General features: G+C 40.6%; 2 protein-coding genes and 1 non-coding gene across 10 annotated transcripts in view; all 3 read right to left on the bottom strand.

The window, feature by feature from the left end:
* LOC136825789 (A disintegrin and metalloproteinase with thrombospondin motifs 6-like) overlaps nt 1-14,579 on the bottom strand; it is a 332,879-nt gene extending 318,300 nt beyond the window's left edge. Inside the window, exons 1-2 of one of the 8 annotated variants that reach the window (XM_067082692.1) lie at nt 14,546-14,579; nt 12,940-13,055 (exon numbers count right to left, since the gene is read on the bottom strand). In XM_067082692.1, the coding sequence (XP_066938793.1) occupies nt 12,940-13,036 (97 nt within the window). In that variant the 5' untranslated portion in view covers nt 13,037-13,055; nt 14,546-14,579. Of the gene's footprint in view, nt 1-12,939; nt 13,310-14,160; nt 14,307-14,545 lie in introns of those variants that run through there. The other 7 variants (XM_067082690.1, XM_067082687.1, XM_067082689.1 and 4 more) reach the window with 7 other exon arrangements.
* Nucleotides 14,580-25,831: 11,252 nt separating this feature from the next.
* Nucleotides 25,832-67,352, bottom strand: LOC136825788 (uncharacterized). The gene is made up of 11 exons (XM_067082683.1): nt 67,140-67,352; nt 63,933-64,817; nt 63,054-63,209; nt 62,081-62,280; nt 59,647-59,794; nt 58,998-59,096; nt 57,581-57,700; nt 56,334-57,277; nt 54,240-54,482; nt 39,650-39,785; nt 25,832-30,180 (listed from the first exon to the last, which is right to left on the bottom strand). Exons 2-11 carry the CDS (start codon nt 64,737-64,739, stop codon nt 26,572-26,574), a joined length of 6,462 nt encoding a protein of 2,153 aa, XP_066938784.1. The 5' UTR covers nt 64,740-64,817; nt 67,140-67,352; the 3' UTR covers nt 25,832-26,571.
* LOC136825849 (5S ribosomal RNA) lies at nt 51,438-51,554 on the bottom strand. Its single transcript, XR_010849476.1, has one exon. It is a non-coding gene; the product is annotated as a 5S ribosomal RNA (ribosomal RNA).
* Nucleotides 67,353-72,089: the final 4,737 nt, after the last annotated feature.

Here is a 72,089-nt window from a genome sequence, read left to right as displayed (position 1 = left end):
TCTCTCTCTCTCTCTCTCTCTCTCTCTCTCTCTCTCTCATTAGTAAAGGTAACTAAGAATAGAAGATCTCTCTCTCTCTCTCTCTCTCTCTCTCTCATTAGTAAAGGTAACTAAGAATAGAAGATCTCTCTCTCTCTCTCTCTAGGTATTCAGTGATAGAACATCCCATTCTCTCTCTGGGTATTTAGATCTCTCTCTCTCTCTCTCTCTCTCTCTCTCTCTCTCTCTCTCTCTCTCTCTCTCTCTCTCAAACTAATAACGGTAACTAGAGATGGAACATCATCAAATTACTGAAAGAAAAAGCTAAACAAAAACCAAAAAGAGAGTGGAATTATAACCCAGCAACTGTAAAAGCAATTCTAAGAAGGAGACATAACCTAGAAATATATGACGTTTTGCTTGGAATGAATAAAAGCTAGAAAATAGTAAGTAAACAAATAAATAAATAAAAATAAAACGATGATGTCCTTACATATATCATCTTCGTAGCCTTGGACGAAGCGCAAGAGACTTGTATGAAAACATTCCGGGCCCAGCAAAAAAAATAAAAGACAGAATGAAATTCACAACTGGGATATACAAGACTGTCAACTTATCGCTTCGAATCAGTAGCCCAAAATGTGGTTTTTATTTTGATGGGTTGGGGAGAGGAAGGCAGTCAAATGCTCTGACATGTCTGCTAATGTAGATGGGAAAGGAAACGTGATATCTTTATATAAAAGAATAAAATACATACACACACACACACAAAATACGACGGTGCCTCGGCAAAAGAATGCAATGTAATTCAGACTTACATGAAGAAGATAAGACGAGTTAGATGTATACAGGAAGACGCAGTGAGTTGACTGAGATTGAGAAACACGACAAAACTTCCCTCCTAAAAGAGGGAGGGATTTTTATAGGTATAGTGAAAAAAAAGCAGGGAGTTAGGGATGGGAGGGGAGGGGGTGAAAGTAATGAGGTCAGATCTGACTTTGGAAATATTGGACAAAACCTGTCAGATCTGGTAAGATTTACGACTCGTTGTCTATTTCGATCACTGAAATAACCTTCAGCATCATATCTTGGTACAACACGTAGAAAGGAATAAAATTTTCAATATTTCCGCACTTACTAACATTGTTTTTTTAATAATAAATACATCAAATCACACTTTCTCTTTTCAGTGCTGAATTTGAGTTGGGCTGATCTTAACTCGTTTTGGGTCCCGCCCTTTCAGTTTTAAATGTCACGTCATGTCATTTTTTAACTTCCCGACATGTCAGTTTTAAATTTCACATCAAATCGTTTTTAAATGTTCCGTCATGTCAGTTTTAAATGTCACGTCATGTCAGTTTTAAATGCCCCGTCATATCAGTTTCATATGTCATGTCATGTCAGTTTTTAAATGTCACGTCATGTTAGTTTTAAATCTTCAGTCATGTCTGTTGTAAACGTCACGTCATGTCGTTTTAAATCTTTAGTCATGTCTGTTGTAAACGTCACGTCATGTCAGTTTTTAAATTTTTCGTCATGTTAGTTTTCATTGTCCCGTCACAATTTTTCATGTCACGTCATTTCATTTCCAAATTTTCCTTCATGTCAGTTCTAAATGTTTCGTCACGTCAGTTAGAAACGTCCAGTCATGTCAGTTTTAAGTGTCACGTCATGTCAGTTTTTTAATTTACGGTCATGTCAGTTTTAATTTTCCCGTCACGTCAGTTTGAAATGTCACGTCATATCAGTTTTATATGTCACGTCGTGTCAGTTTTAAATGTCCGGTCATGTACGCTGTAAACGTCGCATTTCAGTTTTTAAATGTCACGTCATGTCAGCTTTAAATGTCAAGTCATGTCAGTTTGAAATACCCCCATCATATCAGTTTTATATGTCACGCCATGTCAGTTTTTAAATGTTGCGTCATGTCAGTTTTAAATGTTCAGTCATGGCTGTGGTAAAAGTCACGTCATGTTAGTTTTTAAATTTCCTGTCATGTTAGTTTTGATTGTCCCGTCACGACAAATTTAAATGTCACGTCACGTAATTTCCAAATTTCTCGTCATGTCAGTTTTAAATGTCTCGCCACGTCAGTTTTAAACGTCCAGTCATGTCAGTTTTACATGCCACGTCATGTCAGTTTTTAATTTCAGGTCATGTCATTTTTCAACTTCCCGTCACGTCATCTTAAATGTCACGTCATATCAGTTTTATATGTCATGTCATGTCAGTTTTAAATGTCTAGCCATGTCCGTTGTAAACGTCGCATTTCAGTTTTTAAATGTCACGTCATGTCAGTTTTAAGTGTCAGGTCATGTCAATTTTAAACGTCCTGTCACGTCAGTTTTAAATGTCACGTCATATCAGTTCTAAATGCCACGTCATATCAGTTTTAAATGTCCAATCATGTCCGTTGTAAACGTAAATTTCAGTTTTTAAATGTCACGTCATGTCCATTCTAAACGTCCCGTCACGTCAGTTTTAATGTCACGTCACGTCCGTTGTAAATGTCGCGTCAGTTCAAATGACATTAGAGTCAGCACGGTGAGGCGAGACACTTTAAACTCGCCCGTCAGTGGAAATTTAGGCTACGCCAGTCTAAATAGCTTTCAGGCTACGCCCACTCTCCGAGACTCCTACAACTTTCGACACAAGAAACACAACAGGAAGAAGCCACAACGTTTTCCTAATGCGTTTAGCTTAAAACCCGTGATATATTTACTGTTTCGTTACCTCCTTTAATTCGCTTCTTCGGTGTTCCCGCAGAAACACTGTAGATAAGCCAGACTGACATGTAATTAATGTGCCTCTGATTCAGACAATGTCTGTTAATAACCGTTAGCACAGAACGTGGCTTAACTTACTCCTCCTCTCTCTCTCTCTCTCTCTCTCTCTCTCTCTCTCTCTCTCTCTCTCTCTCTCTCTCCCGTTAACGTATGCCATGTATTTTCATACACAAAATTTTCACCATCAAGGAAAAATATAACGTATGCTATGTATCTGTATACAGAGAGCTTTCACGCCGTCAAGGGCTCAATAATGTTGGCTATGCATGTTCACAAATATAACTACACGGCAAAACGGGAATAATGTGTCCCATGTATATTTATACCTAAAACTCTCAACGTCACGAATACAGTAATGTGTGCCAAGTTTATTTCATACCATAACACAAATAAGATCCCCAACACCTCTCCCAGAAAACTAACTGCAAAAAAGGGTAACAACATATGCAACATGTATAATCATACAAACCTTGCAATGTCAAGGCTGCAATATGTATGCCGTGAATACTTACACACAACGACTTAACCACCAAGAACGCAATTAAGTGGGCCGTGTATATTTACACCTAAAATTCGCATCGTTAAGGCTGCAATAAAGTATGCCATGTATATTTATATACATTAATCGCAACCAACGGCAAGTGAATATTCAGTGTCAAGTATACTTAGGCCTATACCTACACCTGTCAGTGTATGTCATTTTATATATGTATGGGGTATGATATATATATATATATATATATATATATATATATATATATATATATATATATATATATAAAATTCCCTAACGGTCGAAAGGTACTTAGGCTATATATATATATATATATATATATGCAGAATCTACTGGTCACTTTTACCAGACACATATGTAATTCTAATAGCCACAATGCCCTCTTAACTTCGCTAATTCTTCGCGCTTTTTTGGATATGCTTGTAACTACGAAGCCGATAGATCCAAAGGGAAGAAATTGAAGAGCCTGTGACGGCCGGCCGCGGGAAGCGAACCCGAGTTACCTTAATCACAAGGAGGTCACGTTGCCGACCTGACTACGAGAAGGATAAAAGTCTATCACCTCTCGTACATATATATACCTGTCGTTTTCAGATATATTTATTAGAGCTGGAATAGACCCATCCTCACCATCGTAGCCAAGTGGGCAATCGTTTTTATTGCTTTTTAGGCTGAAATATATATGCAGAATCTACTGGTCACTTTTACCAGACACATATGTAATTCTAATAGCCACAATGCCCTCTTAACTTCGCTAATTCTTCGCGCTTCGTAGTCAGGTCGGCAACGTGACCTCCTTGTGATTAAGGTAACTCGGGTTCGCTTCCCGCGGCCGGCCGTCTGAGCTCTTCAATTTCTTCCCTTTGGATCTATCGGCTTCGTAGTTACAAGCATATCCAAAAAGCGCGAAGAATTAGCGAAGTTAAGAGGGCATTGTGGCTATTAGAATTACATATGTGTCTGGTAAAAGTGACCTGTAGATTCTGCATATATATTCAGCCTAAAAAAGCAATAAAAACGATTGCCCACTTGGCTACGATGGTGAGGATGGGTCTATTCCAGCTCTAATAAATATATCTGAAAACGACAGGTATATATATGTACGAGAGGTGATAGACTTTTATCCTTCTCGTAGTCAGGTCGGCAACGTGACCTCCTTGTGATTAAGGTAACTCGGGTTCGCTTCCCGCGGCCGGCCGTCACAGGCTCTTCAGTTTCTTCCCTTTGGATCTATCGGCTTCGTAGTTACAAGCATATCCAAAACAGCGCGAAGAATAAGCGAAGTTAAGAGGGCATTGTGGCTATTAGAATTACATATATATATATATATATATATATATACATATATATATATATATATATATATATATATACACACATATATATATTATATAATATATATATTTGTATATATAATACATTATATATACAGATATGTTATATACATTTAAAACTCCCATTGGCAAGGCCACAATAATGGTTTTCATATTTTATACATAAAACTTTCTGTCGCCTATAGGACACAGGACATAGCCTACACTGTAAGCTACCGGAACCTATATACACTAAACATCATCACATTTCTCTCTCTCTCTCGTTCGGCAAATAAAGGACGAAACAGATCCTCTGCCTCTCTATCTTTCTTAAATCAAATTCGTGACCAGTCTAAATTCGGGACTGCTTAGGATGACGTTACGCGTGGGTGTCGGGTTGTCCTATTCTGATATTAACACTCTAAACAAATCCTTTTGGTATCCTATCAAGACAAAAGACTTTGTCATCAAGGGGTGACAAAGGCTAAGATCCTCTTCCAGTGCTTTCTCAGAATACTCTCACATATTCTCTAGAATTCTCTCTCTCTCTCTCTCTCTCTCTCTCTCTCTCTCTCTCTCTCTGTTCTATTGTTATTTCTTTGGGAAAGATAGAAATACAGATTTTTGTTGTTGTTTATTCGGTAATGATAGAAAAAGATAGCTTTCTGTGTGTGTGTGTGTGTGTGTGTTTTGGCTGTCTATATCTCGGTCATTCTTTTGACAACAATGGTATATATGAAATAAAATTCTCTCTCTCTCTCTCTCTCTCTCTCTCTCTCTCTCTCTCTCTATCAACCTCGCTTGGTTTTTATTTTGATGAAAGCAAGCATACCAAACAAATTCTCTCTCTCTCTCTCTCTCTCTCTCTCTCTCTCTCTCTCTCTCTCTCTCTCTCTCTCTCTCTCATGGTCATATCTTTAGGCTAAGAAAATACGAACTAATCTGAAGAGTAAACAACGTTTTATGTGTATTTAGGTAACAGGTCAGATGACTAATTAAATTCATGAGAGAGAGAGAGAGAGAGAGAGAGAGAGAGAGAGAGAGAGAGAGAGAGAGAGAGAGAGAGAGAGATGCACCACAAAAAACAACATTCTTTTATTTCACCCTAAAACATTTTATCAATAAATGGGAACTAATTATGTAAATTTTTAAGGGTAAAGTCCTAGATAATTATGGCGCTCCATTGAATAAAAATCTGCGGTAACTTTATATCAAACATAATTTATTCCAATCTGTAACCAGTGGCCCACTCAGCTGTGACGATAAGCATTTTTTATATTATTGATGTATGGGCGTGCGCAAACACACATAAATATATATACACATATATGTGTGTATGTATAGGCCTACATATATTTATTATATATACACACATGTATGTATATATATTATGTATATACACACACACAGCATTTTTATATTATTGGTGTATGCGCGTGCGCAAACACACACAAATAAATATACACATATAGGCTATATGTATGTATGTATAGGCCTATATATATTTATTATATATATACACACATTTTGTATGTATATATAATTATATGTATACACATACACACACACGCTATATATATATATATATATATATATATATATATATATATATATATATATATATATATATATATATATATATATATGTGCCTCCCCATCCATTCCCGGACACATCTACAGCCAACACTTGCAACGCAGCCTAGGCCTAAGGCCTAACATCACACCCCCATCCTTACTCTCGCCCAAAAGCATCATATCCCATTTCAGTCCTGATCTCAGAATAACCGCAACCATTCCCACGAAGGACATCACACGAGCAACTTGATACAAAAACTGTGAAATGACTGACGATGTCTCTTCCGTCTTCCAGCTTTTCTAACATTCCTGTGGCTGCAAAACGGCTCTTCTGCCTCTCCAGCTATTGTCATTTCATTAGAATGGAATATAGAATTTAGGCCAAAGGCCCAGCGCTGGGACCTATGAGGTCATTCAGCCTATGAAACCATTGTTAGGAGAGGCTGGAAAGTAAGATGGAAGAAAGGGAATATGAACTTCAGTACAGTAAAAGGAATGAAAGGTGTTGCAGTCAGGGGACAAAGGGACACTGCAAAGAACCTTAAGTAATGCCTACAGCGCATCGCATGAGGTGCACTGACGGCATTACCCCTCTACGGGGTACAATTCTCATTGTTATGGCATTAACAAAATGCAAACATTCGTATGGAACATTCCCAAATGGTCATAACTTAGAAAGAGCGCTACCAGGGAATACCATACAATTCTGAGTGAAACAATTCACATGCGGTGAAAAAAAATTATAAACTAATTAATAAATAACAATTATAAGGTTAACTGATTATGGTGGTCAAGTCTTTGCTTTCAACAGAGCGGCGATACTTTCAATAATTACATTCACTACTCAAACTATTCTATGATCATGAGTCTTTTCTCTCTTCTATTCAAGTTTGGATGCATTTACCCACAGTAATTGTCCCAGTTGTACGACTAGGCCTAAGCCTACTCGATTATTCTTAATTTTCCAACCATTATATATCCCACTTCTCACAATCTTGGCTCTTTCAGCTTTCATTTCATGCATTACGAAATGTGGTGAGTAAAAGTGTTTTGTTAAGTCTCAGTACGATGAAAAAATCTTAGACCTATATGCGGTTCGTGGCGAGCTTTTTCGTTCCCCCAAGTGGGTTGAGATTACGTTTATTGTTTCACTTATTTCAAATCATACATACTTTACAGCCAATTCAATGCCTCTACCAGGCTGCCTTGGTGTCAGCAACAAGTTCTAAGTCTTAACACAGACGTCAGATTTCAGTAAGCGCGTATTATGAGTTGTAAGCCTCCTTTGCTAGGATACAGTTCCACTTCCCCGTGGTAGACACTGCCGGATGTGTTGGGAAAGTCCCCAACTCTCTCCCCATCCCACCCCCACCCCGACACCCTTAAAAAGCGCGCACACACACAGACACACACATACATATATACTATATATATGGTGTTTGTGTAGGCTTGTTTCTCTTACGTACGCATTGTACAGTATGTTTAAAAGTATCTTTGTTGAAATATAAGGTTGTATGTTTGGTGAATGGGTCTACTGAGCATCACTGCTCATGGCGTGCATGCAACCACGTTGTCTCAGCTACATCGAATGGGTTCCTTGTCCCTCTTCCAAACCAACAGATATATATATATATATATATATATATATATATATATATATATATATATATATGAGAGAGAGAGAGAGAGAGAGAGAGAGAGAGAGAGAGAGAGAGAGAGAGAGAGAGAGAGAGAGAGAGACTAAATTTTACCACATCAACATTGTAAAATCCAAAGCCTTCATAAAGTAATACAACCTAGATTATTTTCTCGAGCATTACACTCAGCAATTCGTACATTCGTCTCCCAAGTCAAACACGCTCAGAAACACATGGCCTGCTGTCGAGGGCTAATCCCACGTGATTTATGAGAAACTCAATAAAGGGAGACGTGTCAAGATAATGTCCTAAGTGGAGCGAAACCCCCGACGGAGAGAGAGAGAGAGAGAGAGAGAGAGAGAGAGAGAGAGAGAGAGAGAGAGAGAGAGAGAGAGAGAGAATCCCTATCTCTGAAAAGTTCCCTGAAGCCTGACGAGTACGAACCATCCATTATGATTTCGCTTTGTTTTTCCAACTGAAAACGAAACACTACTCTTGTCGAGTACTGAGAGAGAGAGAGAGAGAGAGAGAGAGAGAGAGAGAGAGAGAGAGAGAGAGATATAACCCCTATCTCTGTTTCTCCAACGGAAAACGAACAGAGATCTCGTCGAGTCCTCAGAATTGAAGCACTCAACACATGTCACCCTCTGAGTTAGGCGCTAGGTATGTTATCTCCGAGGTGGACTAGACAGCATAATTTACCAATCAGCGGATGAAATGAGTCTTTGAATTTGGGCACCTTCCATAAAGAGGGGGAGCTTTCTGCCTGGCAGAGATTTTTTAGGCTACGTCGTGATTCTTTTAAGTTTAACCTGATGCTTTTAAATTCACGCAGCGTTCTAATGATCATCATTTCTACAAAGAGGAGTTTATTTCTAAAAAAGTGTAAATCGGAGCAAGACCGGAGCAACGCCAAGTTTAAGAAATTGAACAACTAGCACAATTTAAGAAATTGAACAACTAGCACAAAAGAGGCTAAACGTAACTGGTGACAAATAGATGGCAGATAGCAATGCATCTGGGTCCAAAGGCTGACTACAAAGAGCGTTCAGTGCCTTCTACTGTTTCTGCAGAGCACCAAGCAAAGCTTACAGCAATAGTACCCACCAACTGAGAGTAGAGTTCTTGTTAAATCGGAATTCCCTTAAGCTACATTATATTTTTAAAGGTGGCCCCCTTAAAAAATAAGAAGAAGAAGAAGAACTACAGGAATGAATTACGTTTTCGACAAATCCTGGCCTAACCTGATTTCCCTGAATTTCTGAACTTGAAACTTTTTTCGGGAGACATGTCTAGGTTTCTACGAGTCGTTTTCTGTTCTTCTCGTTAAAAATCAAACACGAAATAATGAAAACTATAATTACGCGCTTGAAAAAAAAAATAACCAACATGTTAAAAGAATACCGAGAATCCTAATTACGTTGAAAACAAACGAAAATTCCTTCCCTCCTCAACGCAAAAACCTTTATTTACAAAAACTACAGACCGGGTCACACCAGAATGGCTATGAGCTGATATAAAGGATTTTCATTATTATTATTATTATTATTATTATTATTATTATTATTATTATTATTATTATTATTATTCGTTTAAAAGTACAATGGAGAATATCGAGGTCATTTTACTGGTAGAGGAGACTAGGTATATAACATCTGGTAATCTACTCCTCACATTGCAAGTTCCTCGTTGGACGAGTCGGTATAGTTCTCGGGTAGCACTCTGCTGGGCCCGCGTCCGAGTCTCCGGCCGGCCAATGAATAATTAGAGGAATTTATTTCTGGTGATAGAAATTCATTTCTCGGTATAATGTGGTTCGGATTCCACAATAAGCTTTAGGTCCCGTTGCTAAGTAACCAATTGGTTCTTAGCCGCGTAAAATAAGTCAAATCCTTCGGGCCAGCCCTAGGAGAGCTGTTAAACAGCTCAGTGGTCTGGTTAACTTAACTTTTCCTCGCACTGCATGGTACAGAATAATAGACAATGAGGCCTACATATTGCTATTCATTCTATGGTTTACCATTGAAAGGAGGTTTTTTAAGACTAGCTCCCACCCCATGATAGGCCTAATGCTCTACAAATCAGTGCCGAAAACTTTCTTTTAAATGAGAGGTTAGAGGACCCATCTAACCCTCCCAAAATTAAATTTTAAAAAGTGCATATAAAGTTGCTTAGCCAGGAGATGACGGCAGCAACCCCAGCGACCGGAAAGCAAGAAGACAAGCAACCGAAAACAAGGGAAGACAAGTACCGGAGAAGCACGGGAAGACAAGCAACCGAAAGCAAGGGAAGACAAGCAACCGAAAGCAAGGGAAGACAAGCAACAAAAAGCAAGGGAAGACAAGCAACCGAAAACAAGAATAGACAAGCAACCGAAAGCAAGGGAAGACAAGCAACCGAAAGCAAGGGAAGACAAGCAACCGAAAACAAGAGAAGACAAGCAGCAAAAAGCAAGAGAAGACAAGCAACCGAAAACAAGGGAAGACAAGCAACCGAAAACAAGGGAAGACAAGCAACCGAAAGCAAGGGAAGACAAGCAACCGAAAACAAGAGAAGACAAGCAGCAAAAAGCAAGAGAAGACAAGCAACCGAAAGCAAGGGAAGACAAGCAACCGAAAACAAGAGAAGACAAGCAGCAAAAAGCAAGAGAAGACAAGCAACCGAAAACAAGGGAAGACAAACGACCGAAAACAAGGGAAGACAAGCAACCGAAAGCAAGGGAAGACAAGCAACCGAAAGCAAGGGAAGACAAGCAACCGGAAGCAAGGGAAGACAAGCAACCGAAAACAAGAGAAGACAAGCAGCAAAAAGCAAGAGAAGACAAGCAACCGAACACAAGGGAAGACAAGCAACCGAAAGCAAGGGAAGACAAGCAACCGAAAACAAGGGAAGACAAGCAACCGAAAGCAAGGGAAGACAAGCAACCGAAAACAAGAGAAGACAAGCAGCAAAAAGCAAGAGAAGACAAGCAACCGAAAACAAGGGAAGACAAACGACCGAAAACAAGGGAAGACATGCAACCGAAAGCAAAGGAAGACGAGCAACTGAAAGCAAGGGAAGACTAGCGACCAAAAGCAAAGGGAAGACAAGCAACTGAGAAGCAAGCAAGCAACGCGACGGTCTAACGCGGCCAGATGGATTTACCCAGATTACTGGGTTATTAAGTTCCACAGCTCATAGCTCGATTAGGGCGCGAGCATCAGTATTAAGGTCTCAGGCTACAATGAGCCGGTTAATAAAACCTTTTTGTGAGAGAGAGAGAGAGAGAGAGAGAGAGAGAGAGAGAGAGAGAGAGAGAGAGAGAGAAATGGAAAGTCACTAAACGAGGCCAACTACTTTGTATAACAATATATTTTGTGCGCATGTGTGTGTGTGTGTGTGTGTGAGAGAGAGAGAGAGAGAGAGAGAGAGAGAGAGAGAGAGAGAGAGAGAGAGAGAGAGAGAGAGAGAGAGAGAGAGCTTAGGAACGAACAGGAGCTGCTAAAATAAGAGAGTCGAATCATAATTAGAATCAACATTATCACCAGATGATCAACGACTGCACAAGTTGCGTGCACACCACGAACAACGAAGCTAGATGGAGTTAACAGCATATTCACCACATTCTAGAGGAACAAGCCAAGCTTTCGCAGACTGCAACGTCCAAATGAAAAGAAATTCAATACAAGAAAAAATTAACAATAAGTCATAATCCAGGGGAGGCGAAGAAACGATCTTTACGCACCAAGCAGTAATGCAATACCATTGGAGGGGAGACTTTAGCGAACGGATGGCAGGTCATGGATACTCTTTCGGTGATGAGGTCAACAGCAGTGATACTATATATCTCTATTCTTATGAGAGAGAGAGAGAGAGAGAGAGAGAGAGAGAGAGAGAGAGAGAGTTTATAACTATGGTTTGAACCTTTCTGTGACTGTGCAGCTATCGAATAAATCCACAATACAGCTGAGCTGAGAGAGAGAGAGAGAGAGAGAGAGAGAGAGAGAGAGAGAGGCTAAATTTAGAATTATAATTTGAGCCTCCCTGTGATTATGCAGCTATCAAATAAATGCAGATTATAGTTGAATTGAGAGAGAGAGAGAGAGAGAGAGAGAGACTCAGTTGAACCTTCCTGTGACTGCAGCTATCACGTGTAAATGCACAATACAGCTGAACTGAGAGAGAGAGAGAGAGAGAGAGAGAGAGAGAGAGAGAGAGAGAGAGAGAGAGAGAGAGAGAGAGAGATTTACGCCAGGCCTGTACAACGAGAGAACTACCATTAGAACACCCAAGCGCCCCGACAGAAATCTTTGACAACCAAAGGAGCATTCTTTGTCACCAAACACGTTCGCCTCACTGTATTATAAGCCGTTCATCCTATCAGCTCTGTTTACTCAACACAAAGTCCCATTTCAGCCATTATCTTGACAACCGCGGACCCGACGACACAGATAAACTGGTCCTTTTTGTTATCTAAACAATAAGGTTTTCGTAGGAGCCAGTAGCTAACGCCTGCATAAACAGTCGACTCGACTATTAGCGAATCTCTTCTGTAATCTTTTGGCTCATAAAAAATAGACTCATTTTGGAATGACCTTGACAGCTCGATGTCTTTTTTTCACCATGGCCGTAACACAGCAGCTGACTAACTACCAGAGAGAGAGACAGAGATTGAAAATAGTTTTTTTTGTTTTCGTCGACATCCCCTCGCCCACACGTGGCCCTGATCGAGTGTCATGCACAGTTGATAAATGGCAGCCTATCTGTGATAGGCCTACCGCTATCCCGCTAGGCCTACTCCTGATACGTAACTGGCCTGGAAGTTTCCGTTGGGTGAAGTTTCACGTCATATGAATAATAATGTAAAACAAATAAATGAACAAATTTACAATTTCAATGACTAATTAACTGAGGAAAGATAACCTGTTCAAACACGGAACATTAAAATCTCCTCGCGAGAATTAGAATTTTCTGAATAAGGTTCTAGGCCTAAGAGAATTTAAACAAATAAATGAACAAATTTACAATTTCAATGACTAATTAACTGAGGAAAGATACCCTGTTCAAACACGGAACATTAAAATCTCGCGAGAATTAGAATTTTCTGAATAAGGTTCTACAGTAGGCCTAAAAGAATTTAATTCATGTCGACTCACCTTGTCGTTTGCTGGGGAAATGATGAGCCCATGTGGCAGTGGTGGTGCAAATCGCCAACACCACGACAATGCTTATAGACACCACCAACACTCGCATGTTGGTGGTGACTGTCTGGCTGAAGAAATGGACGAAAAATTAGGATACGATGGAAAATTGTATTTCGACGTCTAGGCCTATGTCAAGCACTTTCAATCCTGTATAGGCCTGAATCAAGGTCGACTTTCCTGTTGTGATAATTTCCGTCACAATTACGATTTCTAAACCTCACCAGTTAGTTATGTTTCACAATACCACCGTTCTAGTTTTAATTTATTAGTATAAGTCTAGGCCTACAACACCACTTTCGAAATTGAGAGTCGAAAATAATACCTGCCATTTTCAGTTTAAGATTTAATGCACGGTCATCAGAGACACATTTGGTTTCCAGTTTAAATATGGGCAAAATCAACATAAATTCATTATAAAATAACGGAAAAATTATAATATAAAAATAAATTGAATACCATAATATCTCTACGTTGCAGAGACGACAACTGTTCTTAGGAGAGAGAGAGAGAGAGAGAGAGAGAGAGAGAGAGAGAGAGAGAGAGAGAGAGAGAGAGAGAGAGAGAGAGGCTACATATTGAATAAATTATAAACTATATCAGTAACGCTGCTCGCTTTTCATTGTGACACAATAAAAGACAAAAAAAAAACAATTAAAAAAGACTGATAGAGAAAAGGAAAGCAATAAATATTAACTAATAAGTACACCGCTATCACATGAGCCTAATTATCCAATTAATCACAGACCACAGGAAAAGGGTGAAAAAATATATCGATAATCAAAAACGGCTTCTCCATTCTGAGGAAGGCACGAGGATTATTAGTTAGCAATGATTCACAAAACCAACCACCGTGACTTTTGATTCTTCATTTTTCACTGTCCACTTTACACACTGCTTTTCGGAATAGGCCTTTGTCATAAGCATCGGAATGTAAAGGAATTATTCACGTGTCTACCACAAGTCACCAAAAGCCTCTAGGCCTAAGAGGAAATAAATAAAATAAATAAACTAATTAATTCGTTCATCAATCATGGCGTGGTGTAGCCTAGTTAACAATCGTCCACTATCTTTTGTCGTTTTGCATTTAGACGAACACGAAGCTGCGACATCTTTTTCTGTCGTTCTGCAGATGCCCAAAAAACATAGCTGCGACACGGTGGTCCAAAACCATACCCCCTTCAATTTTCGCAAGAAGAGAAGAAGGAAGGAAGGCCCTTGCCAGCGCGGTTCAGTCACGGGCACGGGGCAGCTTCGCCGCCGTAAACTGCCTCTCACACCGGCCCAAGAAACACTGACCAAAACACTGATTGCTATTACTCACTCTGCTATGAAGGAGAAGAAGAGGAAGAAGGAGAGGGGGGGGGGGGAGACCCGGGTACCCAACTATTCTTATCCGGCGAATATTAAACGCGCCCCGTTTACCCCAGCTCGTTCCCCGAAGTGCTACGGCTAGACGAAAGAACGATTAAGAAGAAACCATTCTTATTTCACTTAACAAATACGCGTTACTGAGCCTTTTATAGGCAAACTTTGACTCAACATCAGAATGATCAGATACCAGTCGAGACTCTTCGCTAGACAGGCGGGAACATGACCCCTCCCCCACCACCCCGGGATCAACCACCCAAGACCCCCTCCCCCATCCAGAGCAGCGACATCTATAGCTGGCGACCCGCAGCTGTGACGTCACATAACGTCACGGAAATGGGAGTAGCTCATTGGCTGTGGCGTGAGGTGTTGCTCGTGACGTTTGGCATCGGCTCTTGCTGAGATAAATCATAACTCGCTCGTGACGTTGTTCATTTCATAAAATGTAACGATTCGAGGGCGTTAGGTGACTTATAATTATCCAAACTATGCACACACATACTTGACGTTTATGAATGAAAATACACAGACGAATTTAAATCAATAGCGTCTCCGTAAAATCAGAATTTAAAAGTAGATTTGATTTATAAGGATATGGAGCTAACTACCATCTATGTGTGTGCATGTCAACGTGTTTATTCTTATGCTCGCATTTCGAACATGAATCATTATTTAGATTGCCTGTCTAAAAAATTCCTTTTCCGGGACGTTTTACATCCTGGGTCCCATAGTTAGATAACTGACCAATCGTGATGAACATTAAATATATATATATATATATATATATATATATATATATATATATATATATATATATATATATATATATATATATATATATATACATATAGTATATGTATATATATATATATATATATATATATATATATATATATATATATATATGATGTCCCCTGCATACCATCGGAGACTTAATGCCACACCTATATATGCTCTGTATATTTACCCTTGTAACATTTCATCTGTCCATATTCTACCAGTGAACAGGGGCACAGAAGCAAGTGCCCGAAATATATGGTTGCAACGTTTAAATATTGTTTTATGGGCCTTCTTATATTCATATTACACTGTGGTATTACAGGAAGAGACATTCATATATGATGTATGTATATATACCTATATAACCATACACATAAATATATATATGAGAGAGAGAGAGAGAGAAAGCTACATGAGGTGGAATGCGTATACGCATACTATCACACTACATGAATCTATGTACGCGTGCAATGAACTTCTAACTTACTACCTTTCAAAGAAACCGGAATCCTACCCACGTCTTCCAAACACGAGAAGAAACAGGGTCCCAGAACTCTACGGTTTTACCTATTTAATTTTCGTACGGCCCAAGGAAATTGAGATAAGATTATTATTATATTCATTCATCATAGGAAAATCGTACTTGAATTCGCGGTCCTTGCTAAACAGAATAGAACATAGAATTTAGGTCAAAGGCTCATCGCTGGGATCAATGAGGTCATTCAGCGCTGAAACGGAAATTGAGAGCAGAACGATTTTGAAAGGTGCAACAGGAGGAAAGCCTCGCAGTTGCACTATGAAGCGATTGTCAGTGTGGAAAGTAAGACGGAAGAAAGAGAATATGAACGAAGGTACAGTAAAAGGAATGAAAGGGGTTGCAGCTAGGGGGCCGAAAGGACGCTGCAAATAACCTTAAGTAATGTAATGCCTACAGTGCACCGCGCGTGAGGTTGACAACAAAATCTGGTTAAAAATTTCCGGGACCGAATAAACAAAAGCAAAAATTCAAAAAGTAACTAACCACTTCATAAGATGATGTGATACTGAGCTGTCCTTGTGCCAGCCAATATGGGCTCTTGACCATTCAGACAAGGCAAGCACGTAAAACTTCACCAAGACGTGAAGCTAGAATCACTCTGCTTGCAAGCAGCGTAATAAAATTTGCGCCAAGGGCCTTTGTCGGTTCTATCCTGTGGTGTCTGTGTAATTGCTGTGTGCTTGCGTTCGTCTCCTTGGCTCGTAACAGAGTTTCTTTATCGCTCTATGAAAATATATTGCTCATACCCCAGTCGTCTGCGGGATCTTATCTATAACAGCGAATTGGTCATTTGCATATTATTATTATTTTATTATTATTATTATTATTATTATTATTTTATTATTATTATTATTATTATTATTATTATTATTATTATTATTATTATTATTATTATTATTCAGATGATGGACCTTTTTAGTGTGGAAGGAGCCCACCAAAGGGTGCCACTGACTTGAAATTCACGCTTCCAAAGAATATTATTATTATTATATTATTATTATTATTATTATTATTATTATTATTATTATTATTATTATTATTCAGAAGATGAACCCTATTCATATGGAACAAGCCCACCAAAGGGGCCATTGACATGAAATTCGAGCTTCCAAAGAACATGGTGTTCATTAGGAAGATGTACATAAAAGAAAAAAAATTAATGAATTAATAAATAGATAAAAACGTACTAAAATACAAGAATAGAATTGGGGTAGAAATGTATTGCATCTTCGCTTGAACTTTTGAAGTTCCAATTGCTGGACATCCTCCGGGAGACTAGAAAATAATTAACCAGAAAAGAATTTCGCCGTTTGTGTATGGTATTCTTTGATGTTGGCTCCCAAAAACAAATAGTGCAATAAGGTGAGCGTTCTGACACTGCAAACCTCACTTAAGGCTGAGAATTTTTCATAAAAGTTACATTGATATCTCTCCCAAAACGTAATAATTTTTTTACAATCATAAGGCCAGTGGCGTCCGTGAGGGGGGAGGGCTGTTTGAAATCGCCCCTCGGGCCCAAAAGTGAGGGGGGGGGCCCAAATTGCGAAATTTAGGAAATAAAATTTCTGAAATTTGCATTTACAAGTGCCTTTAAAATGATCCTACAATTGCTCATATTCTAAAAATTTCCCCCTGGGGTTGCTTACAGCGCCCCCTCCCCAGCCCCCCAGCTGCTTTGGCTCGCTTCGCTCGCCTCCCACCCCATAAGAGGGGCCCCAAATGGGACTGTGGCCCCCAGGCCACAAAATGTCTAGGAACGCCCCTGCATGTGGCCCACCTCTGGTGAAATTTTCGCATAGAATAGAATAGAATATAGATTTTAGGCAAAAGGCCAAGTGCTGGGACCTATGAAGTCATTCAGCGCCGAAACGGTAACTGGCAGCAAAAAGATCTGGAAGGTGTAACGGGAGGAAAACCTCGCAATTGCACTATGAATCAATTAAGAGAGGCTGGAAAGTAAGATGGAAGAAAGAGGATGTGAACGGAGGTACAGTAAAAGGAATGAAAGGGTTGGCAGCCAGGGGTGTAAGGAAGGGACGCTGCAAAGAACCTCAAGTAATGCCTACAGTGCACCGCATGAAAAATTTTCGTATAGAAGATGCGGACCAGAATCTCGTAAGAACAAATCCAATTTGCTCATTCCCCTAAACAACTTTAACCGATTCGGCAAGACTGATTGGTTGATTGGCGCGTGGAATTGATAGATTACCGAAAACTATCGTCGCTACGCGTCAGTTCTCTTGTCCGAAGTCCCCCCCAACTCTGAATACTGCTCTGGCAAAGGTTCAGTACAGAACAGCGTAGTGCTTCATGCGAAGTATTGCTGTGAACACCAGTTTATGCTGTTAAAGTAACGTTGAGGAATTTAACAGTATGTGGAAAAACGAACACACACACACACACACACACACACACACACACACACACACATATATATATATATATATATATATATATATATATATATATATATATATATATATATATATATATATATATGACTATGAAATATTTTCTGTTAAAACAGAATTCCATCAACTATAAGGAACCCATAAAAACGCCAAAATAAGGAAAATAAAGGATATATATAATATATACACACATATATATTGTGTGTGCGTGTATGTTACACATCACACGTCAGATCATAGATACGCATATTCAAGGAACGTAAAAACAAGTGCATGAATCCGCTCACAATCTCTCATTTGCATAGCTGCTTCTAATTTACAGATTCGTCTGTAAGCTCATTCATTTTTATTTACTTGGTAATGACTTCTCTCATATTCTCCATCTTTTTTTTTCTCCCATTTTGCGGAGTCTTGCTTAGATACAAGTGAACGTTTGCACAGATAATAATAATAATAATAATAATAATAATAATAATAATAATAATAATAATAATAATAATAATAATAATAATAATAATAATAATATCAGCCCTCATGAGAAGAATATATAATAAGAACTGAAAAGACTATACATAAAATCAATTCCAATAATGCTGCCATTCTCTTTAACAAGACTTAATAATAATAATAATAATAATAATAATAATAGTAAAGAATAATAATAATAATAATAATAATAATAATAATAATAATAATAATAATAATAATAATAATAATAATAATAATAATAATAATAATACTAACGCCACTGAAAATAGGTACGTTTCAATCATGGCATCTAAAATAAGACAGTCGAAAAATAAAATTTCAAACCAAAGCAAAGCAAAACCAAAGAAATGAGAAGCACAAACGAAAAAAAGGAATGCAGAGCAAGAAAGGCATTGCTTTCAAGCAAGCTTTTTCGCCCGACAGAAGTATGCAACAGATGTGCGGGCAAGCACACACTGACCCATTGTTATCCGACACCTAAAGAAAACGCCAATGCTTTAAGTATTCTCTCTACAAATGAGGTTTAACCCCAGAGCAAACCAAAGCGGGAGAGAGAGAGAGAGAGAGAGAGAGAGAGAGAGAGAGAGAGAGAGAGAGAGAGAGAGAGAGAGAGAGAGAGAGAGAGGAGGGTTTCAGTTGATGAGCATTTGGAATGGAATTGTATGGAATATAGAATTTAGGCCAAAGGCCCAGCACTGGGACCTACGTGGTCATTCAGCGCTAAAAGAGAAAACTGACAGTAGAAAGGTTTGAAAGGTGTAACAGGAGGAAAACCTCTCAGTTGCACTATGAGAGGGTGGGAAGTAAGAAGGGAGAAAGAGACTATGAAAGGAGGTACAGTAAAAGGAATGAAAGGGGTTGCAGCCAGCGGCCTAAGGAACGCCGCAAAGAACCTTAAGTAATGCCTACAGTGCACTGCGTGGGGTGCACTGAGGGCACTAACCCCCTACGGGGGACTAGCAAGGGAGGCCTACAGGTATTGCACCTTGCTAGTGTGTCACCTGGGGGTAACTCGATACAAGGTGACCTCTAGGTCATTACAAAAGGTCCCAAAAGTTCATCTTTACTGTGCATCCATGTCAACCATCAGAGTGCCTCTAAATCGATTCTGTCGTGGTTTTTTTTTAGGTAGAGTAAGCAAGAGTAAGTTATGTACGCCATTTTCCTTTAGGTTTTTAAATTATCACATCAAAATATCATAACAAGCGTCTGATCCTATCACCCGCTTCTTCGTCTGAACCTACACTGTTCTTCCCCTATCAACCCTTCCGTCACTTGTCTAACTTTCTCAATCAAAATAAATAAATATAAATTAGATATATATATATATATGTACAGTATGTATGTATGGATATATATATATAATATATAATGTATATTTAGGAGTCAGAATGGCAGGATAATATGGCACCATTAGATAAACTATTGAAAGTACCTTACGTAGACGTGAATTATTTTACCACATTCTCAACATTACAGTGTAAACTCTATGTCTTATCCACGAAGAGCGTCTGCCCTTCTACTGATGAAATGGAGACGTACATACAATAATATATATATATATATATATATATATATATATATATATATATATATATATATATATATATATATATATATATATATAATAAATACACAGAACAATCCGATTCTCTCTTGCAATATCTAGATCGCATTAGCTCCTCGGGCCTTTCCGGATAGACCCCTCTTCACAAACAAATAAGCTTAGATGGTAAACTACACAAAGCAACAGAGACTGCACAACAAAAACAAACACAGTGACCCTTCTGACTTCCCTGGGCAAAGGCCAGAGGTCAATCGTGAGTCAGAGAGAGAGAGAGAGAGAGAGAGAGAGAGAGAGAGAGAGAGAGATTCCTTAAATTTTTTCTTTTTCTTTTAAGGTTAGTTTTACGGAAGAGAGAGAGAGAGAGAGAGAGAGAGAGAGAGAGAAAGATTCATTGACATTCAATAAATTTTTTCTTTTTCTGTTAAGGGTAGTATTCCGGAAGAAAAAGAGAGAGAGAGAGAAGTGTAGGAGAGGAAGATATTAACTTTTTTATATGATATAATAATAATAATAATAATAATAATAATAATAATAATAATAATAATAATAATAATAATGAGCTCACTGACAGAAACAAAATCAGAATGCACATACAACAGGGATTACACAAGACAGATTAAGAAACGACAAGTAAAAAATACGCTGAAGTCTCTTCGGCGCAATCGAGTTTTCTGTACAGCCGCTACAGCGTATCATCAACGCCACCGAAAATAAATCTATCTTTCGTTGGTCTAGGTATAATGCTGTATGAGTCGCGGCCCACGAAAATTTAAGCACGGTGGTGGCCTGTCCTATATAGCTGCCAGTAGCACGATTATGGCTACTTTAACCTTGAAAAGAATAAAAACTACTGAGGTTAGAGGGCTGAAATTTGGTATGTTTGATGACTGGAGGGTGGATGATCAACATACCAATTTGCAGCCCTCTAGCCTCAGTAGTTGTTAAAATCTGAGGGCGGACAGAAAAAGTGCGGACGGACAGACAAAGCCGGCACAACAGTTTTCTTTTACAGAAAACTAAAAATTAACAGTTACGTACTGTTGACAATGTTAACAATTATAAGCGGGAACAAATCTCCTCCCTTCAATAATATAATAATAATAATAATGATAATAATAATAATAATCTAAATTTTATAAATATCCTGTATTACATAAAATAAAATTTATTTATCTAATTGTGCATTTTTATTATTCACATCATTGTGAATTTTTTAGCAATAATAATAATAATAATATAAAGTCTGGGCAGGAGATCAATCTAACAAAAATTCTCTCTCTCTCTCATACAACGCATTCTCTATCTGCTTCCTTTGGTAACACACGAAGATGGGATCCCCTCAGTGGGGGAAAAATTTATGCGTTTTCAAGGACACCGAGGAATGCAACAGCTATGTTAAGAGGTCTTTCTCTGCTCTGGAGAGAGAGAGAGAGAGAGAGAGAGAGAGAGAGAGAGAGAGAGAGAGAGAGAGAGAGAGAGAGAGAGAGAGAATGGTACTTAGCCTTTGATTGCACGCATTTTTATTGAGTAAAAAACGCATGTCTATCTTTTTTTTTTTTTTACTTCCTTCTCCCTCTATTATTGTTGTAACCCATAACAGTCGACTAACAACTAGGTAACAATTAGCCGGTTAGGCAAATGCGACCACAGCTTCCCTCCTAGATGGCTTCGGGAATCAAACGTTGTTCATTCAGTTGGTGAGCTTAATAAGCTACTGCTCTATCACGAGAGAGAGAGAGAGAGAATGCCCAATCTCTCTGGGACTTCCAGGCTTTATATATATATATATATATATATATATATATATATATATATATATATATATATATATATATATATATATATATATATATATATATATATATATATACTGTATATATATATGAGTGTGTGTGTGTGTGTAACGTAATGATATATAATTTTATCAAGACGTCAAGTTAATTCACTGAATTATTAAAATTATTAGCTGAAGCCACTGGGAAAGTTCAAAATGAAACGACAGAGTGCCAAGCTCTTTCGTGTACTTTAACACATCTTCGGGGTACAAAGATATCGTTTCATTTTGAACTTTCCCAGTGGCTTCAACTAAAAAACAAAATCACGCGCTTACTTTTGTGATTCCTTTGAATTAGTAAAAATAAACATTCTCAATTTTCCACATTTCAAAATGCTCATCACAAACCATAATGAATTTTAAAAAATTTCTCTTTCCATTGAAAGAACTTATTTTGTATTTGGGCTTGATTTAATGCTAAAGTAAGTCTAATCTGGGGACCTGTTTCAAACACTAAATAAACCATTCTTATGAACAGTCCGCACATACTGTACATTAAAAGTGTTTGGGCACTTAACACAGAAAACGAACTACAAACATAAAAGAAAACCTCCGGTTTCCCATGTAAGACTATCCTACTAGACTAAAGTGACTACCTTGATAGAATGTTTTGCTTTAATAGTCTCGTTACCGTCTGTTTTACCAGACTGCGTTACTCATTAAATAGTTTAACCAGATCTCTGTCTATTTTATTTTTATCTCTGATCTCTGTTTATTTTTTTTTTCTATCTCTTAGGGCTAGCGACTGACACACAAAAGGCGAATGTTTTAAAAAGATGACATTGACTAGAACTAGACGCTCGTAGGAATACAGAAAGTCAATAAAAAAGCACATAACATCTGCGGTTACATCATAAGGGTATATATATATATATATATATATATATATATATATATATATATATATATATATATATATATATATATATATTATATATATATATATATATATATATATATATATATATATATATATACACACATAAACACAATGGCGACAAAAGTTTCAAGAATTCAAAGTCGAAACACAGCACTGGAAGGGGCGGGGGAATGCATATATAAAGTAATGAAGGAAAAGGGTAATCGATAAAAAAACATCAATTACAGCAGGAAGTCCACAATTGAGAAACAGCAAAATGTTGATGCCAATGAATAGATTGCTTCAAGTCATCAATCTCCTGCAAATTCGTGTTAGTTACATGTAAGTCTAAGGCTTATTTCAGATAGGATAAAATATATAATATATAACTGGATCACTATAACATCTACAACAAATGAACGCCATGTCACCAAGGTTGATGTCAAGGAAACTCACTTTCTCGAAGCATAGACCTAAATGGTCTACTTGAAGCCTAGGCTCAGGCTACTAAGGCTATGTTACAGACTGAAACGTGAACATAGCTTGTGGCACAGGCAACTTTCCTGTCCTGGATAATTTATGTCATATTTTAATCTATTTAGCTGGATTCTGACTACCCATTAGCCTATGGGACACTTGGTTTTAACCCATATTCAATGGTAGAATGCGATGCCTGGCTAAACCACTAGACATCGCACCTGACCCTATAATTTAAAAGTATAATTCACCGGCTAAGCAAATTAAAACTGAATATAAATGGCAAATGGACTAATGCACTAAGAATTAAACAAATTACTTGCAAGAATTGGTGCCCTCGTCTCAAGTATGTGATCGATCTACCCATGGGCCTAGGCTACGTTTTGGACGACGGCTTCTTACTAAACTGTGCCGTAGACACGTGTCAACGTCCATACAATTTACACTTTTTTTGTATTAGATCACGATTTAAATTCAAGAACTCTTCGATTCTGAAAACGAGATAAATGTTTACAAAAACGAACAAAAGAACAAGTGAAGAGGTTAGGCATCAGCTCTGTTAGCATTCACTGGTTCCAATAATGTTTCATTGTGGTCACCTAATTCACTTTGTTTGGTTTTATGTAGAGCCCTCCACATGGATAATTCCCTCTATGGCGGGGCCATGTACGTTTTCAAAATAAGGTGCTTCTTATATTTTACAATTGTCTTTCAGTGTTTTCTCGTCAGTATCGTAGCTCCTGCAGAATAGGAGTCTTTATTTCCTTTTTAAATTTGCATTCTTCTTGTAAGCTCTTCACTTCAGGCGGTATTTTTCATTACGTGATTAAGATTTTTAAGTTTAATACGGCAATTAGACGTGATTATCACTAAAAATAAAATAAAAAGTCAAGTAAACGGCCGTTTAATAATTCCTAGATTTCCGATATACTGGTGGCATTCGCGGGAGACGACAAAGTAAAAAAAAAAAAAATCTACAGGATAGGTCTCTAAAAATCTTGCTACTCTCAGTAAACTTTTTACGTACATATAAATAGAGCTGGACAGGATATAAGTCTCAGCAGTGACTGATATCAATAACACCTACAACTCTGGAATGAGTTCATGGGAAGGATAGGAATATAGGATTTAGGCCAAAGGCGAGTGCAGAGACCTATGAGGTCATTTAGCGCTGAAAGGAAAATTGAGAGTAAAGGAGGTTTGAAAGTTGTAACAGGAGGAATACCTCGCTGTTGCACTGACAAAACCGTTAGGCAAGGGTGGAAAGTAAGATGGAAGAAAGAGGATATGAAAGGAGCTACAGTAAAATGAATGAAAGAGGCTGCATGCAGCTAGGGGCCGAAGGGATGCTGCACAGGACCTTAAATAATGCCTACAGTGTACCACATGAGGTGCACTGACGGCATTACTACCCTACGGGAGGAACGAGTTGATGATAAGAGAAACATCATCAACAAAAAGTTACAGGCAAGAGGATCCAGCGTGTTAGACTTACTCTCAAACATATTTCAAGTTTTGGTGAGGTTCAGCTTGCATTGTACATTAGTTTTATCTAAAATCTGTTAAAGAAAATCTGCAACTGCAAGTTTAAAATCTGGATATATTAACGACATAAATACGCTGCATCATCTGCACATCAACCGTTCAATGCAATCTGCAGTTAACATACTCACTTTTACAAAGAAATGCAGTTATGTAGTTACTCCACAACAACGTTTAACAACTTTCCATTAGCCTTATAAAGTTTTTGGAAGCTTTAAATTATACGAATCTGTAAAAACAGTTAACTTGATTTTAACCAATACAATGAAGAACCTACGTTAGTTTTGGCTGTTCAGATGTCTAGGCGACAAGATCTTTAATATGCATCCTACCAGCAATGTCTTTTTCTTTTAATGCAACATAATTTTAAAGACAAGAAGTATATCTTAGTTTAACCAGACCACTTATCCTGTAAGTATGTTGGTGGAATATTCTCAATTCCTTAAGCAAGTAGGAAGCCCAAGAAAAACGAGTGAAACTACTTAACAAACACATACAATTGCCTACCAGTAGTATTTGTCATTACGATTTTGTTCAGGGACATAGCATAAACCACTTGCTTACATACAAAGATCCAAGCTGGATAATGTTAAAAGAGCTTGTTCTTCACTCTTGGATTTAACAGTAAAGCTATCACTCTTCAATGAGGCGGGATTTTTTCTAAGAATTTTTTGATGTTTGGGTATCTTCCCATTTATCTTGTAATCTTTCATGTGGCTGATGATATAAATATAAACGGAGGTATACTAAAAGGAATGAAAGGGGTTGCAGCTAGGGGTTGAAGGAACACTGCAAAAACCTCAAGTAATGCCTACAGTGCACAGCGTGAGGTGCACTGACAGCGCTACCCCATTACGGGGATTGAGAAATTGGTTCTACCCTCTTCCCTCAGGGGTGATCAAATGTGAAGTATTCTGGAATTTAATTTTGAAAATTTCTGATGTTGCTACATACTGAAAGGAAACAATAATACATCCTGTATTAAACTGATTTTTATTAAATCAAAAAAAGCATAACATGAGATTCAATCTAAAATACAATTCACACTTTATGATTTATATATGGCATACTGTCTTCAAATCATCTTAGTAGAAGCATTTAGCAATATACAAGGATGCATTACCGTCAACCAATGTGCAACTATGTTTTAAAAAGGAAGACAGGAAAGGAGCAATAATACATTTACACAATAGCTTAAGGAGGAGCAAAGCAGTCATAAACATTATGATTTTGTGTAAATACTCCGCGTTATTTGATGGCTTTAAACAAAATGTAATATTGCTATATACTCACTCTTCTTTCCTGTTTTAAAATGTATGCCAGCACTAGCTCACCCTAGACTCTTCTTTTCTTTACCTTGCGGATTTGCTCATTTACTTACTATACAGAAGATTTAATCAAATTCATAAAAATGGAGAAATTAACTGGATATACACATAAATTCCTTGTGTACATGATAAACAAAATATGCTGACAACACAAAATTACCAAAGAATCTCATCGAATAAATTTTGCGAGATCACAGAGAAAACAGAACGGGAATTATTTATGCCTACCTTTACCACTCAGAAGATCCATACTTATTTTCTTTCAGATCACAAAAATTTGCCCCATATAAAAATAGTATTCCTTTACAATAAAAAAAATTAGACTGCACATTAACTTTTGAACACTAAAACAGAACTCTTTCGTGTACTAACCTTACATGAATACAATGACCTAAGATAAGGGGAAGTTCTTGAGAAGGGGACGAGACGGGTAATAAAACTGACCAGGGGGAGAAAATCCGTGCATGCCTCCCGAAGAGGCCATGTTTGTGTGATGACTGTAATGGCTGAATGCTACGGAAACAGGCCTCACTAAGGTGTTACCATACACTGGCAACATAAACTGAGGACCAGGATTTGCTTGCAGATATGGCGGAGGTATCAGAGGATATCCTGCGTTATGTAAATATCTATTCTGACTTTCTACATGCACTGAAAAAGCGCGCCTGTTTTGAATTCCTAACAGTGGATAAACAGGATATGGAACAGTGCCAAAACTGATTTGCTTTTCAAAATTTGTGTGTGGCAAATAGGGAATGCTGTTCATCTCTGGATGGGGTGAGACACGATCAAATCCATTCATATTATCGTTAAAAAAATTATTTTGATTGTAATTTAGATTAGATAAATTATTATTATGTACACAGTGATTACCAGTAAACATTGTACTAGCTGTCTTATGCCCCTCAGTCTCTTCTGTAATGGAGGGATTTTTGACAGTGACATGATTACTGCTTAGAGACAAGGGAAGCGTAAGACCTCCTTCAACCTGGTCAAGGGCTAACTCGGTGTTTGTGGGACACTTTTCCCACACATCCTTAGAATTCTGATCACTGCCAGAGCTTAATTCGCAAGGCTTCTTAATATTTGTGGTATGTCTATCAGGTGGGGATTTAACTTTTAATCTTGTTGCATGACAAGGTTGCTTCTCCATCTCTAAATGATGCACCTGTTTTCCAGGTTCTACATTAAGATTTTTAATCTGAGCTCTCTTTTTCTTGTAACTTTTCTTCAATTCAGAGATAATCAGCTTTAACTTTTCCAAGGTATGATGCACTGATGGTGAAGTAGCATCGGTGACACTATTTACAATAGTTTTGTATTCCTGCTTCTTTAATTGCAGACTTAAGTCCAAGAGGTTTAATTCCTCTAAGAGCTGCTCACAATCTTGAGCATTTGGTGGAGAATCCAGGTCATCATATTCCCTTTTAGCTTTTGTTTCTTTTTCTTCTTCAGTCAACAGTTGACTTCCACTGCTTGTGAGACACTTTTCGTATACATGTTTGGAATTCTGACCACTGCCAGAGCTTAATTCACAAGGCATCTTCGTATTAGTGACATATCTATCAGATGGGGATTTAATTTTCATACTAGTTGCATGACAAAGTTGCTTATGTTCCACATCTGCTTCAGTTTCTTTTGCCTCTTCAGTCGAGAGCTGACAAATTACTCTGGGTTGGGGTGGTGTTTGTGGTAATTCTGGAGACGAATTTTCAGAAATTATTCTGTCAACTGGTGAATTGTGCAATATTACTGGCGCTGTACAATATTTTTCTTCTGATTTATGTAAACTATATGCTTTTTCTTCAACTTTCCTTGTTGCTTGCTCCATATAAGTCACATTCCTTACTTCTAAATCACATCTCTCACTAGATGATCTATCCACAATCTCTCTCACATTGCTTGCTTTAGTGTCTTCACAGTCTGTACACCCAGAAAGATGAGACACCCTTGAGTTTACTTCTGTCTCACTGACTGGTTTTTTATTGGGACTACCATCTTCCTCACAGCACTGACTCATGTTGCTATCGTTAAAAACTTTCTCTGAAAACTCTACAACAGACATCTCTGCAGTGCTAATGTTAATTTTCAAAGATGTATCATGTGAAAACTGAGAGTAATTTACACCTTTTGTTCCAAGATCCTTTCCATTGTTCCTAGCTTCACATTCATTATTATCTCCAGGATATTTTCTGTCAGAACACTGCAAATTATTAGTGACAAGGCCACAACTAGTTGATCCAGTCTGGTCATCAAACAAACTATTTTTCTTTCCAAGTTCTTCATTTGTAACATCTGGCAATGTAACATTTCTATCGCAGATAAATGCCTTTCCAACCTTATGATGCTCGTCAATGTCATGAATAATTTGACTGCCAGAAGCTAGCTGTGGTAAAGAAATATTTTTACTGCCAGCTTGATTCATATTATTTTGTGGATCTCCAATATTGTTTTTGTGCAATATCCAACCATCACATTCATACAGCTCCCTATCATTTCCTCTGAATTCTCCGCAAGGATTCACTGAATGACAATTTTCTTCAACTTTCTTAACACTGGCTGAAGCTGAAGTGTAAGGGGTCAGTGGGTTCTGATTTTCATCTTTTAAAGAAGTTTGATTTATCGTATACAGATCAAATGGTGATTTTACTAACACATTATGATGTCCAATTTTTTTATTCGCTGCAAGGGTCATCTGGTTAATATATGCTATACTGACATCTGATGACAAACAAGAATTATCAAGCTGATCAAAAGAATTATTCTTTCCCGGTTCACAACTGCCACTATTAAGACTGTGTCCAGCAGCAACAAGATTATTGGGCGTCTTCTGTTGTATGGCAGACATATATACATTTTCAGTTGGTTTACAACAGTCTGCAACAGTACCATTTTCTTTTTCACTGACAGTATCTGATTGATGTATTGGGACACAGTGGATAGAATTTAACTTTTCCTGGCTTCTTGGTGCTACTGAACCAGAAACAGAAAAATCAGAATTCAGCCTGCTGGGTTTACGCAACCCACTTTGGCTTACGTTATGCCTTAACCATCGATTGCGTGGCATTTCCAGGTTTTGAAGCAATGAAAGACAACTGATAAGTTTACTGGGTTCACTAAAGTCCACTGTTTCTTTTCCACCTGTAACAGATATTACATCTCTTCCAGTTGTACACTGAAACTGGTCAACAGATGTCTCCATACTGGATACACAGGTATTATCTAGAACATCACTGGTTTTTGGATCTCGAGTTAATGTCGGTTGAATAGCAAACACAGATTTACAACCTTTCTCTGCATCAGAAATCTTGCTTGTAGTATTACCTCCCACTAAGCAGTTTGAAATAGGTAAGGCAACAGACAATCCAGGGTCGAACATGGGCTGATCTGATGTGTTAACTGACAAAGAACTTTTATCACAAACTTGGTGGAAATCATTTTTCATGATTTTATCTCCATCCAATTTTGTTACTGCCTTGGGTGACACAATACCGGTTTTTCTGGCAAAAACTGCTTCCTGAGGAAGTGCTGGACAGACACTGGCACTAAACTGATTCTTATCAACTGCTAATGTTGGTGAATATGGTTTTTCTTTGGAGAAGACATGTTCTAGGTGAGAACCTTTTGTGACACTCACCTCGGTGTTGGTAAACTCAACAGGCTGACATACTGCTGAAGATCTTTCTAGAGGAATATTGCTGATATAACTGCTAGTTTCTACAGCTGGATTTGCATATTCATTCACATAAGGAGACTTTGAAACTATAGACGTGTAAACATTACCATCACCTCTCAGTGCTAAACTTTGAGGAACTTCAAAATTGCTGTTTCTTAAATTACTGCCATCAATTCCAGAAAGAGTCGCTCTTCCACTAAATTCTTTAACTTGTGCATTTTTTGAGAACTCATAAATGAAATTATCCATTACTGTACTATTCATCGTAACATTGCTCTTGCTTGTAGTACACATTTCACTGTATTTGTATTTCTTGATCAATTCCTGTAAATATAAGAAAAATTATATTTTCATAATAAAATAAATTTTTGAACATACTTACCTGGTACAGTAGTTATATATATAGCTTAAGTCCCTGACGTCACGGCAGAATTTCAAAACTCGCGGCAATCGCCGATAAGGAGGTCAGGTGGTCCAACTATGCGCCCTCTACCCAGGTACCTGGAACCATTCCAGTTATTCCTCAGATCTTCCATGCCTCTCGTCTCTAGAGGGGAGGAGCGTGGGAATTAAATTATATATAACTACCAGGTAAGTATGTTCAAAAATTTATTTTATTATGAAAATATCATTTTTAAACATCTGACTTAACTGGTAGTTATATATATAGCCGATTGACACCTTTGGCAGAGAGTCAGAGACAGCCAACATCGTTGGAATTGACAAAATTAAAAATTGCAAAACCAACTCAAGGTTCCTACCTGTTAAGGAAGCTGACTTCAATGTTTTCCTGCCTCATTCTGTCTGCATTCCTCAAGAGATCCAACGATCCACCCAGGAGGCTGAAAATCTCCAGGGGCTGTCAACCGGTGTATAACCTCTATGTGACTAGACCTCCTTAAAATACCCTTGTTCCGGGCGCTACCAAGGAACAAAACGACCACCTGACTAAATAACAAAACAAAAACACAATCTAACTAAAAACTATTTGCTAATGATTGCGGAAAACTGCGTCCAGCCTTCGCAAACAACCATAAAAATTTTCTCCATTTCAAGGAAAAGGAAAAAAGGGTATTGGTTTATGGGATTGCAGGGGTAGCCCCTTCTCCCACTACTGAATTAGCCGCTACAAATGGACCCAGAGTGTAGCAATCTTCATATACGGTCTTAACCTGTTTAAGGTAATGTGAGGCAAACACTGACTTGCTTCTCCAGAAGGTCGCATCTAAGATACTTTGCAGGGACCTATTCTGTTTAAAAGCCACAGAGGTTGCTACTGCCCTAACCTCGTGCGTCTTAACTTTGAGAATCTCTAGATTCGCTTCGTTAAACTCTGAATGTGCTTCTCTTATCAATTGCCTGATAAAATAAGATAGCGCATTCTTAGACATTTGTAACGAGGGTTTCTTGACCGAACACCAAAGCGCTTCTGACTTACCTCATAAGTCCTTAGTCCTTTCCAGGTAGTACTTCAGAGCTCTTACCGGGCACAGAACTCTCTCTATTTCCTTACCTGTGATATCCGTCAGGTTCGGAATCTCGAATGTTTTGGGCAAGGGTCGAGATGAGAGTTCATTCTTAGCAAGAAAACCAAGTTGCAATGAACAAATTGCTTTGCCTTGTCTAAAGCCTACAGACTTGCTGAAGGCATGAATCTCACTTACTCTTTTTGCTGTGGCCAAACTGACCAGGAAAAGAGTTTTCATGGTAAGGTCCTTTAATGATGTCTTATGCAAGGACTCGAACCTATCTCCCATGAGAAACCTCAGGGCCACATCTAAGTTCCAAGCTGGTGAGTCCTGAACTTTCTCTTTAACGGTCTTGAAGGATCTGATAAGGTCCTGGAGATCCTTATTGCAAGACAGATCTAAGTTTCTGTGTCTAAAAACAGCAGTTAACATACTCCTATATCCCTTAATTGTGGAAATAGAGAACTTAAGTTTCCTTTTAAGGAAAAGAAGAAAATCTGCTATTTGGGTTACAGAGGTACTGGAAGAGGAAACAGAGTTGTTCCTGCACCATCCTCTAAATCTTCCCACTTGGATTGGTATACCTTAATGGTTGATGACCTCCTTCCTCTTGCAATCGTGTTAGCTGCCTCCTTCGAAAAGCCTCTAGCTCTTGTGAGTTTTTCGATAGTCTGAAGGCAGTCATTTGTAGAGCTTGGAGGTTTTGGTGATACCTTTCCAAGTGGGGTTGTTTGAGTAGATCTATTCTCAATGGTAGTCTTCTCGGGGTGTCCACCATCCATTCCAGTACCTCTGTGAACCATTCCCTTGTTGGCCAGTAAGGGACCACTAGGGTCATTCTGGTCCCCTCGTGAGCTACGAACTTTTGCAACACTCTGTGAATAATTTTGAACGGGGGAAACGCATACACGTCCAAATTGGACCAATCCATGAGGAACGCGTCTGTGAATCGCCTCGGGATCTGGAATGGGAGAGCAGTAAGCCTCCAACTTCCTCGTTTGCACTGTGGCGAAGAGGTCTATGCATGGTCGTCCCCAAATCCGCCACAAGCTCTTGCAGACGTCCTGATGAAGCATCCACTCTGTCGATAGGACTCGATTTCTTCTGCTCAGCATGTCTGCCCTCACATTCCTTTCGCCTTGAATAAAACGGGTAACTAGTGTCACATCTTTCTCCTTCACCCAAAGAAGCAGTTTTCTTGCAGTCTCGTAAAGAGACCTGGAGTGGGTGCCTCCTTGTTTGTTGATGTAGGCCAATGCTGTCGTGTTGTTGGAGTTGACCTGCACCACTCTTTTCTCCACTTGACCTGCACCACTCTTTTCTCCACTAAGTGTTCGAATTCTATCAGAGCCAGAAGGATAGCAGTTAGTTCCTTCTGGTTGATGTGCCACTTTACTTGTTCTCTGGTCCAGGAGCCCGAGACTTCCATCTTTCCCAGTGTTGCTCCCCACCCCGAGTCCGACGCATCGGAGAACAACACTAGGTCTGGGTTCCTCTGTTGCAAGGAAAAGCCCTCTTGAAGCTTGAGGGGATCGTTCCACCATTTCAGATAATGTCTGACTTGCTCCGAAATGGGGATGCACTTTGTCTCTAGTTCCTTGTCTTTGTCCCAGTTCCGATTTAGATGGAATTGCAACAGACGAAGGTTCAGTCTTCCCAAGGAGACAAACTATTCTAGAGAGGAAAGGGTCCCCAGCAGACTCATCCATTCCCTCACCGAGCAAGTTCGTTTCCTTAGGAATTTCTGAAGTTTTTCTAATGCTTGTTCCGTCCTTGATACAGACGGAAAAGCCCGAAAAACCTGACTCTGAATCCTCATCCCAAGGTACTGAATATCTTGGGATGGGGTCAGCTGAGACTTCGCTCTGTTTATCAACAGGCCAAGTTCTTCTGATAAATGAAGAGTTGTCTGAAGATCCTCCAGGCAGCGAGCGTAGGAAGGAGCTCTGAGGAGCCAGTCGTCCAGATATAAGGAGACTCTGATGCCTCTTGTGTGAAGCATTCCAGCTACGTTTGTCATTAATCTCGTGAAAATCTGAGGAGTGGTGCTTAGGCCGAAACAAAGGGCTCGAAACTGGAAAACTTCTCCCCCGTGAACGAACCTCAGGTATTTCTTGGAGCCTGGGTGGATAGGGATGTGAAAATACGCATCCTGAAGATCCATTGATACCATCCAGTCGTGCTGTCTGACTGCTGCTAGAACGGATTTCGTTGTTTCCATCGTGAATTTTGTCTTCTGATCAAACACGTTGAGTGCGCTCACGTCTAGCACCGGCCTCCATCCCCCAGAACTCTTGGGAACCAGGAACAAACGATTGTAAAATCCTGGAGTTTCTGGATCTAGCACTTTCTCTATAGCCTGTTTCTGCAGCAATAGAGAAAACTGCTGTTGCAGAGCCTCCGCCTTGATTTTCACTCTGTAATTGGCCGAAAGGTCTATCGGTCTTGTAGCTAAAGGGGGCTTCCTCAGGAAAGGGCTCTTGTACCCCTCCTTGATCAATTGAATGGACCATGGGTCCGCTCCTCTCCTCTCCCATTCTTGCCAGAAGTGTGTCAATCTGGCTCCTACTGCTGTCTGAAGGAGACTTTCCTCAGACTCTACTTCTCCCTTGTCTAGAGCCTCTTTTCGTAGACCTTTTGCCAGCGGATCTTGAATTCCCTCTACTGAGGGTTCTGCCTCGAAAAGGCTGAAACACTGGAGCTTCTCCTTTGACCTTCTGAGGAACGAAGCTTGATGGCAGAACTTTTCTAGCCGTCTTGGTGATTAAGTCCTGCGTGGCTTTTTGAGCTAAGGCTGAAGAGATCTCTTTCACTAATTCTTGTGGAAACAGGTGGGTAGAAAGAGGAGCATAAAGGAGTTCTGACTTCTGGATGGGTGTAACCCCATTGGAAAGAAAAGTACAAAGGTGGGCCCTTTTCTTCAAGACTCCTGCCGAGAAGAGAGCTGCCAGTTCGTTGGCTCCATCTCTGAGAGCCTTGTCCATACATGACATTAGATGAACTAGTTCCTCAGTCTCCAAATCTTTGATGGTCTCCGTCTTTTTTCCCAAGGCTCCCAGAGTCCAGTCTAGAAAATTAAAGACTTCAAAAGCCCTGAAGATTCCCTTGAGGAGATGATCCATTTCCGAAGGAGACCAAAAAACCTTAGATTTGCCCATGGCTACTCGGCGAGAAGCGTCTACCAGGCTCGAGAAGTCCCCCTGGGAAGAGGCAGGAACTCCCAGGCCAAGAGCTTCTCCAGTCTCGTACCAAATGCTAGATCTCGACGCTAGTCTAGCCGGGGGAAAAGAGAATACTGTCCGTCCTTGGTCCTTCTTGGTGTTCATCCACTCCTCCATTACTCATAAAGCTCGTTTGGAGGAACGAGACATAATCATTTTCGTGAAGATAGCCTTCTTAGTAGTCTTCCTGAGCGTGAATTCGAGGGTGGAGAACGAGGAGCAGCCGGCACGGTTGTCGGAAAAAGTTCCGTAAAACTTTCATCAACCTTTTTCCAGTCTGACGAGGGGTGTTGATCTTTCTGTTCCTCTTCGTCGGAAACGTTTTCAAGAGGAATATCTGGTGAAGGAGGAAGATCGTCGTCTACCTCCTCCGATTGTTGTCCAGTAACCGAAGTGGCGACGTCCTGTTTACTTGCTGTTGCCTCCAAACCATGAGAGCTCTCGACCAGAATGTCCTGGAGTCCAATATCTTGACGCTTGGCATCCTGGCGCCCAGCTGCACGTGCGTCCTGGCGTCCAAAATCTTGACGCTTGGCGTCCTGGCGCCCATCTGCAAGAGCGTCCTGGCATCCAAAATCTTGACGCTTGGCGTCCTGGCGCCCAGCTGCAAGAGTGTCCTGGTGTCCAGTCTCTTGACGTTTGACGTCCTGTCGTCCATCGTCTTGACGTCCAGTTCTACGACTCTTGACGTCCGTAGCTGCTGAACGCTTGACACCTGTGCGTCCTGCATCCAGAGCTTTATCAAACTGACGTACATAGCCTTGAACTTCTTTAGCTGGACGTCCTGTAACCTTCACCTTACCGGCAGGCTGCCAAGCTTGCATCAGGGAAGACAGTTTCTGCTGCATATCCTTCAACAAAGTCCACTGCGGAGCTTCCTGCTGCTGGGGACAGACTGGGGAAGCCGCAACATCATCTACTAAATCTTCATCCAACTGCAAAGATTGGGGACAGCGTTCTGGGGACGAGTCCCAATCCGAAGGAGGAGGGGGAGCATGCACAGACGTAAGAAAAGCGTCCGCTGCCTTCTTGCTGCCAGGCGTCCTGACCGAGTCTGGCAGTCTACGCCTGCTTTTGGCAGGAGAGCTACCCTCAGAGCTGAAATAGAAGCGCTCCGGGCTGCTCCAGTGGCTACACCCTGGAGCCTGAGAAGACCCCATACGACGTCCCTCAACAGGGGGCAGCTTCCTCTTGAGCGGTCTCGATTCTGAGACCAGACGCCAGCCCCGTCTGGGAACTGCGTCATCAGAAGACGAAGAACACATACTTACCTCGCCTTTCCTATGGCGAGGGTGAGCGTCCTGGTAAGCGTCCACAGGAACACTCGAGGGGACGACCGCTCGGGAGCTAAAATCTCTCGCCTCCCTTCGCCTGTCGACTTTCCTTCTCCCAGGGGTTGGGGAGCTTGGAAGAGGTCTAGGGCTAGGAGCACGACAGATCCGAGCGGCCGCACCCTCCACTGCACTTGCACTAACCTTAGCACTGACACTTGCACTTTTGAGATCTCTCATGTTAGACCACAATTTTTCCCTGTCTTCAGCAAGGGATTCTACTCGTTGGCCCAGGGCTTGAATGGCCGCCATCATATCCTTGAGAGTTGGGTCTTTACCTGAATCAGTAGGGGGATCAGGAACTACCACTACAGGAGAAGGATCAAAAGGGTCGTTAGCTTGGGGCAAAGAATTATTTAATTCCTGACTATCCTTAGAAGAGTGAGAAAAAGTACTCTTGGCTCTTCTGAGCCAGTCCCTTTCAAGCTTCCTTACATAGCAGTTATAATCCATCCACTCCCTTTCAGAAAGACCCAAACACTCATCACATCTATCATCTAACTCACACCTCTTACCCCTACATTTCATACATACTGAATGAGGATCCAAAGAGGCTTTCGCAAGCCGAGTCTTACACCCCCTCACACACATTCGCACACTCGAGGAGTCAGACATGTTGGTAGCAAATCCAAAAGAGAGATCAAAAGACAAGTCCAAGGGTCAAACCAAACAAAATCTAAAGAGTCAAGAAAAATCCAAGAAACAAATTCAAAAAACGAGCGAAAGCCAAAGCCAAAGTGTACTTCACCAAAAAAACTGCGAAAAAACACGGGCTGAATGAGTGAAATTCCAAGGATGTTACCGGAACGGTGGCAGGGAAGATCTGAGGAATAACTGGAATGGTTCCAGGTACCTGGGTAGAGGGCGCATAGGTGGACCACCTGACCTCCTTATCGGCGATTGCCGCGAGTTTTGAAATTCTGCCGTGACGTCAGGGACTTAAGCTATATATATAACTACCAGTTAAGTCAGATGTTTAAAAATTACTTTCGGACTAAAAAATTTGTAAATTTTAATTTGCCTGTAAATTTTGGTAAAGCCCTAGCATTAAGAAACTATCATTAAATAAATAAAACCTGAAGGATACACTAACATGATCAGCATTTTATTATGCTTCTCACACAGTTTAACTTGGAAATTTTATAGGAATGAAACTCAAATTTAAAATTGGTACGGATACAAATATCTTCCCTTGCACTGAGATATTAAGTTGCAATGCACAGTACAGAAGACAGTAGTAAATACAAATTCAAAAAGTACAGACTTGAGTTTGTTTAATTAAATATCCTTTAGCATGGGTTGCTTTGCTCAGTAAAAGCCCTGTACAGTACTAAACATCTTTAAAATACAGGGAAACCATAGTAGTCTCACACTGAATTCCGATCTAGACCATCAGGTATCCATCAACCACATTCCTCACTTTTCAAATACTGTAGTGTGGAAAAACACTGCATGATCAGTAGAGCTGATAGGAGGATACTTACTATATGACTGCTTGGTTTATATGAAAATATTAGTTTTGTGATTCATCAGTCCCATCAGATACACACTGTACATGCCTAAATTTCCATTTAGTTAGGAGGACAGAATTGCTGCCTATCTCCAGTTCATCATATCTGTACGATCTGGAAGAGTAATTTGGGGCTGGTATGAGTTGGGGACCAAGGCTCTGATAACCAAAGAGGGTTGTGTTTAAGGCAAGGAACTTATGCTTGAAGGGTATCTTTTGACTTGGTATATGAACACTTACCAGTCACACGAGACATAAAAACTAGTAACCCCACCACTGATGGTGATAATTACCAACATCTTGCTCCAAAGGTGAAACCTGGCCTCCTCACGACTACCAGTCATAATGAATCCAAATTCAAGCTGAGGGTTAAACTCCTAAATAAATTTTGGTAAAAGTGTATCAGTGCCAAGGTGCCTGCTTTCTTATACAGGTTCAAAATTCCTTATCCAAAACTTTTGGGGCCAGCTGTGTTTCAGTTATGAGATTTTTTCAGATTTGGAACTGCAGCATGCTCCCACAGTGGGGTCTGCAGAGTTTCAATTTCAGTAGATTATACAGTACTACGCTAGGCTTACTATGCCTGTTTCAGTTTTGGTAGATTCCACTGGTATTGCATGGTACATCTAAGTTAGCTTTTGACTAATTAAAAGGCCTCAAAGCAAACGTTCTGTAGACTAAATGCTTGGATAAGGAACTGTAAGCCTATTTTACGAAAAGATACATTCATGTTATCTTCAATTTCATGAACTGAAACTCCAACCTGTTCTACTTTGCCAAATGTTACATTGCTATATGGGCTCAGGATGGCATAATTTAGCAGGAGGAGACTGTGACCTGTTTCTTTCACAGCTTTAATCAGAGAAACAAACCGGTGCTGCAGCCCATGGAATCTTTGGTTCTCCATAAGTAGTGCGAAATGGCCCTGAAACAACAAAGGTGAATGTCTTCCTCTATTCACAAAGGAGGCAACAGAAAAAATGGCAAAGGACTCTGTGGAATGGTTCTGACTGTGGGGTTTGTGTCTTTGCATATGACAAACCCACTGACATCCAACTCCTACTACGCATGACTTCCCAAGAAAATATGTGGCTCTCACTGATCCATCTCAAAGATGTAAATGCCAAGAGAAAGATTTTGTACAGTTATGCCTCTTGTAATGGTCTGTATGGTTTAGCAATTCTCTTTACAATTGGGGAGAGACCCCAATTACAAGGTTTTGGATTTTCCTTATCGAAATGCTGATGGAGCCCCTTTAGCTCCATTGAAAAACCAATTTCTAGTCGACAAAGCTTAAATACCCACAAAAAAGCAGACCTATAGTCCTTGACAGCACAGTAATAGCTTCTTATGATGTCGAGGAAAGAAGGTTAAATCTGCAATTACGTACATTGACAGTGGGGTTGATTGAACTAGTGCCCCTTTTCAGAGGACCAATTACTGAACTGGCTTTGTATACAAAGGATAAATTAAAAATGTTCCTCAAATTATGTTTGTCTGCTTCATGACTTTACGATGACAATAGCAGGAATATACTCATACAGTGACAATGTGAATTTAAATTTTTTTTTTTTCAGCACGTGATGCAGGGAATGCTGGGTGTCATACTCTCTTACAAGTGCCAGGCAGCTGAAGCACTCTTTTCTAAGGCTTCCACATAGTAGCTTAGTGTAAATAAACAATACACTGTAGTTTCCTGTGTATAATCTGAGTGCTTTATTAAAAACAGATCCAAACTTTTAAGCTAAAAAAGAACAACTTTAGTTAATGAATACAAAGACAATGGTTAGAATAACGATGACAAACAGCAATCCTCTTGTGAGGAAACAAACCAGGGAACTCCAGGTACAGCTGTTAACAGCACTGCAGATTACAAAAAAATGAGGCAGGTGACTGATGGGTATTTGCCGGTCCAGACATTATTACCATTCTATTTCTATCTGTTAAACGAAAGTCTGCTGAGTCTAGGGTCATTTGAGACCACAAACAGGGGCAGACATGGGAAATGGGGCTATGATGTAACAAATGGAAGATTTGTACAAACTGTATAACCAACATTGTCTCCACAATGAAAAGCAAAGTTGAGAAATTTATGCTATCATTCTCTCCAAAAACAAAATAAAGAATCCATATCCTGACTATAACCTAACTAACATCAAACTGAACTTAAGCAATGCTATTACACCTGAACATTAAAAAAAATTCAAATTACATTATTTCTAACTTTAGGCTTAAGTTACCAACTGGGTTAAAGAAACTTACCTCCAAAGCATCAGCTGTTTCTTTGTCATTAAATCCCAACAATTTTAGAATCTCTGGTACATTACACAAAGGATATGCAGATAAACAAGAACGAACTTCACACACTGCTTCATCAAAAATGACACCTGATCCCAATCTGGAAACAATAACACATTTTAATAATGTGAGACATATCTCTATTACTTTCTAAATTTCCACATGGAACTTTGAGTCCTGAAAGTGTTTTGTAAGCACTAATCACTCAATGAATATCAATTTGTTTCACAACAAATCTTTTAATTGCATTTTACCCCAATTTAGGGTGGTCCTGAAATTGTCCCAGACGCTTCTGTCATTTTTAAAAAGAAAAGAGAAATCAGCCGGCAAAAGTGTACATGAGTGAGTGGGATTCCAGGGTCTCATGACCGTAAGTCTCATTCTTCTTGTGCATATAGTTCATAGCAATCTTGAAATTCCCATATACTATATCTACTTTTAACAAATTTACTTTCTCTTTTCCTCATCCTTTGTGCATTTTTTTTTTGTCTGTAGCAGAAGTGTTCATTTCTTCTGGATGTAACTTTAGATAACAACAGGTACTGATTCTCATCCCAAACTCTTGGACAGAGTTGTCTTCAGCCAAGTTTATTTTGCCAACTCTTAATGTTGACATGTGGTATAGACATAAAATGTGTTCAATATGTTTGTTGCATAAAATGTACTACAACAACAAACATACTCTGCACTCTTCTTTACCTGACCTAGCTGTTTTTGCTTGCAACACTATGCAGGGTGCTGCTGCAAAATGATATTTTCATAATAAAATAAATTTTTGAACATACTTACCTGGTAGTTATATATATAGCTTAAGTCCCTGACGGCGGCAGAATTTCAAAACTCATGCGGCAATCGCCGATGGGTAGTCAGGTGTACCACTAGTGCGCCCTCTACCCAGGTACCTTGAACCATTCAACTGTTCCTCAGATCTTCCATGCCCCTAGTCTCTAGAGGGGGAGGGTGGGAATTTAATCATATATAACTACCAGGTAAGTATGTTCAAAAATTTATTTTATTATGAAAATATCATTTTTAAACATCTGACTTACCTGGTAGTTATATATATAGCTGATTGACACCTTTGGTGGAGGGTCAGAGACAGCCAACATCTTTGGAATTTTGTACTAAAACTTAATAAAACCAACTAAAGGTTCTTACCTGGTTTAAGGAAGCTGACTTCAATGAACTCCCCCCTCATTATGTCTGCTTTCCTTAAGAGGTCCAGCGATCCACTCAGGGGCTGAAGACCTCTAGGAGCTGCCAACCGGTATACCAACCTCTATGTGACAGACAACCTATAATACCCTTGTTCCGGCGCTGCCAAGAACAAACTGATTACCTGACTAAAATCAATGATTGCGGAAAAAACTGTTTGCGTCCAATCTCCAAAACAACCATAAGATTACAACTATTCCAAGGCAAGAATCAAAGGGCATCGAATTATGGGATTGCAGGGGTAGTCCCTCTCCCACTACTGAGTTAGCTGCTATAAACGGTCCCAGTGTATAGCAGTCGTCATAAAGCGTTTGTACTTGCTTCAAGTAATGTGAGGCAAACACTGACTTGCTTCTCCAGAAGGTAGAGTCCATGATACTTTGTAGGGACCTATTCTGTCTAAAGGCTACAGAGGTTGCAACCGCTCTGACCTCATGGGTTTTAACCTTTAGAAGCTTAAGGTCCGATTCATTACATTCTGAATGCGCTTCCCTTATCAACTGTCTAATGAAAAAGGATAACGCATTCTTTGACATTTGTAGAGAGGGCTTTTAACTGAACACCAAAGCGCCTCTGACCTGCCTCGTAAATTCTTCGTCCTTTGCAGGTACGCTCTCAGAGCTCTTACCGGACAGAGGACTCTCTCTAACTCCTCACCTGCGATCTCTGCCAGATTCATAATCTCGAAGGACTTGGGCCATGGTTGTGAAGGACGTTCATTCTTAGCTAAAAAAACCCCAATTGTAGAGAGCAGATAGCTTTGCCGTTCCTAAAACCGACGGTTTTATTGAAGGCATGTACTTCACTGACTCTTTTAGCTGTCGCCAAGCAAACCAAAAATAGAGTCTTCATTGTGAGATCTTTAAATGAAATCTCTTGCAAAGGTTCGAACCTATCGGACATGAGGAACTTTAGGACCACGTCTAGGTTCCACGCTGGTGAGATCTGACTTTTCTCTTTGGTAGTCTCGAATGATCTGATAAGGTCTTGGAGATCCTTATTGGCATACAAGTCAAGTTTCTGTGTCTGAAGACCGCTGCCAACATGCTCCTGTATCCCTTAATAGTAGAGACTGAAAAGTTACGTCTCCTCTTAAGGTAAAGAAGAAAATCCGCTATCTGGGTCACAGAGGTACTGGACGAGGACACGGAGTTGTTTTTACACCAACCTCTAAAAATATCCCACTTGGATTGGTATACCCTGATGGTAGATGACCTCCTAGCTCTTGCGATCGCTCTAGCTGCCTCCTTCGAAAATCCTCTAGCTCTTGCGAGTTTTTCGATAGTCTGAAGGCAGTTAGCTGTAGACCTTGGAGGTTTTGGTGATACCTTTCCAAGTGGGGTTGTTTGAGTAGATCTGGCCTTAGGGGCAGACTTCTCGGCGTGTCCACCATCCATTCCCGCACCTCTGTGAACCATTCTCTTGTTGGCCAAAAGGGGACCACTAGAGTCATCCTGGCGCTCTCGTGGGACACGAACTTCTGAATGACTCTGTTTATGATCTTGAAGGGGGGAAAGGCGTAAACGTCCAGGTTGGACCAATTTAAAAGGAACGCATCTATGTGCATTGCCTCGGGGTCTGGCACAGGAGAGCAGTACGTCTCCATCCTCTTCGTTTGAGCTGTGGCAAAGAGGTCTATGCATGGACGACCCCAAATCCGCCACAATTCTCTGCAGACATCTTGGTGAAGAGTCCATTCTGTTGCCAGGACTTGACCTTTCCTGCTCAGACTGTCTGCCCTCACATTTCTTTCCCCCTGAATGAAACGTGTCAACAATGTCACATTTTCTCCTTGGCCCAGATAAGGAGTTGCCTCGGCGTTTCGTACAGTGACCTGGAGTGGGTTCCTCCTTGTTTGTTGATGTAGGCCAACGCCGTGTGTTGTCGGAGTTGACCTGTACGACCTTGTCTTGGACTGAGTGTTGTAACTCTTTGAGGGCTAAAAATATTGCAGTCAGCTCCTTTTGATTTATGTGGAGCTTCTCTTGCTCTCTGGTCCAGAATCCTGATACTTCCAACTTTCCCAATGTTGCTCCCCACCCTGAGTCCGATGCGTGAGAACAACACTAGGTCTGGGTTCTTCTGTTTTAATGAAAGGCCCTCCTGAAGCTTGACTGGGTCGTTCCACCACTGAAGGCACTGTTTCATCGCCTCTGAAATGGGGATACACTCTTTCTCTAGCCCGTCTTCTCTGCTCCAATACCGATTGAGGTGGAATGGAGTGGGCGAAAAATTTAGTCTTCCTAAGGAAACAAACTGTTCTAGCGAGAAAGGGTCCTAGCAGGCTCATCCATTCCCTCGCCGAGCACATCCGTTTCCCCAGAAAGTCCTTTAATTTTACTAAGGTCTGTTCCATCCTTGATGGTGACGGAAAAAACCCGAAAATCCGAGACTGAATCCTCATCCCTAGATACAGGATCTCTTGAGATGGGGTCAGATGTGACTTCTGCCTGTTTATAAGTAGAGTCCCAGTTCCTCTGATAAACAGACTGTCGTTTGAAGATCCTCCAGACAGCGATTGAAGGAAGGAGCTCTGAGAAGCCAGTCGTCCAGATACAGAGAGGCCCTGATGCCTCTCGTGTGCAGCATTCCCGCTACATTCGACATCAGTCTGGTGAATATTTGGGGCGCCGTGTTTAGGCGAAGCAAAGAGCCCGAAACTGGAATACCTGTTCCCTGAAGACGAATCTCAGGTATTTCTTGAAGCCCGGGTGGATAGGAATGTGGAGATATGCGTCCTGAAGGTCCAAGGAAACCATCCAGTCGTGTTGTCTGACTGCCGCTAACACTGATTTTGTTGTTTCCATGGAAAACTTCGTCTTTTGTACAAAGGCGTTGAGGGCACTCACATCCAGTACTGGTCTCCAACCCCCCGAGCTCTTGGGAACCAGGAAAAGGCGGTTGTAGAATCCTGGCGAATCCAGATTTTGTATTTTCTCTATTGCGTTTTTCTGCAATAATAACGAAACTTGCTGTCGAATCGCCTGTGCCTTGGACTCGTCTCTGTATCTGGGAGACAGATCTATTGGTTTGTCTGCCAACGGGGGCTTTCTTAGGAAAGGGATTTTGTATCCATCCTTGAGTAGTTGAATGGACCAAGGATCCGCTCCTCTTTTCTCCCATACCTGCCAGAAGTTTAACAGCCTGGCACCTACCGCTGCCTGAAGGGGGGGAACGTCAAGTCCTGTTTCTTCCCTGTCTAGAGGCACTCCTTGCTGCAGATCTTCTACCCGCCCTCGAGGAACCTCTACCTGAGGGCCGACCACGAAAGGCTGAGATCCCTGAGAGCACAGAAGCCTCAGCCTTACTCTTTTTAGTCATGAAAGTCGTTGGTAAGACTTTCTTTGCTGTCTTCGATATAAGATCTTGTGTGGTTTTCTGAGCTAAGGAGGTAGAAATCTCTTTAACTAAGTCTTGAGGAAGAGGTGAGAGGAAAAGGGGCGTAAATTAATTCCGCTTTTTGACTGGATGTGACCCCATTAGCTAGGAAAGAGCAAAGATGGGTCCTTTTCTTTAAGATTCCTGCTGAGAAAAGCGCCGCTAATTCACTGGCACCATCTCTGATTCCTTTATCCATACACGACATAAGATGTACAAATTCTTCTTTGTCGGTCGTGCTGAATAATCCCATCTTTCTTCCTAACGCTCCCAGGGTCCAGTCCAGAAAGTTAAAGACCTCAAAGGCCCTAAAATTCCTTTGAGGAGGTGGTCCAACTCTGATGTTGACCAACAAAACTTCGTTCTCCCCATGGCCACTCGGCAGATGAATCAACAAGATTCCTAGAAGTCTCCTCGGGAAGAGGCAGGTATTCCAAGGCCGAACGATTCTCCGTTTGATACCAAACGCTCTTCGATCTTGAAGCTAGTTTGGCTGGAGGAAAAGCAAAGGCTGTCTTTCCTTGTTCTTTCTTTGAAAGCATCCATTCATTCATCATTTTGAGAGCTCTCTTGGACGAGGCAGGACAAAACCATCTTCATAAAGCTGACTCCTTAGGCGCCTTCCCAAGAGTAAATTCTGAAGGTGGGGAACGAGGAGCCGTCGGAATAAAGTTTTCAGGAAAACCTCCACAAAAGTTTTCATAAGTTTTTGAAGTCTGATGAAAGTTGAAGGCCTTTACTATCTTCTTCTTCCGAAACTTGTTCGATCAGATCCACATGAGACTGAGGATATCATCAATCTCTTCTTCTGATTGACCAAAAACCAAAGAAGCGACTTCTTTCAAAGTATCACCTTGGCGCTCGGCGTCCTGGTGTCCAGTCTCGTGGCGTCTGGTGTCTTCGTGAAATTAACTGGCGTCCTGGCGTCCAGATTCTTGACGTCTGGCGTCCTGGCGACCAAGATCTTGACGCCTGGCGTCCTGGCGTCCATCCTCTTGAGCTACTCGGGCGTCCTGGCGTCCAGACTTCTGACAATCATTGTTCCGTCCAACCTTAAGGTCGCTTGAGAACTGGCGCCTGTGCGACATCTGTCAAAAGCTTCCTCAGGCTGACGTAAAATGATTGAGGTTTCTTGAATAGGCGAAACATTTTCACGCGTTCGCTGTCCCGCCGCACCCTGAAGTTGCTTGAGAGCTGGCGCCTGTGCGACATCGGTCAAAAGTTTCCTCAGGGCGACGTGCAGCCATCGGTGGACAAACGTCTGCATCCGTCTTATCTGCAGGCTGAAAGACTTGCATCAGGGAAGAGAGTTTCCGTTGCATGTCCTGAATTAGACTGATCTGCGGAGCTACCTGTTGCTGGGGATCGACATGGGGAGCCGCAATATCAACTACTAATTCATTTTCATCGATCGGCGTTGGAAATGAAGTTTCGGCGACGCCTCGGTCTTATTTCATCATCAGCGGAAGCGAACGGCATGCCGAGGCGACAACATCGTCTGCTTTTCACTGGAGAGCAATTGTCGAACTAAGAGGGGAACGCTCTGGGCTGCTCCAGTGACTACATCCCGGAGTAGGAAGTGTCAAATCCGACGCCCTCCACTGAAGGAAGTTTCCTTTTGAGGGGTCTGATAAGGTCGTATGACGCCAGTCCCTTCTAGTAACAGCGTCCTCCGACGAGGATGAAAACACTTTAACCTCGCCTTTCCTATGGCGAGGGTGAGCGTCCTGGGAAGCGTCAACAGGTGCGCTCGAGGGGACGACTGCTCGGTAACTAAAGCCTCTCGCCTCCCTTCGTCTGTCGACATTCCTTCTCACAGGGGTTGGTGAGCTTGGAAGAGGTCTAGGACTAGGAGCACGACAGGACCGAGCAACCGCACCCTCCACAACACTTGCACTCTTATTTTTCTCATTAGCACTTGAATGTTTCAGATCTCTGACATTCGACCATAAATCCTCTCTGTCTCTTGCGAGGATTCTACCTTTTGTCCAAGGGTTTGAATGGCCGTCATCATGTCCTGAAGGTTGGTTCCTTATCAGTATCAGTGGGGTTCTGGGACTACCACTACTGGGGAATGAATAATAGGATTGATATGAGGAGAATCTTCAATTCCCTGACTATCTCTAGAAGAGAGAGATTTACTACTCCCGGCTCTTCTGATCCTATCCTTTCAAGCTTAGAAACATATCGGTAGTAATCCATCCACTCTCTTTCTGATAAACCAAAACATTCATCACATCTATCCTTTAACTCACAATTTTCCCTCTGCATTTTACACAAATAGAGTGGGGATCCAATGAGGCTTTAGCAAGCCGGGTTTTACACCCCACACACACATTCTCACACTTGAAGCAGAGTCAGACATCTTGGAAAGTGAAAAAATCGTAAGAAAAATCCAAAACGAGCAAAGGTCAAAATCAACAATATCTAACAAATCCAGAAAATCCAAATCAAATCCAAAAACGAGCGAAAGCCAAAGCCAAAGTGTACTTCACCAAAACTCTGTGAAAATCACAGGCCAAACGAGCAAAATTCTTAACGATGCAACCGGTATGGCGGCAGGGAAGATCTGAGGAACAGTTGGAATGGTTCAAGGTACCTGGGTAGAGGGCGCACTAGTGGTACACCTGACTACCCATCGGCGATTGCCGCGAGTTTTGAAATTCTGCCGCGCGTCAGGGACTTAAGCTATATATATAACTACCAGGTAAGTCAGATGTTTAAAACTGTAATTTTCTAGCATCAGGTTTAAAACTACATTAGTACTCAGTTTGCTTTGGATTTTAACCTGCCTACAACTAAAGTGTTGAATAGTTTACTTACTGCAGTTGTGGAATCTTCTAATCTCCAAATACTTCAGCGATAAACTAATTCATTTATGCTCTCTGAAGGAGAATGCAAGACTACTCAGTCATCCACATACACACAAATGAATACTGCACATCAAACCTTCGGAACTGACTGCAATTATCTAATACTGTATGGAATGCCAAATCACTGCACCCTTTACCTTTCCATCATTACCATATCAAACCATCATGCCCTGTTGGAGCAATTCACTGGAGTCTCCAATATCCAAGAGATTCATAGATACTTTGTCTTTTTTATCACATCAAGAGGTAACCAGAGGTAATATCTTGTTCTGTCTCTGAAAAAAGGTATTTCTAAGGGCTTGTTGGAAATAATGGCTGGCAAAACAGCACAAGACTGTGCTTGTCTACAAGATCAGGCCCTTCTAACAGTCTAAACTTCATCTTTTCCCTAATAAAACTTTCAAGGCATGGAAGGAAGTTCACAAACTCCAGTCTCAAGGATGCAACATCCAAGTACAGTATTAAGATTTGTACTAATGGGTGCTGTTGTAGCAACAAGGAAGTTGGTCCCTCATTTGGGACAGGTCTGCAGCTCTTAAATTATGTTCATCACTTTTTCCTTCTTTTCTGATCCATTATGACACTACAGCATAATTGAAAAGTAAAAGACAATGGGGGGGGGGGCCACTAACCTTGTGGTAAAATAAATGCATATAGCATCCTTCATTGCTGATAAAATTGCTATATCAATGTCCCAATAATAACGTTTTTCAATTAGTACTGGTCGGTTCCCGTAATGACACCCTCAAGCAGCTTTCACATTGATCCTATAGACCCATTAATCAGTCTGAGATTTTTAGTTGATCAATCCTGTCTACACCCTGCCTAAATTACATTTCTGGCTGAATTATAATGAATGGGTTTTTGTTAAATTGATTTTTAACATTTTCATAAAAATGATATTTTAATGATAAAATAAAGTTTGTTCATACTTACCTGGCAGATATATATATAGCTGTATTCTCCGAAGTCCGACAGAATTCCAAAAACTCGCGGCACACGCAGTGGGGCCAGGTGGTTAATACCCATTCCCGCCGCTGGGAGGCGGGTATCAGGAACCATTCCCATTTTCTATTCAGATTTTCTAGTGCCACTGTCTCCTGAGGGGAGGAGGGTGGGCACTATGATTATATATATCTGCCAGGTAAGTATGAACAAACTTTATTTTATCATTAAAATATCATTTTGTTCATGCAACTTACCTGTCAGATATATATATAGCTGAATCCCACCATTGGAGGTGGGAAGAGACAGAATAGGATTTAGGAAACAAATATATGTAGGCGATTGACGCCTTGGTTCATACTTGTTAGCATAGCTGACTTCGTGATTACAGTCACCAAAGCCTGCTTCTGCTTTACTACAGTCTCCAGCAAGGTAGTGACCTATATAGCTGGTGAGTTCTAGATGATCTGTCCACGGGGGGCATGACCACAATGGGACTAGATCATAAGACCAACTTACAGCTTTCGACATGCCCTCTCCTGGTCCTGGGAGTCCGACAGAGGTCCAGGCCTATGTTAGCATAGCTGACTTCGTGATTACTGTCACCCAAGCCTGCTTCTGCTTTACTAGAGTCTCCAGCAAGGTAGTGACCTATATAGCTGGTGAGTTCTAGATGATCTGTCCACGGGGCGTGACCACAATGGGACTAGATCATAAGGCCATACTGTGAGGGGCAAAAGGAGCAACGACCAACCACCTGACCTAGAGCGTCAACAGGTCCTGCCGAAGGGACACCAGATCGGGCCTCAGCCTCCGTCCCTCTTGCGGCTTTCGACATGCCCTCTCCCTGGTCCTGGGAGTCCGACAGAGGTCCAGGCCTAGAAAGCGTTATGGGACGGATCTGACGTAAAAAACAAAATCAAGATTAAAATATACTTCCTAACCTCTGAAGGATAGGATGAGAATCGCTCCTGCCGCAACACTGTGTCTGCAGAAGCGACAACAGGTCCTGCCGAAGGGACGCCAGATTGGTGGGAAGCCCCGTAACCCTCCTGTGGCTTTCGACTTGCCCTCTCCCTGGTCCTGGGAGTCCGACAGAGGTCCAGGCCTAGAAGTGTTATGGGGCCGATCTGGAGTGCGGAAACGTATGGTCCTAGCGAATAGCAGTCTTCGTATGTCGTCTTCACGTCCATAAGTAATGTGAAGCGAACACCAATTGCTTCGCCAGAAGGTGGTACCCAGAAGATCGCAAAGGGACATGTTCTTCTGGAAAGCCACCGAGGTTGCAATGGCTCTAACTTCGTGAGCCTTAACTTCAAAAGACTCAAGTCACTGTCTTGAACGTCGGAAAGTCGTCTAAAATGGTGCTTCTAAAAAAGCACGCCAGTGCATTCTTAGAAAGAGGCAAATCCGGCCTCTTGACAGAGCACCAGACTGTCCGAAGGACCTCGACTTTCCCAAGTCTTCTGCAAATAAAATTTGAGAGCCCTGACAGGACACATGACTCTTTCTGGTTCATGTCCGAGAATTTCCGTCATACCCTTAATCTCGAAGGTCCTGGGCCAAGGGGGTAGACGGGTTCTCGTTTTAGAAGAACATACGGCTTAGAGAACATACTGCATTATGGCCTCTAAAACCTACATGATTATTGATAGCCTGAAGTCCACTAACTCTCTTCGCCGTAGGCAGAGCAGTTAGGAAAAAAAAAAAAAAAAAAAAACCTTCCTTGTCACATTCTTGAGACGCCGAAGAAAGAGGCTCGAAGGTATTTGACATAAAAAATTTAGGACGACATCCAGGTTCCAGGGAGGCGTCCTGGAATGAGGTACCTTGACAGTCTCAAAGGATCTCAAGAGATCGTGAAGATCCTTGTTGTCGGCTGATAGTCTGAATGCAGTTAGACTCAGAGCAGGGAAGTTTTGAGGTACCTTTCGAAATGGGGCTGCCTGAGCAGATCTACCAAGGGACGTCCCCATAACCTCCACAGCTCCTGACATACTTCCTCGTGAAGGGTCCACTCGGTCAGTAGAAGCTGCCGCTGTCGACCGAGAAGGTCCGCGCGGATATTCTCCACTCCTGCAACGAACCTCGCAAGGATCGTGATCCCCCACGCATGGGCCCAAAGCAGGATCTCCTTCGCCAGGGCGAACAGGGACTGGGAACAAGTTCCTCCCTGTTTCTTGAGGAATGCCAGGGCTGTGGAGTTGTCTGAATTTACTTGTACGACTCGGCCTGACACTTGGCTCTCGAAGGATTGAAGGGCCAGCAGGATCGCCCTAATTCCTTGAGATTGATGTGCCAGGACACCTGTTACCCTCTCCAGGTGCCTGACACTTTCTCCCCCTCCTAGTATTGCTCCCCATCCTCCCTGGGAGCGTAGGGAAAACAACACCAGGTCGGGGCTCTGAAGGCATAGAGAAACCCTTCCGCCAACCTCGAGGGGTCGAGCCACTACCTCAGGTGAATCTTGAAAACGGGAGAGATCTTCAGGGTCTCCTCTAGATTCTCCTTGTCTATTCAGTTTTCCGTGCATTGAAACACTCGTCCCCCTAGTACAAACCTCAAATACTTCCTCGACTGGGGATGTATGGGAACGTGAAAGTAAGAGTCCTGTAAGTCCAGAGCGACCATCGAATCTCCTGGTCTTAATGCTCCTAAAACAGACTGGGACGTCTCCATCGTGGAACTTCTCCTTCACCATGAAGCGGTTCAGTCTACTGACATCAAGGACTGGACTCAATCCTCCCGACTGCTTCGGAACTAGGAACAGTCGGTTGTAGAATCCTGGGAGTCCAGCTCCAGGACTTGCTCCACAGCTCTGGCTCGAGCATTTGCTCTAATAGCTCGAAAAAGGATCTGTTGCTTCTCTTGAAGGAATGAGGACGACAGATCCCTGGGCGACGTGCACAGAAGTGGTGAGTCGAGAAAGGGGATCTTGTATCCTCTCGATAACTTCAAGGGACCATGTCTGCCCCTCTTACTCTCCAGGCTCTCGCAAACGAAAGAAGCCTGGCTCCTACAGGTGTCTGGAGGCGCTGCAAATCACTTCCTGCCCCAAGGTTTAGGCGGGGCTCCGCCTCTGAAAAGACCTCTACCTCGGGGAGAAGATCTAGAGGAAGAAGCTCCTCCACGAAAGGGCTTCTACTTCCTGGAGGTCTGGCCCGACAACGACATCAAAGGGACTGCCGGGCGTCTTGACGAGTGGGCCAAGAGGTCTTGAGTGGCCTCCTTCAAGCTGGAGGAGAGATCCTTGAACAAGGACTGGGGGAAGAGATGGCTCGAAAACGGGGGAGAACAGCAAAGCCCTCTGCGACGGAGAAACTGACTTTGCAAAAGTATGACGCCAAAGGCATCTGGTGTTCCCAGGCGGTCACCCATCCAAGTACTGACCAGACCCAACGTTGCTTAACTTCGCTGATCGCATGAGAAGCGGTGCTCAACGTGGTATGGCCGTTGGCTGGTAGGGCCAAAGGCTGTAAAGTTACAGTACAAGGCCCTCTTCTTCAAGAGGCCCGTACAAAAGAGGGAAGCCAGTTCCTCTGAGCCATCCCTGACTGCCTTGTCCATGCAGTTCAACACGCTGGACAGCTCCCCAGGCAGATCAGTCGGGACTCCTAATCCTGACGTCTAGAGCCCCAAACACCAGTCCAGGAAATTGAAGACCTCCATGGTTCGAAAAACAGTCCTTTCAAATGGTGATCCGTCTCCGACATAGTCCAGGACACTTTGGCAGCCGACAGGAGGACCTTCTAGGCGCGTCGACCAAGCTAGCGAAGTCTCCCTGGGACAACGAAGGAACTCTAGAGCCGACGTCCTCCCGGTCTCTTACCACATACCTGCCTTGCCGCTCAGCAGCTTGGACGGAGGCAGGGCAAAAGAAGTCTTGCCTTGGGTCTTCCTTCCTCCATCCAAGTGTTAACCTTCTTGAAGGCCTTCTTCGTCGCCAGAGACGAAGTCATCTTGACAAACCCGGCGCTCTCCTCGTCTGGACCAAAGCAAACAGCGAAGGAGGAGAGAGAGTGGCCGAGGGTTTGAAACTTGTCGCCAAACAAGTCCTTAAGAAAGGCCGGCTAACACCTGGTAGTCCGTAGACGAGGAAGGGGGAGGCTGCTCAAGGACTGCAGGCTCCGACTCACAAGAGACTTCTCCCTCTTCAATGGGAGAAACGAAGGCCTTGCGGTCCAACACGCAGATGGGATCTACGCTTCCCCGCAGACTTTGATTGCTCTGAAGCTTCACTTCGAGCAACCAAAGAGCGTCCTCGAGAGTCCATCCGGCGTCCTGCATGGCAGCGAGAGGAGCGTCTGACGAGCAGCTACAGAAGCGTCCAGGATAGCTGCTTGCGGGAGCGTCACGATGGCGGTCCAGCTGAGCGTCCTGCGGCAGCGAGAGAAGCGTCCTGACGAGCAGCTACAGAAGCGTCCAGGATAGCTGCTGCGAGCGTCACGCTGGTGGTCCAGCCGAGCGTCCTGCACGGCAGCGGGGAGCGTCTGAAGAGCAGCTACAGAAGCGTCCAGGATAGCTGCTTGCGGGCGTCACGATGGCGGTCGGCCGAGCGTCCTGCATGGCAGCGAGAGGAGCGTCCTGACGAAGCTAGAAGCGTCCAGGATAGCTGCTGCGGAACGTCACGATGGCGGTCCAGCCGAGCGTCCTGCACGGCAGCGAGAGGAGCGTCCTGACGAGCAGCTACTGAAGCGTCCAGGATAGCTGCTTGCGGAGCGTCACGCTGCAGCAGAGCGTCACGATGGCGATCCAGCGAGCGGTGAACACGACTGGGAGACGAAGCATGCTTGACAGAAAGGCCCCCCAGTCAATATATTGTGAAATAGGCTACCTACTTGGGAAGTCTCAACTCCCGCTTAGCCTACGAGTACTAGAATTTGGCTCGCCTACGTTAGGCAGGTAGATTTAAATCAGTCTCGGCGAGATAAAACCTATTCTCGTCGTTTTAACTAAAATTATGGTAGGTTATCTCCTCACCCTGACTAAAACTAATGTTTGATACCGACCTGAGTAAATTATGGCATCTTTAACGTTTACCGTGCTACTTTGAACTCGCGAAAGCGTTTGTTTACTTTTTACTAGGAGGCAACCATTTGCCTACGTGACGTCACTCTAGTCCCGCTGCTCTCGGTAGACTATCTCCAAAAACAAACCTTACATTCCTTTAATAACTCCATAAGTGTTTGATTTTGTTGTAACAACATAGTTACGAAAACTTTATTGGACATATCCTCTTCAGCGTCCGCCTTACGAGTCCGTTTTCACGACGTGCACTTTGACTGACCCAGCGTTACTATTGTTTCTTCTTTATTATCGCTGACTCGCTCAATCTATGCACTTCGCAATAGATAATATTTGTTAGCCATCTTCCAGATGCAAAAAGGAGCACTATTAGTGCGAGAATGAAATCCTGAACTAATAAATTAGCAGGGTGGGAGGCAAAGTAAGCGATCATTTATCAAGCAAACCTGCCCCCTACACCTCATGCATGTAAAGTGAGGATCTACCGAAACTTTCGGTAGCCTCACCTTAAACTCATTCACACAACATACTCTGAAGCTAGCATAACTAGATCCAGACATCATCCAAAGAGCAATCAAAGCAAATTCCACAAAAGCGTATGCCAATCCACAATCCAAAGACAAAACCAAAAGTCAAATAGAATACTTAAGTGGAAAATAACGAGTTTACGAAATCCAAAGACGGGAGGTACTGAAAACAGTTGTTGACAGTACCGGCGACAGAAAAATCTGAATAGAAAATGGGAATGGTTCCTGATACCCGCCTCCCAGCGGCGGAATGGGTATTAACCACCTGGCCCCACTGCGTGTGCCATGAGTTTTGGAATTCTGTCGGACTTCGGAGAATACAGCTATATATATATCTGCCAGGTAAGTTGCATGAACAAAATACATTATTATAATGTAAGTTCCCACCTTCCAGCACCACTAATTTAAAGTAGCCTGTGGATCAGACATGAAAAATAAAACTGCTAACTTTTAGAGGCCCTGGATCTTCCAATCCTTGTGTAGTACTCATCCAGCAGACTTGCTTTCTTTTTGAAAGGGGACTTAGGAATAAATCTGTGACAACATAATGGCTTTAAAAAATTTGGTTTCAAACAAAATACTTTTACTCACTTGAACAGCTGAAGATACAGATCTTTGTCAGTGAATTTTCCAATGGAAATACTGGGAAATTTCCAGCCTTTCTCATCAAGAGCAGTCTCGAGATTTTCTATGTTTGTCAACATTTTTAATATATCAGCTGCTAACATATATGGAGTATCAAACATCCTCAATATGTGGATGTTGCAAGAGTCGGATAACTTTACTAACTCCACACTATGAAATCCCTGGTGCACAGTCCCTTCTCTTTGATGGCTGCAAAATTAAAAATACAAAAACTCAAAATCAAAGTCAATACTATATCATTCTTCTCACTGTAGTCATGTGTCCTCTATATTAAATTTTTGTAAAGTGAAATATCTAATCCTCATGCAAACTGACCTTTTGACAGATTCTTCAGTCAACATAAGAACAGATTGACTGGTAACTCAACAAGGGTTCTATAATAGAAACACAGCTAACACACCACTTACATTACAAGGCAAGCAGAGAACTATGAGTTTGGGCTGTTACCCAAGACAGCAACTCACACATTCTTTGTCTATTGCAACAAACCAGCACTCAATTTCCTGTGACTTTCCAGTCTTAATCAGTAGGTAAAATAAGAGAGGGATCTTGATAAATGAAGCTAATTCAACACTAACTGGCACAACAAATGTAAAAGAATACTCAGGGCAACAATTTAGCAGAAGAGACTTTGATATTTATTTTGAATTTTTTTCCTAAACTGTCTGTGTGCTGTACCTAGTTAGCAATCCTTCTTAAGAGATGCTAAATGACCTTACACCAAAATACTGTTATGACAATACTGTACACACAACTTGAATGCATTACACATGAGAAACTAGTTCGAGGCTCAGAGCATGTGCAAAATTTCACCTCTTATAAAGAACTCCAAATAATTCACATTTTTAATGTAGACACACATGCAAATTTTTTAAATACACATTATTACACAAATAATGAACATCAAATACTGTATACTACAAGGTAACGTTCATTTATTGTGACAAAATCATTTGTATCTCTTTCTGCTGGGATTATTTCAAATATTTATCCTTACTAATCACATATAAAGAACTTCTTTACCATAAAGTTCATTATCATAAACTATACTTTACATTATATTACAGATATTATCAATGGTAATAACCACCATCAGCTGCTCCATTCACATATTATTGAATTATATACGCAAAATTCATGTATAAGGCATGCCTACCGTACTTCAAAAATGTCCATTAAAATAAAACAGGGAGGAGAGAGAAGTGGAACACTGTTGTCATAAAAAGGCAGCTTTTACATTTCTGTTACCTTGGAGACATACTGGATGAAGTGAAAGAGATTACTGGACAACAGATAAATGAAGTGATTGCACCTGTAAACAGCAAAAATTTATAATATGCATAAGGCCTGTACTACAATATGCAGTTGAGAAAGAGGAACTGATGAAGAAAGGATTAGATTCTGAAAAAGTGACTACAGAATGATAATATTCATGGCCACAAAGCCGTACAAAGAGCAGCAAAGAAGTGTTGTCCATCAGCTGGACAATTGTCCAAGATCTCAAAAGATTGAGACAGTTTATGCATATGAAGAGAAGGGATGAGTTACAGTCAAGTCAGAAATAGTGGGACAAAAACCAATGGGGAGGCCCTATAAAGTCACAGAAATTTAGCATCGAAGACCTAGACCAAATAGGAATTCAGACAAAAATCAGGCAAGAAAGAAAAGGATGAAAAGACTTATTTCATATATATCTCTATCAAGAGAAAAATCTGACAAATGAGCTACTGATAATGATGTTTATATGAAAATAACAAAATCAATCTGGAAAAAAGCCACAAAGCAACCACTCTACCACTGAAGCTAATTATAATCTGACTTAATTTCACCATGAGATAAGGTCCAGACTCCTGTTCAGCACCAAGCCAACTAAATTGTAGGATTTCTAAAAGTAAATGATTGGGTTGAGGCACAGATGCATTCAAATACTGCAGAGGCATTCAAGCTTTCTGTTGCAATAAGAACACTTTCACGCAAGTAACAGCACGCTTGCAGTAAAAATTCAACACACATTCACATGAAAGAAACTTAACAGCTTACCTGTCATGATCTCCAAAGTCTTGCACAGAAGTTGACAACTTTGGGGGACATGCAGTTACTGTATGTGTAGGAACTGGCAAGAACCTAAATACATCTTCAAAGCCTGGGGGAGGTGGAACATATTTTAAGGTGTGGAACTGAGAAGGGTGGGGCAATTTACATGTATTTGCAGGGGCTGATTCTAAGCTACTTTGTGGAGTAATTCTCATTAATTTCTCTTCACTTCTGCAGGGAGAAAATGAAGTGCACTCGGGTAAATTTCTCCATTCATGACTAACTAGAGGAGTCTGCAAATCCATTTGATCATGGGATGTGTATTCTTCACCTTGATCCCCATTACTCTTGACACGACTGGAAGGTAGATTTTGTGATACAACAGTTTCATTTTGTTGGATGTTATTGGGAATTAAACTAAGCTGATGATGCTGCTGAATTTCATGTTCTCTCTCAAAGCTTTTCTTCCTCGTCAGTGGATCACTAAATACCAAATCTGACTGAGTGAAGCTACACAAGTTACTGCAGGATGTCAACTCTTCCCCTGCCAGCTTATGAAATCTTACCTCTTTCTGGCTACAGTTTGTTTCACTTAGAATGACATGATCAAGTGTGGAGAAGGTATCAAAGATTGAATTTCTTCTAATACCATCCCCATTTAAATTATTCTCTGATGGAATGGAGGTCATGCAATTAATTGATTCTACCAGAGGATCCACACTGAGCTTAATTTTAGGAGAGTGCACCGTCTCTCGTGTTGCATTTGGTTTCAGCAGCTTCAGGTTACTACCTGTACATTCTCCACCTTGATCAGAGGCTGATTTTTTGTAAGGCATGTTCCCACAATCTAATGGGCTGTCAGAAAATGCTAATCCCTCAACAATCAGAGCATGAGCTATATTTATATCAGCCCCTCCACTAGTATCCCATAACTCCATATAAGCATTTTCCTGAAAAAGAAAAAGTTCAAAGGTTAAAGAAAGAAAAGCAGACAACAGTAATTTTAATTTCAAAGGGTATTTCCTTCCACAACATCACACACTACCGTGTCAATCTCACTTTTGGGCTTACCTCCACATCAACAAATACTTTCTATCAAAATACAGTATGATAAGAGTAATTAGTACAGAAAAAAAATCCTTTATTAATGTACTGTAGTGTCTAAAAGATGATAGTATAAAATGCACAGGAGTCATACTTCACTTCCTCAAACTAAAAAATTTGCTGCCAAAACAATGTGTTAAGTGACTAACCTTTAACTTGGTAACCTTAGCAACCAGATCTTTGTTTTGAACAATATTCAAGAATCTCTGTGATGTTTGCTTGGGCCATATCCCCTTTCCATATGGAGGAACAATGTCATCTAATGCTGCCTAAGAAAGGAAAGCAAAAAATATGGGTCTTGTAAACAACTCAAAGAAACTATGGCTAATTACTGTCAGTGCTATTTGATGGCTGTCATTCTGTACCACTAACATTACTACCATCACTTTTATTAATTCTGGCTGGGTGCTGAATATAGATTCATAAGGTATCAACAATAGTCTTTACTATATGAATGATGAATGATAGATAGAGTGTTAGCAGGTAGTTTAAACTAGACTACAAAACCTAGGACTCAAGTAGCAATGGACACTTGGGTTGAAGGGAGGTGTTTTTCAAATTTCAAGTTATTTGACTTTGTTCTTAATTTTCAAGTAATTAATTAGTTCAACATATGCTTAAGTTTTAGTTCAATCATTTCAGTTTTATGCTTTGACATGTCTCACTAGTCCTATAGGAAAGTAGGCTTGGTATTATTAGATGAGAAAAAAGTTTGATTTAATAATATTAGATAAGAAAAGAGTTTGAGTTCATTTTATATCCTATTATATATCAAACATTTTCTTTCATTGAAATGTGCTTTAAGAGAAAATTCTTTACAGTGAAAAGCCTTCAGTCCATTAGCTGGAGAGGCTTGTTTGCTTACTTGTACTACAACCCAGCTTGCCATTCCCCACCTAGGTGCTTCATCTTCATTTGCTCAGTTGTCTTGTCTTCCCGTCGGCTCAAATCTCCCCACTGACACTTGTCACAGTCAGTATTCTACTTCTTGTATAATGGTACCTTAACATTACTAGTTTTATGAGTTTATACTGTGCCCTCTACTTTAGTAATGTTCACCAAGTTACATGTCCGGTTACTTTACCAAAAAATTCTAACTATCAACAAATATGTGGTATATCTTCTTTGCATGGTACTTCAGTAGTTACTTTATCGTAAAGGATGCCTCCACTGTTGATTTCTTTAGTATAAAATCAAACCAACCATTGTTTGATAGGACAATTTGTCACAGTCTTTTCTCCAAGCCCTTCTCCAGTATTTTCATAGCAAATCAGGTAGTTTTATTCATCTTAATCATTCACACAGTAATGCATCCTTTTTTCATTTGTACTTATTAATAGCATGCACTTTCCACTCTCCTGGTCTTATAAATTCTTTATGACCTAGTACTCCCGTAACCTTGGTGGTGGTACCACTTACAATGGGACACTTAAGTGAAAGTTTGGCTTTCCATCTATTCATTAATTCTCTTCATAATTCAGAAACCATAAACAATGCCAGTGCACAATGGCATATATTCTAAAAATATTCCTAACCCATAAGAAAAAAAAAAACCTTTCATCTTACCTTGACTGCCTGAGCAGGTAGTGCGAAGAAATTCTGGTGAAGCTGACGAAGGTGTGAATAATCGCATCTGTACACTATGCCATAATCTACAAGGAAAAGCTGTAAAACAAATGCAGGGGTAATTAAAATATGGATCATCATGCAAACAAAAACTTTAAAAATTCATCCGGTTCCTGTCCCTTGGCAGGTCTTTGAAAATTTTGGCCAAAACTGTTCCCAAACTATATTCATTACATATTTTCCTGTAACCCCTAATTTAATCAGTCTTTTATTTATGTGATTCCCAAGAGTATATAAATGTGACTTGGTGGTCTAATTAAAGTAGTAACAATAATAACAATAATAATAATAATAATAATAATAATAATAATAATAATAATAATAATAATAATAATAATAATAATAACAGAAAAGAGATTTTTGTACAGTATATTGTTAGTATAGTACCACATTTCTAAGATATCCTAATATAGGTATTATTGTTAATCAATATGGCAGAAGGACACTCAAAACCATTATTACTATTATTATCATTATTTTCATTATAAGTACTTTTGCTTAACAGTTTAATCAGACTTCACTGTCATCCCCACTGCAATAAAATCAGATTCGGTACAATGCACAAAAAGAGGAAATTTTACTAACTAACCTTTACAGTCCTTACATCTTCTACTGATGTAATAAGTGCTCTACAGTAATACTGCTCTTCAGCAAAATAAGCTACTACAGGTGCTCCTATAGTAATCAGGCCAGGTGAAACCATGTATCGGTCGCCTACCTTACTATTGTAAAATTCACTGGAAAAAATTGATCCCTCATTACTACCATTATGGTGTATCAGCATACGAAAAAAGTGTAAAAATGCTTATCTGACAACATATCTCCGCAGTGAAAAAGCTATTTGATTTTTTAAGCTAGCAAAATTAGCACAAATCACAGAACAAGTGGAAAAAACTAACTACATATGACAGTATAAGCATCACAATAATGAATCTCAATCAACTTAACAAATGTGTGGTGGCCGTGGGAAATTCTAAGTTACAGTTGCTGAAGAAATTTGAAATCACAGGTAGACAGATTAGCGAAGATCTACCAGTGTCTAAAAACTGGAGCTAACATTCTGGTTGTCAAAACTATGGCTTTTGCAGTCCACTTTTCATATTTCACTTATTTGTCCCAAAATTGCTGACACTTTAAAAAAATTAACATGTGCAAATGCAAGCTGCCCAAGAGTTTACCATCAGCAAACTATATTTGCCTTCAAATAAACAAGACATTTTTATTTTCCCAATTTTACTGGAAAGTTATGTTTTAATGTTTCCAAACAGACAATAAAGGGCAAAAAAAGTTCTCAAAACCTCTCTGTGCACCTTTCCAGATACAGTAAGGGAAATACTAGTACTCTGAAAATACAGTCACTGTGAATTTTAATCTTATTTTTATTATATATTATCCTGATTGATAATAACCATTTTATGCTTACAATGATCCATACAAGCCCTAAATCCCAGTCATGATCCTGGTGTACATGCTATTTGCTTTCTAGGCTCCACTTTCTCCAGGCAGACAAATGATTTTTGGTAGGGTGGAAAAAAAAAAAAAACAATGCTTGTAGAATTGCCATAGGAGGAAGTTTCATTTCACACTTCAGCTTCCTTAAATAATGCCAGTAACTCTGGGTGTCAGTGAAAGAGGTCAACAGAGTAAGACACGTATGAGTGTATTGACCCTGCCATCAAAATTGTTAATAACTTGTTGGAGTGTCTTTCCCATGATGAAATGAATTCAAATTTACGTACGAAAAGAATTTTAATGCTCTAGATTCTACAGGAAGAGAAGAGCCACCACATACTGCAAATGCAGAGAACATTCCAAGGAAAAGATAAGGTGAAGGAAGCAAGAGGAGAAGATGAAATAACAGCAGTGCTGGAGCTATGGAATGCTGTGGTATGAAAAATAGTTTGTGTGAACATCTCCTATTTTTCATATGAAAAACAGGAACTGCAGTGCACTGCAGTGTCGACCCAGCCTGGGGGGAGCTGACCACTGCAGGTGACCATGTGCCCTGCCACCCCCTGATGGAGTGTGCGTGTGAAAGAAGCCTCTCAAGACTTCTTGCGTGAGGACCAGACTTTCCATTTCTTGATGCCTGCCTGGGCAGGGAAAGAGAGCACGGTCAAGGTGGAATTAGACAATGAAGTAAAAGACAAAGATGAAGATGAAGAGAGCTAACAGCTATCCTACCCTTCCTTCACCTGTCCATACTCACCTTGCACTACAGTGCTGGTTGAGTTAGGATCCACATATTAAGTCACACTCACAGGGGGAATCTCCCCAAGAAAGACTACCGCGACCAGAAAACTTTTCCACTTCAGCATTCACCGTCTGTTAGAAGCTGCTATGTTCCTAGCAAATCCCAGACAATGTTTTAGCAAGAAATCAATAATAGGAAAGCCCCTTAGAACAAAAATAACTATGGAAGTAAAGTCATTATCAGAGACATAACTGCCCACAAAGTCAATTCTCAGCAAAGACGACATCAAGTTTTCACTCATTAAGAATAAAATGAGAGAAGTAACACCAAGAGTAACTGAACTAAAGGAGAATAGCAATGAGAGAATACTCATCCAAAGTCGAAGTTTTCAACCAGCAGTCAGGGCAGCAAAATATAGCATGCCTGTTCCCTATGGCAACTGAAAGAAAAGTGAGTACAATGGCCAGCGAGTGAGTAAAGGCTATGTCCCCTCTCACCCCCTACCTGAAACATTTACCACCTGGAGAATGCCTTTTTTTTTGTACTGGTTCTAGCACACACTGAAAGATACTCCTACACAAAAGGCAATGGTCTTTATTCCCACAGGAACAAACTTTAAGATAGTTTGTAAATATCTAACTGCTTTCCAAAAGGGAGGCAGACTGATAACCAACTAATCCTGAAATGTATTCCATTATAAAGAAAAACTACAAGACAAATCTTCAACTATCAAACATTTACTTGATAAAATGTACTTGATAAAATGTACTTTTAAACAATATTCTCTCTCTCTCTCTCTCTCTCTCTCTCTCTCACAATCATTACTTACAAGAGTTTGCCCATCAAACAATTAAGTGCCCCAGATGTTTCAGATCCTTTGACTACGACCCAAAATTTCTCAGGGGAATAAACTTCAGCCACCATGACCTCAATCCATTCCCCAATAGGAAGCAAAGCACTTTGGTCTAAAATTTTATACACAGATCCAGCACTCACAGCATTTACTGGTGATAGTGTTAACTCCGTCAGCTGTAAAAAAAAAATATATATATCAATCATTCAACATAACAAATTTCTTTTAATGTAAAAGGGAAGGCATTAAGTAATGGACATGTTAACCCTCTTCAAAGCAAGAGTTGGAGTATATTTCCCCCTAATTAAAGGCACCTGTAATGATATAAAATAGGAATACTCAAACATTCAATCTAGTAATCAAAAACCACAGAGACAACTATACAGAAACTTACACATCAACTACGGTACTACCAGATTTCCTGAAATTTTAGCAAACTGTCTTCTCCTTATAGAAAATTACCAACATATGTATTTAGGCCAATCAAGAAACTTAATTTGGATGACCAGCTTACTTGTCCCTTGGAAAGCACAGTAGAATTCAACTTGATTCAACTGCAACTCTCCAACTCGATTCAATGAGTTGCCAAACTTAAAATCTTGAGGAAAGCACTATTCATGTCCTATGAACTATGCTCTTCATTCATTTTTTTTCCCATAACAGATAACACTTTCCTCTAAGAGAAGCAAAGTAATTATGTGCATCTACTGTTATCCAAGACAAGAATGGCTGACAAGAACAGCCATGCCCAGTGCAACAGCGTTGCTCATGTTTTTTCTCCACAATTTAACCACCTTGTTAGCAAACTTCAGCGACCATTTCCTACTCATGCTGGGAAACACTTCTGCACAAAAGTGATGGTTTGCATTTCTAGGGACAGCTAAAATTAAGAAAAAGAAACATTCTTTGCTACAAATTCACATTTTCAGAGAAAATAAAAGAATCTTACCTCTTCAGTCCACAGAAACTGACTTGCATGAACCATAATTGTATCATTGGCATATATTAAAAGCACAACATCATGGTGATCTTTTAACAGAGCTTGCAAAGTCCTATAGCCATACAACAAAGGATTTAGATCATCAAGTTCTGCTCCGAATAACCCCTGCAAATAGTGGAATGTTATGTTTATATGGAGAGGATTCTTTTTCCCAAACAGAAAAAAGAATTAAACATGATGTATACATTCTTATAACGTGTTTTTTCATCATTAGCCCATCAATCACTAAATCAGTGGCATCTAAAGGTAATGTACTAATGGGGGTTTGTTCCTCCAAATAAGTAAAAAATCTGACATAGAGCGTACAACATAGAGTAAATTACTCTATTTAGCATTCAGTTTCTGAGAAATACTGAATCTGCATACAACACAGCACTGTACTATACATTTTAGTCTAACAAACATGTACCCAACTGCAATATTTCTACCTACTTACCAGGTATAATATGTATAATTAAAAATACTGAATATAAAATACACAATAATCTCTCTCTCTCTCTCTCTCTCTCTCTCTCTCTCTCTCTCTCTCTCTCTCTCTCTCTCTCTCTCTCTCTCTCTCTCTCTCTCTCTCTCTCTCTCTCTCTCTCTCTCTCTCTCTCTCTCTCTCTCTCTCTCTCTCTCTCTCTCTCTCTCTCTCTCTCTCTCTCTCTCTCATTACCAGATGCTAATACATAAGGAGATGGTCTAAAATGTTTTGGTTTTGTATGATAGCTTTCATTTTGTCAGCACGTACTGTATTATTAAAATTTTTTTCTTGGAACTCTCACAGATTACAAAAGTAACCTTAATTTTTAAGAGATAAGAAAGTAAAACTGAAATGCCCCTTACTTTGTATGCACCAACTATTTCATTAATTGTAAGCCCAGCAGGAAATTCCTCTCGCAACAACTTTGCCAGACGATCTTTTGTTTCGCTAGATAAAGTTCTTGATATTTTCTGTGAATCTACGTTGGATGCTGTAGGATCACTCAAAAACACAGTCTTGATGTTGGAATCACTAAGTATAAACTGGCTTCCACTTTTACAAATTTTGAAAATCTCACTAAGAGAGGCCACAAGATCATATATACATGAGAATCCCAATGATGCCAAGTCTAGTTGTTTGTGCGTTATCGTCTCAAATTCATATTTTAAATTTTCAAGTGAGATGCCTCCTCCATTTTTCTTCACAATAGTCTTAAACACCTCAATTATTCCATTGGGAACCCGTGGACACTTAACCTTCTCATGAGCCTGTGGGGAACCACACTGTTCACCTACAATGTCCTTGTTCACCTTCAAAAGCAGCTGCTGCCCATTTGTGTAAGGCAGCTTTAAAATGTCTCCCTTCAAATCATCAAGAAGATCAACCACATCTAAAAAACCATATTCCGATGCAATCAAAGGCCTCCCAAATCTCCTGAGATAAGCAAAATTAAATTTTTCAATTTCCAGTCCCTCTGGGTAACATTTCAACAGTTCCATAATATTTCTTTGAATTTGCTTTGGAACCTGTGGGGGATGATGGGAAGGCTGTTCACATGGGAGACTGGTATCTGTTTTGGTTTTCTGTAATTGCTCTTCACTTGCAAAATTAGATGCATTTCCTGCAGCAGCTAAATATTTGGGTAATCTCGGGATGCCATGCCCAGCCATTTTGGGGAATTTCTCATTCACTTCCTTTACTGAAGAAACACCATCTTTTACACATTACAGCAATGGATTACCACCACCCTGAAATATAATGCACATTTTTAATACAGTAAAGCTAAAGTCTACTTCTAAACATAAATTTCTAAAGTACAGTAATCTGTACTTTTCCCAGGTATACACACCGAGCCTTTCATTTAGAAGTATCTTTCAGCAGCAAGGACTAAGCAAGGAGGATTGGGTGGGTTTAAAGTACTGTGTGGTATATATAAAAGGCTTTGGATTACATACCTAGGAAGAATACAAATCACTTTTAAAATCTTACTTGTTCCTACAGAAATATAAACCTTCACCATTTATATAGGATACTTACTACCTAAGTGGGAGGTTAGTCCCTAAAATTGACTAGAGTTGAGAACTACTGGTTACTTTGCAGCAGGGGGATGTCACAACTCCTGTAACTTCCCACTCATCAGGTGAAATGGTTGACGAGAGGGTGCTCATGTAAAGAAAATATTTCAAAGAACAATGACGGTATTCTTATGTTCAATATATAATTTTCCAATGATTTAGTTTTTTTTTTTTATTCCTGACGTTTCGTTTTGGTAGAAAATTAAGTGGCCTAGTTTTTGGTACTGAACCTCTCTTATGTCCTACAACTGTGGGGGACCACATTGGGAAACTCAAAACTAACCTACATAGGACTAATAGGGTTGCAACCTAGGTAAAACTGAAGACAACTGCGGCCTGGTCCCTGTCAGTTACCAACCACAATATTTACCACTTCTTGTTTGTTTTGATTATATCATTATACTTATGTCTTTTGTGTTCATAGCCTATTTTCTGTCTTTTCGTCATGTTTTTACAGTCATCCTTACGGGAATCGTACTAGACACGACATCCATTTTAAAGTAATCTAGTAGTTAATGAACCAGAGGGGCACGGAAATGGTCTTCAGCTTTACCCAGGCCTTTAGTCTGCATACCCAGTGTGTACGTCACTTTGAAACCCCCAATAACTAAACCTTACTTCGCTCACAAAAATCAGGGTTATTTTTCGTTAGACTCCAGCCACCTCCCGCTTTATAATTTATATTTTTCTTGGGTAAATCACATCAAAACAAAAAATTTCTTCTCAATACATAACCTTCGCAAATGCCTAATAGCAGAGAAAAATAAGGACTTGTAAGGTAAGACAATACCAGACCCCCTCCATAACTAATACGGCAAAATTGTAACCAGTAAACACCCTAGTTTACGTTAGGTTGGTATTTTTAGGTTCTTTTACTACCTTAACATTTCCTGGCCATTTCTGCATGAAAAATCCAAAATGGTTTTTCATGCAAAAATGGCTAGCTGGCACCTTTGGAAATGGCTGGCTGGAGTCTTCCGAAAAATTACCAAAATCAGATCTAACCTAACCCAAGTATGATAAGTAACCTTAGCTAAGTTAGGTCACAACACTATTTTAATTTAAAGTGACCTAAGTTTCGTAAAGGACCAAGTGCCCCTTGCCAGGTAAGGACCCAACATATTAAATTAGGTTAAATAAAATGTCCCATTAAATTAACCCTAACCTCAGGGAACTATGCCCTTAACATGTCCGTGCACGACGGGGGAGGGGAGAGAAGGGGGAGGTGGGGGGGTATATAAAATGGTCCAAACATGGGTAGGACTAAGTATTAGCTCTGCGTCGGGTATTACCTAGGAAACTGACTTTATCTATGGTATTTTGGTTGATTATCATGAATTTAACATTATCTTTTGTTGGTCAACTGTAATTAACCTCAGAACTGATTATATTTTTGCTATTGCAGTGTTACAGGGGAACTTTTGGTAAAAAGTGGAGTTTCCTTCAACGAGGGGCCAAAGCCCCCTGCCTAAGTAACACAGCCTACTAGATTAGGTTAGGTAGGGTGCGTTAGGTTTGTATGGTTCCTTTTAAAATAGATTTCCTTAGCCAATCCCTTCTTGAACATAGGGCTCCATACAGTCCATGGAGATCTAATACTTATAAATAACCACACATGTTTCACCTGACCTATCACTAGTTTAACCTACCCATAGCCCAGGTCTAATTAGAATTTGGGTTAGCCTTTCAACTTTTTTTATTAACTCCTTTAAGCTACAGGTACACCATGAACATTTTCACCATTATCACCAAGCTATTGCTATCAAATTGCGTTAATTGATGATGTGATTAACGTAATACAGGTGTGCTGACATTACCAAGCAAGTCTTGGCAAGGACGAACCACTTGTGACGTCACAGGGGGTTCCTCCGATTTCTCATATTCACATTAGGTGACCCCTTGACCCTATGTGTGTATTGGTGATCTGGATTTATGGTACATATTATAAAATACATATGTAAGACAAGCAAACCATTGGTGGCGTCACATACTTACAGGTTTAGTGGGCGGCTGCGCACCTAATCACCACTCACCAATATAACAATAATAAAGTATGGTGTACCGGGCGCTCAGAAATTACGTATTGTGAAGTGTTATGAATGTGACAGTGTAGGGAAGGGGGTGCAGCCGTAAGTTACATAACATTTTCGGATTTTTTCCTTTGTTTATCTTGAAAAGCTGTAAATGTAGAAGGACGAAAGAGAGAGAGAGAGTAAAGATTCTACAATAGACTTTAATTATATTTTAGTAAAATATTGAGAATATGGTATTTAATTTTTTTTGCATAATTATTTGTAAAAATTAATCACAAACTCAAAACTTGTTTGTACAGTACTTTAACATTTTCTACTATATGCATTATACGACAGCGAATAATATCACAAACTCATCCCTTTTCGAGTTCCGACATTCTCTACTTTATGCATAAATATGACTTAAGAAAAATATCACAAATTGAATTAATCCTCTTCTAAACATGGAATAAAAGAACATTTTCATTTCAAGTTCATCTGTGATTCTTTAATATCGTAACATAAAAGTATTAAAAAAAGCTAAAGGTAATAACTTCCAGGTATCAGGCTAGACTTCAATATATTATTGCATTAAAAAAGAGAAAAATGCTGATTTAGGGGGGGGCGGCTGGCCGGCATTAGCTGATATTACACAGCTTTCTAGAGAGTGTCTCGACTTATCTTATGAGGTGTGGCAAGGGAGCAGGGTCAAAAATTACCAAAAAAGTGTTACGTAATTATTGAACGGTCCTACCATGACTGCTCATTGGCTCTAGGGAGGCAAATTATATGTATATAAAAAAGGAAACTCGGTATTGAAAGACTGTACCGATAATTAAAAAACAGAAGGCTGTACGAGTACTGTTTAGAAAGTGTCAGCATAATAATGATTACGACTGTGCTTTTGAATGCCGTCAATAAAATGACAGTATTCTTCTAGCACGACCCAAGTCCGCAACTGAATAAGGAAGATATTTTAGTAATAATAATAATAATAATAATAATAACAATAATAATAATAATAATAATAATAATAATAATAATAATAATAATAATAATAATAATAATAATAATAATAATAATAATAATAATAATAAAACCACGAGCAATACATGGCAGTAATGTTTATTTTCTTAAAGCCGCGAATTATCAATTATGATGTCAAAAGAGCTCATGTGTTACGTGCTTGTTGAAGTGATTGAGGACAGCTCGATATGATTATGACAGGACCCACTAAGTCCTGGATTATGAATACAGTCTTGATGGGTGTTCGCGTTATGGGCTGCTCTTGACCTAAGAGCCTATCCAAGCTCTCTCGCAATTTAAACAAACAAACAAACGATTGTTTCCTGCTCTTGCCATTGAGAAGGACAGTGTTTGAGTGGGATCGTGGACATCTTTATGAAACATGCGCCCAGAAGGGATCATGTCAAGATTAGCGAACCCACTCGTAAAAGGGTTCGCTATTCTTTACAAGAAGATTATTGGGTTCGTTATTCTTTTCATGGGAATAATCGGGTTCGCTGTTCTAGACATGAACACTTCGGTACCAGACATTTGATCCCCCGGGGGCTAGTACTAAACAAGGCGAAATACATTTGATACACCCCGAGGTTAGTACTATCACGGCGAAACTGTAGATGAATCACTGTTTCGCCATGTTTAGTACTGGCCCTCATGTGGAACTGGAGTTCGGACAGGAAAGGGTTGGCTATTCTTTACATGGGGTTCATGGGATTCCCTGTTCTTGACTGGAGATGTTGGGTTCCCTAATCTTGACATGATTCCCCATAAGAAATATCCCGGCCTTGATGGCGTGAAAACCTACAAAAAAAGTAACTTGGATCTGCGGTGTGTGCCGCAAGTGTTGAGGGATGATATATATTTCCTGAAATTGATTTTGAATCTTTGAAAAGGAATTTAAGATATAGAATTGATAATAGAATTGTACAGGGGTATGAGGCTCAACACCAGGTCATTGGTATGATCGGGGATGTATTATCTTCTGACTCGCAGAATTCTTCGTTTGTTGATGCAGTCATGAAGAAGTGCTAAGATAAAATCACAGTCAGATAAAATAAAGAATAATATTGCGTAAATAAAACACTAGAAAATCATGTTTGACTTACAAGCACTGCACCTATCTCCAGCAGTGTAGTTTGCTCGCAACTCCGTTGGTTGAGCCGAAGAACCAGGAACACAGCGTTAAAGAAAAGAAGAACAACGTATGCAGCTTTGTGTGGAAGCAACTGGCTTAAAGATTAAAACAAAATGTTAACTCTTAGCTACATAGAACAGAAACGTCCATATGCGTCAAATCATTTTGGGAGGGAAGATTAAAATTATCCACTACTTATTGCTGGCAGAGCGGAGTCGGGGTGAAATCATAGTTATAAGTGCAATTGTATCCGCTGTGATACCATGCATTTGCAGGTGTAAATTTAGTACCCGTCCCTAAATGCGTTCTGCATCTTTCTTCAGGCGATAATGTCTGCTCATAATTAAGCAACTTCATTCACTTTTGTGTTAAATGCAGAAAAATAGCGTGGACAGTGCACCATTCCCATCTCCAGAACATGAGTGGCACCATACTTAAGGGACAGATAAGTCACCTCCTGAGATGATGACATCATCAAAGAAGTATGTGGTTTAACTGATATCATTTCATTATCATCGCCTCCAACAACATACAATGCCAACTGCGTCTATGAAACATCACAACACTCACGTTCGTCCTGCATATTCTCTTCCACTCATCTTCGGCCTCCCGTCTCATAGGTTTCCTTCAAGTAGGCCTGGGTCATCCAAAATAGGTTGTGTTGAACTTGGTCAAACCATTGGTAGAACATGCGAACATCATTTAAACTGTATGGCGGTTAGAAATAAAAGTAACACTGTTAACTGTCCTACCTACCAAGCAGATAAAGGAAAAAATATTTGCTGGGTAGGATGTGAAAGCGATGGGTAGTATAACAAGAACTGTTTTTTTATTTATTTATTTATTTTTATTTTTTAGAAATCAGTAATGGTAACACCAGGAGGTTGAGTTTAAGGCTCTGTCCTAAATGTTTTAGTAGAGCTCATTCATTAGTGAAGGACTGCCGAGCAAAATGACATACATGATGAATGAGATTTCAAAATTGTCAAACTTCAGAGTATACTTGATCACCCAGATGACAACTCACTGAATTTTACAAAAGTTGACCAAAAGATTAATACTCTAACATAGACAGACTTGTTATATATAATTCATTATAATTCCCTTCAATAAAAAAGTTTTATTTGTAACATTATGCATACAGCATTTAGCGTCAATCAGAATTATAGTGTCACTAAAGCTAACAGTGGACTCTTTTATAGACCTATGCTTACAAGCGTTCCGTTGATGAAAACTGCAGCCATCACACACATTAACCTTAGCAGTTTAACAGTAACATCTGTTAATTTCGTTTAGAAAGATATTGCTCCTATCTTCTCGTTGTAAAACAAGAGATACAGTTTATAAAAGTCTAGGCAAGCTATTTCTCAATTACACCAGCCAAAACAATATTTGAGTTGGCTTTGTAAGGTGTCAAAGAAACGAGCAGGTAAAGGTTACTACTGCTGATTTATTACAGATCCAGGCGGCTTATATTGCGGCCGACTGACGCCGGGCCGTGAGAGACAATGGAATTGACTGTGACCTGAGGTCGAAACAATAAACAATAATATACAGTGAACGAGTACGAATTACAATACATGAAACATACAGAGACACAATATAGATACAGTCTTGATGCCTGTGAATGAAGAAACATGTGATACACAATGTGTGACATTCGTATAAATACCATAAAGTAAAAATGATTAAAATGCGTGACCTGGCACGTTTTAGGCGTGACTAATTTAGCTTGAAGAAAACGGGAAGTCACCAAAGAAAACAAGCTCAGCGGAGACTTAATTAATGGCGCCGCGAAACACTATCCTGGCGCCGAATGGTGACTTTACAAATACTCCCAAGACGAGGGACGCGTCTGATTAATCCCTGTACCTGGTGGGGCTGAAGGGTGCCGCGGCTCCTTGAGGATAACTGAGGGGCCTCCCGCCTGTGAGGCTGCTGTTTGGGCGGTCCCTTCCTGGGGCGGCCGCGCCTGCGGTGGTGAGGGCGTGCTGGAGTGCGTTTGGGCGGAAGGGGTGCTGCGACGCTGCCGGGACTCTCCGACAGGAAGGCAGGCTTTAGCTGGTCTATGGAAACCCAGTCGTTCCTGCCTGGAAGTGCCAGCCGGAACGCCTTGCTGTTCCGTTCCAGCACGCGGAAGGGTCCCCTGTAGGGCTTAGTTAGTGGTGGGCGGACGGCGTCGACTCTGACGAAGCGTGGGTGGCGGATGACAGCTGTGGCGGCATGAAGGTGGTTGCTCTGTCGATGTATGAGCGCCTGCAAGGCGAACTTGCCGCCACGTCGCGGAGCCTCTGCAGAGATGGGGAGTGGCGATCATCCGTCACGAGCTCTCCGGCACCACGAGGGTTCCCCATAGGTTTGTTCAGCTGCGGATGGGGTGCCGTCGGCTCTGGGGCGGTCCTCAACCCGAGGAGGACCCACGGCAGCTGATGTTTCCAGTCCTCGGCGGTGCAGCGGCCATGAGGATGACTTTGGGGACCTGTGGAACCGTTCGACCAGGCCGTTGGCCGCTGGGTTGTATGCTGTGGTGGTGTGGTGCGTGGTTCCCAGCAGTTGAGCCAGGGCAGACCACAGCTTTCGGAGAGGAAAGCGGGGCCCCTGTCGGTTGTGATGTGGTCCGGGGCGCCGGCGGCTAACCCAACTGGAGAGCAGGGCCTCGGCGCACGCCGCTGGCGGTGGCTTCTTGCATGGGCGTGGCTTCGGGCCACCTCGTTGAACGGTCTACCACCGTGAGAGGTATCTGGATCCGCCTGATGGGGAAGGGCCCGACGACGT

This window comes from Macrobrachium rosenbergii, chromosome 39, assembly GCF_040412425.1.
Source record: "Macrobrachium rosenbergii isolate ZJJX-2024 chromosome 39, ASM4041242v1, whole genome shotgun sequence".
Taxonomy (NCBI): Eukaryota; Metazoa; Arthropoda; class Malacostraca; order Decapoda; family Palaemonidae; genus Macrobrachium; species Macrobrachium rosenbergii.
The sequence above is the reverse complement of the archived record's forward strand: the minus strand, read 5'-3'. Positions and strand labels throughout refer to the sequence as shown.

Coding starts and splice junctions, on each gene's coding strand:
- LOC136825788 (XM_067082683.1), bottom strand. CDS start 64,739: ATGGCTGGGCATGGCATCCCGAGATTACCCAAATATTTAGCTGCTGCA. Junction 62,281..63,053: donor AGTTTCTGTGGACTGAAGAG/GTAAGATTCTTT, acceptor TTTTTTTTACAG/CTGACGGAGTTAACACTATC. Junction 57,278..57,580: donor CTAAGGTTACCAAGTTAAAG/GTTAGTCACTTA, acceptor TTTCTTTTTCAG/GAAAATGCTTATATGGAGTT.